Source organism: Furipterus horrens, unplaced genomic scaffold, assembly GCF_987537825.1.
Source record: "Furipterus horrens unplaced genomic scaffold, mFurHor1.1.pri manual_scaffold_4, whole genome shotgun sequence".
In the NCBI taxonomy this organism is placed as follows: Eukaryota; Metazoa; Chordata; class Mammalia; order Chiroptera; family Furipteridae; genus Furipterus; species Furipterus horrens.
Window position 1 is genome coordinate 194,794,211 of NW_028327174.1, and position 72,089 is coordinate 194,866,299.

At 41.2% G+C, this 72,089-nt stretch overlaps 7 protein-coding genes across 7 annotated transcripts; all 7 read left to right on the top strand.

Moving 5' to 3' along the window:
- Positions 1-3,916: 3,916 nt before the first annotated feature.
- On the top strand, positions 3,917-4,903 carry LOC150013666 (olfactory receptor 1J4-like). Its single transcript, XM_090275993.1, has one exon. It carries the CDS (start codon positions 3,917-3,919, stop codon positions 4,901-4,903), a length of 987 nt encoding a protein of 328 aa, XP_090132119.1.
- Positions 4,904-11,971: 7,068 nt separating this feature from the next.
- Positions 11,972-12,958, top strand: LOC150013667 (olfactory receptor 1J4-like). The gene has a single exon (XM_090275994.1). The coding sequence runs from the start codon at positions 11,972-11,974 to the stop codon at positions 12,956-12,958; it is 987 nt and encodes a 328-aa protein (XP_090132120.1).
- A 12,153-nt stretch (positions 12,959-25,111) lies between these two features.
- Positions 25,112-26,098, top strand: LOC150013668 (olfactory receptor 1J4-like). The gene has a single exon (XM_090275995.1). The coding sequence runs from the start codon at positions 25,112-25,114 to the stop codon at positions 26,096-26,098; it is 987 nt and encodes a 328-aa protein (XP_090132121.1).
- Positions 26,099-38,831: 12,733 nt separating this feature from the next.
- LOC150013669 (olfactory receptor 1J4-like) lies at positions 38,832-39,818 on the top strand. The gene has a single exon (XM_090275996.1). It carries the CDS (start codon positions 38,832-38,834, stop codon positions 39,816-39,818), a length of 987 nt encoding a protein of 328 aa, XP_090132122.1.
- Positions 39,819-46,885: 7,067 nt separating this feature from the next.
- On the top strand, positions 46,886-47,828 carry LOC150013670 (olfactory receptor 1J4-like). Its single transcript, XM_090275262.1, is given in 2 exon segments — positions 46,886-47,785; positions 47,787-47,828. Coding segments are annotated over 2 exon segments (942 nt in total).
- Positions 47,829-56,691: 8,863 nt separating this feature from the next.
- On the top strand, positions 56,692-58,105 carry LOC150013671 (olfactory receptor 1J4-like). The gene is made up of 3 exons (XM_090275263.1): positions 56,692-57,591; positions 57,821-57,860; positions 58,020-58,105. The coding sequence occupies exons 1-3, from the start codon at positions 56,692-56,694 to the stop codon at positions 58,103-58,105; spliced, it is 1,026 nt and encodes a 341-aa protein (XP_090131389.1).
- A 9,767-nt stretch (positions 58,106-67,872) lies between these two features.
- Positions 67,873-68,815, top strand: LOC150013672 (olfactory receptor 1J4-like). The gene is given in 2 exon segments (XM_090275264.1): positions 67,873-68,772; positions 68,774-68,815. Coding segments are annotated over 2 exon segments (942 nt in total).
- Positions 68,816-72,089: the final 3,274 nt, after the last annotated feature.

Consider the following 72,089-nt stretch of genomic DNA (forward strand, 5'->3'; position numbering starts at 1 on the left):
GGTCGTGAGCTGTCGGGACTCGAGTGCAGCCCAGATTGCTCCCCCTGCTGCTCTCCCCACTGCTACCACAAACAGCACTGCCTGATTTTTCTGTTCCAGTTCTGATTTTGCCCCGCTTACCCGTCCGGACAAGCACTGCTGGTTTATAACTTCATACGTTGGGCTTCCATGTAGTTTTATTTTCTGGAATTTCTGGTTATCTTTTGTTTCGTGGCAGTTGTATTCCTTTCTAGTTGTAGAGGGAGACTGAGTGGGTCTGTCTAAGCCTCCATCTTGGCTGGAAGTCTAAAGAGAGAATCTTAACAGCAGCAAGAGAAAAGAAGTTAGTTACCTACAGGGGAGTTCTTGTAAGAGTGTCTGCTGATTTCTCAGAAGAAACATTGAAGATTAGAAGGGATTGTCAAGAAATATTCAGTACTGAAAAGCAGGGACCTACAGCCAAGATTGCTCTACCCAGCAAAGCTATTATTTAGCATAAAAGGGAAGTTAGACAGCTTCCCAGACAAAAAAAAAAATAAAGGAGTTCATCATCACCCAACCATTATTATATGACATGTTAAAAGGACTTATTTAAAAAGAAGAAGATCAAAACTATGAACAATAGAATGGCAATAAATATTTATCTATCAGCAATAGAATCTAAAAAACAAACTAAGCAAACAAGAAGAGAGACAGAATCACAGATACAGAGAGCATTTTGATGGTTGCAAGATGGGAGGGGGTGTAGGAAAATGGGTGAAGAGGTGAGGGGATTGATAAGTACAAGTAAGTAAAGAATAGCCATGGGGATGTAAAGTACAATATAGGAAATTGAGTAGCTAAAGACCTTATATGCATAACTCATGGACATGAACAATGGTGTGGGGATTCCCTGAGGGGGTAGAGTTGCTGGGTGGAAGGAGGCAAAGAGGGAACATTAGGACAACTATAATAGCGTAATCAATAAAGTATAATTTTAAAAAAGAAAGTAAAAAAAGGAATCACCAATGAATGTCAAATACAGTGGGTGAAATGTTAATAAGGAAAAAGTTACATTTATATATTATCAAAATAACTACCCAAATGATACCCAGTATTTACCAGGTTGAAATATTAACTTCAAAAAAGTAGTAACTTTACAGTAGAGAACCTGGGAGACAGCACTATAGTCAGTTGATCAAGGATTCAAACACCAGTAAATAGAAAAATTAATATCATATGTCTTCTAATAATATGTCCTGTGGTATATCTGCTGAAAATATAAGCCTGAAACATACATACATACAAACATATGTACATGCACACAGAAGGTAAACATATTAAAATGTTAATCATTGGGGAATGTTGGGAGGCCTTTCCAGGAATTCTTGATATTATTTTAACAACATTTGTATATCTTTAAAATCATATCAAAATAAAAATTTGGAAAATCCTTTGTCCCAGCTGGCACAATGCCCAAGAAGAAAGGAGTCCAGGGCATCGGTAGAATCAGGGACACTGTCCCCTAGGACTCCAGTCCCTCTGGCTCTTGGACACAAGCTCCCCAAAGGGCACGCAGAAATTAGCCAGAAGCTTGGGGACTTGGTGTCTCAGTCTCTTATTAGTAAGGAAGTGTTGTCTTTTGAGTCCTTTCTCTGGAACTGGTTAAGGAAAATGAAAGTCTGTAGAAGTGCCAAGGCCCCAGATATTTCTTCCAATTGTGTGGCTGTGAGACATCCTAAGGAAAACCTAAGGAACTGGGCAACAGTCTGGAGCAGAAGGTGTCTGAGCTCACCAAAGATGAGTACAGGTCAGAGGGACTGGAAATCTGCACGTGGGGACGTATCTGCCTGCGTGGTTGTTGATTCATAGATGAGACTCGAAGTCCGTGAATGTGTGTGTGTGTCTGCCTGTATTGTGTATGCTTATGTATGTACTGTATCATAGTGGCTTATGGGTGCACATATGTGTGCTATGTATCTAACAGCCTGACTTTTTTCCTAAGTTAGACTTAACCTGGGCCCTGTTTAAGTGCATGTAGACCAGGTTATCAGCCTCCTGGCATGTGATCCGGGACTGCTGATTCATGCCTGTGGTCAAAAGGACTTGCGTCACTGCTGAGCATCAGGGGTGACTCTGTTGGCTCTGCTGCTGAGCAGGAAGATGCCTGACCTCACAGGAGCCAAGGTCAAGTCAGAGAGGGCTCACACCTCCGCTCAGCAGTGTGTGCTGCTGCATGTGCGAGCTGTGTCTGTGGGTGACACATTCGAGTGTGAGCAGGAAGGTGTATTGTTTGTTTGTTTTCTGTATGTTACCATGTTGTGTGACCATGTACAAAGTGTGTTGGTGGTGGTTTAACAAGTGTGCCTATGACTGAATAGGCTTGACCGCCCCATGCTGCGTGCCTTCCCCCAGGATGGGGATGGGTCAGAAGGGGCGGAAGCATGCCTCTCATTATTAGTAGGAGTGTGTGTGATGCTTATGTAGTGAGTGTGTGGCTGGGTGTGCAATAAATATGTACTTTTGAATAAATGAAAATGAATGTAAGGGTCTTTGAAAACTGGAAAACAGATCCATATAAATGAATGGAACTATCTAGGTAGGGATCTAAGAAAACATTGAGCTGCTTGCAAACCTAAAGTAACACAGGGTCTTTCAATGATGGGAGATGTTTCCATGGGTACTAGTTAAGAACACAGGCTCTGATCATGCAGACATAGTAGACTGACCTACATATTTGATGATTTTTTCCTGTAAGTTTATTCTTATTATAGTTGATATACAATATGGTGTTAGTTTCAGGTGTATACAACATGGTGATTCAACATTTAAATAACAACTACCACAGTAATCTAGTAACCACATGTCACAATAGAGTTACAATGATATTGACCCTATTAAAAAGTATTTTGTATTTTTAACCTATAGAAAATGGCAATACATACAGTTTATATATGCATAAAAGATTTATATAACTTATGTTTCTGTTTCCTAACAGTTAATATAGGGTGAAAAGAACATTCATTCTTACTACAGGTGTGAAGAATTTTTTAGCCTGGGAATGTAAGGCTGAAGTTGGATTTAATTACAAAAGGTAGATAAAGCCCTGAACTTAGTGTTCAACACAGTGTTTATGACCCCAAGATGGTCAGCATTGTTATGAAAAAGACAGTTTGTGGACTACTCTGATTTCGGAGCTATCCTCAATCACATGGCTTTAAATAGTTACCCATTTCTGGAGTGTCCCTGACTTTACAGCTGAAAGTCAATGGAGCCTGGCAGGTTCACAGGCGGAGTGTGACATCTCTCCAACAATGGTGCCTCAGCACTGGAGTGTCACGTTACTTTAAGGCAAAAACACTGATTCCAGTTTTCTGGACTCGTCTTCCGTTTCTGCCACAGTGAATTATTATGGCTTGGCTCTGGACAGGTGTAGAAATTATTCCTCATGCTCATCAAGTTCTCAGCTCCCAGAAGGGGAGACCTTGCTTTCCTTTTTCCTGCTGAATCTCAGCCCTTAGTAGAGTTTCCGACACAGACTCGATGTTCAATGAATAATGGCTGAATGAAACAATGAGCGCCTCCCTGCTTCTGTGCAATGAAGTTTTGTTGGCTGCTTTAGGGGTGCCATGCTCTCCCGGAACCAGACTGGGATAGACTGAGGGTGCAGGCATCCACAGGTGTGAGAAATTAATAGGGGGAGGGAAGGAGTGCTAGAAGGAAGGCGAAGGGATTAGCCAAGGAACATATATGTCTGACCCATGGTGTGGTGATGGCCTGAGGGAAGGGGGAGGCAGGAAAAGTGAAAAACATGGAAAAACTGCACAAGTGTAAACAATTAAAATTAAAGGAAAAATTCATGGTTTTCCCACAGTATGAGATGTGATGGTACTGGTTGTGTTTCCAGGATCCTGAAGATTCCCAAAGCTCCTTTGTCCCCAGCTGACAGAGGAGGACCATGAGGAGGGACAACCAGAGCAGCGTGTCTGAGTTCCTCCTCCTGGGGCTCCCCATCCGGCCGGAGCAGCGGGGCATGTTCTTCACCCTGTTCCTGGGCATGTACCTGACCACGGTGCTGGGCAACCTGCTCATCATCCTGCTCATCAGGCTGGACTCTCGCCTGCACATGCCCATGTACTTCTTCCTCAGCCACTTGGCCTTCTCTGACATTTCTCTGTCATCTGTCACTGTCCCAAAGATGCTTATGGACATGCAGACTCAGCAACGATCCATCCCCTATGTGGGATGCATTTCTCAGTTGTATTTTTTCATCTTCTTTGGCGGTCTTGATGACTTCCTTCTAGCTGTGATGGCGTATGACAGGTACGTGGCCATCTGTCACCCTCTACACTACACCACCATCATGAGGGAGGGGCTGTGTGTGCTGCTGGTGGCTGCCTCCTGGATTGTCTCCTGTAGCGGTGCCCTGTTGCACATCGTCCTCTTGGTCAGACTGTCCTTCTGTGCTGACAATACCATCACTCACTTCTTCTGTGACCTCTCTGTGCTCCTGAAGCTGAGCTGCTCAGACATCTCCCTCAATCAGCTGGTCATCTTCACTGCGGGAGGAATGCTTTTATTCTTGCCTTTTGTTATTATTTTAGGCTCATATCTCCGCATAGGGACCATCATCCTAAGGGTGCCCTCTACTAAGAGACTTTTGAAAGTCCTCTCTACCTGTGGCTCCCATCTCTTTGTGGTGTCTTTATACTATGGGACAATTGCTGGTGTTTACTTCTTGCCCTCATCATGGGATTCCGAATACATAATTGCTTCGGTCATGTATATGGTTGTTACCCCCATGCTGAACCCCTTCATCTACAGCCTGAGGAACAGAGACATAAAACAGGCCTTAGAAATGTTTGTCAACAGGGTTAACTTCTTCAAGTGGCAATCACTAAATCCTCTTACTGCAGTCAGGAACACAGTGAAGTACATCTCCTAACAAAATTGTGTGGTTGACATCTCTCATACAACTGTAATAGAATTTGCATTCCATTGTCATGTGTAAGTGCTGGTAATATGTCAGCTAGGTCAGGTTTGCTGCTTGGATTGTTTATATTCTTTATTCCTAATTAATATTTTCCTTTGTCCATTATCTTTTATTATAAGCAAAATCATTTGTGAAACATGTTGTATAATTATAATTATGAATTTGTCTTTTTCTTCATTGAGATATGTCCATTTTTACTCATGTATTTTTATGCCGTGTTATGAGGACACACTGGTTTGGCATCATGATCCACTCCTGGTGAACTTTCTTTTTTTTTTGAACTGATTCTTTTAGGCTACCTTTTGTTGGCTTCACGCTGATTGTGTGCACGCCTTCACAACTCACATTCGATGACATCATGTTGGTGCACTGCAATCAGCCATGATCAGAATAATTACACTATGAAAAGTCGCATGTGCTACAGAGAAAGACTTTTAACAAAAGAAAGACGGACTTTTAAAAAATGCATTTAACAGCACACTATTTCATTTAAAATTAGGAGATATTTCTAGCAATGTGTCCTGCCTTGTAAATTCATCTACTTCTCATATTAATGTTGATGCCTTATATCTGTATCCGTAGACATAGATGTATATACAGATATAGATACAGATATTACTATAGGATATCAGGTAAAGATGCAGCTTTTCATGTTAAATTTTACATGGCATTTCTTTTCTGTCTCATTAGACTTTTCTGTGTCCACAGTGTCAGTGAGGTGTCCTTTGTTAATAGTGTATGTAAAGTTGGATTTTGTTCTTTTTATGTATAGCAACAATTATTATTTTTGTGGAGCTATTTATCTAATGACATCTAATGTAATCATAATATATTCGAATTTATATTTTCCATATAACTATGTGATACATCTGTTTCACATTTATTCTCACAAGTCTTCCTCCCTTTGAAAAATTATATATACTGTTATTTCATTATTCCTCTATTATGAATCACACATTACTATTATTTTATAATTCTTGTCCGTGCTATATGCAAAGATTACTTTTACTTTTATAAAAAATTTTTAAAAGATTTTATTTGTTAATATTTATAGAGAAGGTGAGGGAGGGAGAGAGGAAGAGAAACATCGTTGTGCGAGAGTTACATCGATTGGTTGCCTCACACATGCCTCAACTGGGGACTTCGACTGAAACCCAGGCATGTGCCCTGACTGGGAATTAAAACTGTGACCTTTATGTTCACAGGCCAGTGCTCAATCCACTGAGCAACATTAGCCAGAGTTCTTTTTAATTTTTAAGTCACAGCTTAAAATACAAAACATGACTTTGACTTTTGAGCTATTTGAGATACACAATTTATGGCACTTAGGAGACTCATCACCAATATTTCATTCTAGGGTTCCTAAAGTATACTCTATACAACATCGCTGAAATAGAGTATTTTGCAACTGTGAAAAAATAAAAACAAAAATATATATGAATCAATATGGAGAAACATCAGGATATATTGTTAAAGGGAAAGAAAATAATGTGCACAAGTGCACGTACAGCAATGAAATTTTATATAAAAATGAGGGTGAAATAAAGTATACATAATCTGCCCGTTTGAGCAAAAAGAAACACAGGAAGACTAAATCAGACACTAATGAGATGGTTCACCTAGAGGAGGTGGATAGAAGAGATAGAGAGATGAGTATAATTATTAGTATAGTTATGACTATGTTGTCTTTTGCTGCTAGAAAATAAATAGACGAGGTGGTGCATAGAGCAAAATAGCATAAAGAAGGCAAGTGAACCTAAGTGTATCTTAAATTAATACCATAATTAGACCAAAGAGAAAAATAAAATAAGTACCCTAGTAACTATTGAACCCAGAATTTTGTCTATATACTCTCACAATTAAACATAAACTGGAAACAAAGTCTTAGGCTGCATGTAGTTAATGTGTCACTAACAGTGGTAGGAGTTCAAGATTCTGAAACTTTTTCCCATGTCCAAAAATTCAGCAGGTAAGTAAGCACTGAAGAAAAGGCAGTGACTCCTCACTGTTGCGGGAAAGGGACTGTGTGTTGGGAAAGAAGAAGCTGCAAAAATATTTATGATGTCAAACTAGACCTGGAGATACCAATTCAAACCCATGAGTTTTAAAATTATAAATAGATGGAAATTTATATGTTATGTATCAAGATGTATACCATTCCCATCCCCCATTCTTTCTGTCCCAGTACTGACCCACCCCATGAGTAAACATTCCTTTAATTTCTTTTTTTTTTTTTCCTACTGTGTGGTTGCCTCTCACTCGAGCCCCCATCTGGGGACCTGACGTGCAACCTAGTCATGTGCCCTGACTGGGAATCGAACCAGTGACACTTGGCTCACAGGCCGATGCTCAATCCACTGAGCTACAAGCAGCCAGGGCTCCTTTAATTTCTTACTTTCTAATTTTTATTTCTTGTGTTTCTTTTATGTATATTCTCCAGTTGTCTTCTCTGATATTATTTAGAATGCTTGTAAACCATAAACACGCCTAAAGCTTCGAAATATAAAACTACAGTAATGGATTATAACTCAGAGATTAATAAGTAAAAATCAAGGAGTGCATAGTTATATAAACGAATAGAAAACAAGTGAGTGGGGAATAAAGGGTGACTCCTTTCTAATGAGAAAACACAACTAATAAACATAGGAGAAATAACAGAATTAGAGAAATTACCATTTTGCCACTACATTTGGGATAATTTTCCCATATAAGAATCACCAGTGTGGTCAAGATGGCAGCATAGGTATACACGGCTCTCCTCTTTGCACAACCACATCAAAATTACAACTAAAATATAGAACAATTATCACTCATAACTGTTAGAAACTGAGTTGAATAGAAGTTTGACAACTACGAAATTAGAGAAAAAACATCTGTCTGGACTGGAAGAAGAGGCGGAGTTCTGGAAAAGACTGGTCCACACCCACGTGTCCTAGAGCAAAATTTAGGAGTGATATCTTGGGAGTGAGAAGTTCAAGCCTGACACCAGGCCCCCCCAAAACAGGGTTCCAGTGTCAGGAAGATAAGTTCCCATAACTTCAGGCAGCAAAAACCAGTGGGGACTGAGTTGAGGGAAGAAACTTCTGGAGTCCCAAGAAGGTCCTCTTAAATAACTCACATAGTTTTAGGCTCATTCTCTCTGAGCTGCACCACTGTGGTAGCAGCTTGAAAGGCACCAGTGACATACAGGGAGGAACTAAATTGTGTGACACCAAAGCAATAGTTGGGGGAAAGCTTTCTCCCAGACATAAAGGTAGGCAGAGGTTACTGTCCCTTTTCTGAGCCTTCTACCCACAGAGCCACAGATCTGGCAGGTGGGTGTCGTATCTGAGACTCCATCAACCTGGCTAACACATCGTTCCCTGTCCTGGTGATCCCCTGAGATTCTGTTCCACCCTACTTATGGGCCCACCCAAGCCGTTAACAGTGGCTTTTCCATATGAATGACTGGTCTTGGCTCATGCTTCACAACTTCCCAAATCCACTCAGACAAGCAACACCTAGCCTCAGTGAGCTCCCACCACCTATACCTCCTGCTAAGTGGCCCCAGGCTTGGCACTAGCAGTATCCAGCCTAGGTTCACAGCACAGGGAGCAGACATGTCAGATTGCTCTATAACTCATGCAGGGTGGCCCCAGGAAGAACACGGGTGGTGACTAACTTTGTCCTGCACCATCTGAGAAACCCCAGTGATTGTGCACCCAGTGAATGACTACAGACCACATCAGAGCATCATCACCCTGTTCCTGCTCAGCTGATTCTCCAGGAAGGCCTGAAGTTTGTGGTCAGTGTTCACAGCCAGTACTTGCAGCTGATTGTCCTGGGTAAAACCCTTCCACTGACCTGCCAACAGAAATGAAGGCTCATCTACAAGTGGAGGGTGTACTCAGCCACACGAAGGGTGCACCTCAATAACCCAACTTGGGTGATAGGGAAAGCTGTGCTACAGGGCCTTACAGGACACCCATGGCACTAGGCCATGCTACCAGAGACAGGGAGTTATAGCAGCTCTACATAGAAACAAACACAGGGAGGCTGCCAAAATGAGGAGACAAAGAAATATGGTCCAAATTAAAGAACAGATATAAACTTCAGAAAAAGAACTAACCAGATGCAGATATGTATCTATCAGATTCAGAGTTCAAAGCTCTGGTTATAAGGATGCTAAGGAACTTAGTGGGGACCTCAACAGCATAAAAAAGATCCAGTTAGAAATGAAGAATACACTAATTAAAATAAAGAACAATTGACAGGGAACAATAATAGAGTGGATGAAGCTGAGAATCAGATCAATGATTTGGAACATAAGGAAGCAAAAACAACAAGAAGAAAAAATAATAATAAAAAAATATTGGCCTGACACACACATACATACAAACATACGTACATGTACATGGAAGGTAAACATATTAAAATGTTAACCATTGGGGAATGTCGTGAGGCCTTTCCAGGAATTCTTGATATCATTTTTACAATGTTTCTATATCTTTAAATTCATATCAAAATAAAATTTGGAAAATCCTTTGTCCCACCTGGCACAATGCCCAAGAAGAAAGGAGTCCAGGGCATCAGTAGAATCAGGGACACTGTCCCCTAGGACTCCAGTCCCTCTGGCTCTTGGACACAAGCTTCCCAAAGGGTACGCAGAAATTAGCCAGAAGCTTGGGGACTTGGTGTCAGTCCCTTATTAGTAAGGATGTGTTGTCTTTTGAGTCATTTCTCTGGCGCTGGTTAAGGAAAATGAAAGTCTGTAGAAGTGCCAAGGCCCCAGATATTTCTTCCAATTGTGTGGCTGTGAGACGTCCTAAGGAAAACCTAAGGAACTGGGCAGCAGTCTGGAGCAGAAGGTGTCTGAACTCACCAAGGATGAGTACAGGTCAGAGGGGCTGGAAATCTGCACTTCGAGACAACTTTGCCTGCGTGGTTGTTGATTCGTAGATGAGACTCGAAGTCCCTGACTGTATGTGTGTGTCTGCCTGTATTGTGTATGCTGATGTATGTGCTCTTTGATAGTGGCTTATGCGTGGACATATGTGTGCCATGTATCTAAAGCCTGACTTTTTCCTGAGTTAGACTTAACCTGGGCCCTGTTTAAATGCATGTAGACCAGGTTATCAGCCTCCTGGCATGTGATCCGGGACTGCTGATTCATGCCTGTGGTCAAAAGGACTTGTGTCACTGCTGAGCATCAGGGGTGACACTGTTGGCTCTGCTGCTGAGCAGGAAGATGCCTGACCTCACAGGACCAAGGTCAAGTCTGAGAGGGCTCACACCTCCGCTCAGCAGTGTGTGCTGCTGCATGCGCGAGCTGTGTCTGTGGGTGACACACTCGAGTGTGAGCAGGAAGGTGCATTTTTGTTTGTTTTCTGTATGTTACCATGTTGTGTGAGCATGTACAAAGTGTGTTGGTGGTGATTTAACAAGTGTGCCTGTGACTGAATAGGCTTGACCGCCCCATGCTGCCTGCCTTCCCCCAGGATGGGGATGGGTCAGAAGGGGCGGAAGCAAGCCTCTCATTATTAGTAGGAGGGTGTGTGATGCTTATGCAGTGAGTGTGTGGCTGGGAGTGTAATAAATATGTATTTTTGAATAAATGAAAATGAATGTAAGGGTCTTTGAAAACTGGAAAACAGATCCATATAAATGAATGGAACTATCTAGGTAGGGATCTAAGAAAACATTGAGCTACTTGCAAACCTAAAGTAACACAGGGTCTCCCAATGATGGGAGATGTTTCCATGTGTACTAGTTAAGAGCACAGGCTCTGATCATGCAGACATAGTAGACTGACCTACATATTTGATGATTTTTTCCTGTAAGTTTATTCTTATTATAGTTGATATACAATATGGTGTTAGTTTCAGGTGTATACAATATGGTGATTCAACATTTAAATAACAATTACCACAGTAAGTCTAGTAACCACATGTCACAATAGGGTTACAATGATATCGACCCTATTAAAAAGTATTTTGTATTTTTAACCTATAGAATATGGCAGTACATACAGTTTATATATGCATATAAGATTTATATAACTTATGTTTCTGTTTCCTAACAGTTAATATAGGGTGAAAAGAACATTCATTCTTACTACAGGTGTGAAGAATTTTTTAGCCTGGGAATGTAAGGCTGAAGTTGGATTTAATTACAAAAGGTAGATAAAGCCCTGAACTTAGTGTTCAACACAGTGTTTATGACCCCAAGATGGTCAGCATTATTATGAAAAAGACAGTTTGAGGACTACTCTGATTTCGGAGCTATCCTCAATCACATGGCTTTAAATAGTTACCCATTTCTGGAGTGTCCCTGACTTTACAGCTGAAAGTCAATGGAGCCTGGCAGGTTCACAGGCGGAGTGTGACATCACTCCAACAATGGTGCCTCAGCACTGGAGTGTCACGTTACTTTAAGGCAAAAACACTGATTCCAGTTTTCTGGACTCGTCTTCCGTTTCTGCCACAGTGAATTATTATGGCTTGGCTCTGGACAGGTGTAGAAATTATTCCTCATGCTCATCAAGTTCTCAGCTCCCCGAAGGGGAGACCTTGCTTTTCTTGTTCCTGCTGCATCTGAGCCCTCAGTAGAGTTTCCGACACAGACTCAATGTTCAATGAATAATGGCTGAATGAAACAATGAGCGCCTCCCTGCTTCTGAGCAATGAAGTTTTGTTGGCTTCCTTAGGGGTGCAATGATCCCCTGGAACCAGACTGGGATAGACTGAGGGTGCAGGAATCCACAGGTGTGAGAAATTAATGGGGGGAGGGAAGCAGTGGAAAAAAGAGGCGAAGAGATCACCCAAAGAACATGTATGCCTGACCCCTGGTGTGGTGATGGCCTGAGAGAAGGGGGAGGCAGGAAAAGTGGAAAACATGGGAAAACTGCAGAAGTGTAAACAATTAAAATTAAAGGAAAAATTCATGGTTTTTCCACAGTATGAGATGTGATGGCCCTGGTTGTGTTTCTAGGATCCTGAAGATTCCCAAACGTCCTTTGTCCCCAGCTGACAGAGGAGGACCATGAGGAGGGACAACCAGAGCAGCGTGTCTGAGTTCCTCCTCCTGGGGCTCCCCATCCGGCCGGAGCAGCGGGGCGTGTTCTTCGCCCTGTTCCTGGGCATGTACCTGACCACGGTGCTGGGCAACCTGCTCATCATCCTGCTCATCAGGCTGGACTCTCGCCTGCACACACCCATGTACTTCTTCCTCAGCCACTTGGCCTTCTCTGACATTTTTCTGTCATCTGTCACTGTCCCAAAGATGCTTATGGACATGCAGACTCGGCAACGATCTGTCCCCTATGTGGGATGCATTTCTCAGTTGTATTTTTTCATCTTCTTTGGCAGTCTTGATGACTTCCTTCTAACTGTGATGGCGTATGACAGGTACGTGGACATCTGTCACCCTCTACACTACACCACCATCATGAGGGAGAGGCTGTGTGTTCTGCTGGTGGCTGCCTCCTGGATTGTCTCCTGTGGCAATGCCCTGTTGCACATTCTCCTCTTGGTCAGACTGTCCTTCTGTGCTGACAATACCATCACTCACTTCTTCTGTGACCTCTCTGTGCTCCTGAAGCTGAGCTGCTCAGACATCTCCCTCAATCAGCTGGTCATCTTCACCGAGGGAGGAATGCTTTTATTCTTGCCCTTGCTTATAATTTTAGGCTCATATCTCCGCATAGGGACCATCATCCTAAGGGTGCCCTCCACTAAGAGAGTCTTGAAAGTCCTCTCTACCTGTGGCTCCCATCTCTTTGTGGTGTCTTTATACTATGGGACAATTGCTGGTGTTTACCTCTTGCCCTCATCATGGGATTCCGAATACATAATTGCTTCGGTCATGTATATGGTTGTTACCCCCATGCTGAACCCCTTCATCTACAGCCTGAGGAACAGAGACATAAAACAGGCCTTAGAAATGTTTGTCAACAGGGTTAACTTCTTTAAGTGGCAATCACTAAATCCTCTTACTGCAGTCAGGAACACAGTGAAGTACATCTCCTAACAAAATTGTGTGGTTGACATCTCTCATACAACTGTAATAGAATTTGCATTCCATTGTCATGTATAAGTGCTGCTAATATGTCAGCTAGGTCAGGTTTGCTGCTTGGATTGTTTATATTCTTTATTCCTAATTAATATTTTCCTTTGTCCATTATCTTTTATTATATGCAAAATCATTTGTGAAGCATATTACAGGATTATAATTATGAATTTGTCTTTTTCTCCATTGAGATATGTCCATTTTTGCTCATGTATTTTTATGCTGTGTTATGAGGACACACTGGTTTGGCATTATGATCATTTTCTGGTGAAGTTACTTTTTTTTTAACTGATTCTTCTATGCTAGCTTTTGTTGGCTTCACGCTGATTGTGTGCACAGCTTCCCAACTCACATTCGATGACATCATGTTGGTGCACTGCAATCAGCCATGATCAGAATAATTACACTATGAAAAGTCGTATGTGCTACAGAGCAAAACTTTTAACAAAAGAGAGACAGACTTTTAAACAATGCATTTAACAGCACACTGTTAGGAGGTATTTCTAGCAATGTGTCCTGCCTTAGAACTTCATCTGCTTCTCATATTAAGGTTGATGCCTTATATCCATATCTGTAGACATACATGTATATACAGATATAGCTACTGATATTACTATAGGATATGTAGTAGAGATGCAGCTTTTCTTGTTAAATTTTACATGGCATTTCTTTTCTGTCATGTTAAACTTTTCTGTGTCCACAGTGTCAGTGAGGTGTCCTTCGTTAACTGTATGTAAAGTTGGATTTTGTTCTTTTCATGTATAGCAACATTATTATTTTTCTGGAGCTATTTATCTAGTGACATCTAATGTAATCATAATATATTTGAATTTATATTTTCCATATAACTATGTGATACATCTGTTTCACATTTATTCTCACGTGTCTTCCTACTATTGAAAAATTATATATACTGTTATTTCATTATTCCTCTATTATGAATTACACATTATTATTATTTTATAATTTTTGTCTGTGCTATATGCAGAGATTATTTTTACTTTCTTTTTAAAAATTTTAAAACATTTATTTATTTATTTTTATAGAGAAGGGGAGGGAGGGAGAGAGAGAGAGAAACATCGCTGTGTGAGAGATACATTGATTGGTTGACTCTCCAATGCCCCACCTGGGGACCTGGACTGCAACCCAGGCATGTGCCCTGACTGGGAATCGAACCTGTGACCTTTAGGTTCACAGGCCAGTGCTCAATCCACTGAGCCACACCAGCCAGAGTTCTTTTTAATTTTTAAGTCACAGCTTAAAATACAAAACATGACATTGACCATTTGAGCTATTTGAGATACACATTTCATGGCATTTAGGAGACTCATCACCAGTATTTCATTCTAGGACTCCTAAAGTATACTCTATAGAACATCATTGAAATAGAGTATTTTGCAACTGTGAAAAAAATAAAAACAAAAGTATATATGAATCAATATGGAGAAACATCAGGATATATCGTTAAGTGGAAAAAAGCAATGTGTAAAAGTGCACTTACAGCACTGAAATTTTATATAAAGACTTCCGGCCAAGATGGAGGCATAGACAGACATGATGCATCTCCCTCCACAACTAAGAAGGAATACAACTATCTCAAAACTAGAAACAACCAGAAGTTCCAGAAAATCAAACTGCATGGAAGTCCAGCAAACAAAGATATGAAGAAGAAATACTCATCCAGACAGGTAGGAGGGGCAGAGCCCAGTTGGATAGGACATGGTGAGGTGGTGGCAGCAGCGGCAGGCAGGCGGTAAGTGCAGTCACACATTTTAAAAGTCAGGAGGGACACCTGGGGAGTGTTCCCAGTTCCTCACCAGAGCAGCTCACTGTCCCAGCTCCAGGGAAAATCAAGCCTCATTGTTTTTGACTGTGCAAACCAGTGGGGGTTGAGACGGAGGCAGAAACTGCCTGTCTCTCTGCAGAATCCACTTGTTTAAAGGGCCCTCACAGACCTAGAACATCCTCAGACACACCCACTATGGGAAAGACGGCCAGGGCAGCAGCTAGAGGGGTGCCAGTCCAGTGCAGAAGTGGGAGAAGTGCCTGGAAAAGGGGCAAGTGCTGGGCAAGTGGCATTGTTCCCTCTCAAACCCCTCCTCCACACACAGCGCCACAACGTGGTGAAACAGATTGCCTGTTACTGACAAATCCCTAAGGCTCCGCCCCTTACAACATAGTAGGAATGACAGCTCTCCCTGGGACATGGAAGTAAACAAACACAGGAGACTTCCGGCCAAGATGGAGGCCTAGACTGACACACCACATCTCCCTCCACAACTAAGAAGGAATACAACTACCGCAAAACCAGCAATATCCAGAAGTTCCAGAAAATAAATGGAAGTCCAACATATGAAATTATAAAGAAGTGATGCTCACCCAGGCAGGTAGGAGGGGCGAAGCCATGGAGGAGCGGTCAAGCTGTGCTGGCTGCAGCAGCAACAGTGACAGCAGCAGTACAGTGAAAACACCACAGCATGGTGAGATGGATCTCCCGGTTGTGATGAGTAATGGGGCTCTGCCCTCTATAGCGTAGGAGGTGTGACAGCCCTGCCTAGGAAGCAAAGGTAAACACAAAACTGTTAAAGATGACACAGATTATGATAGAGATCCCAGTAACGCAGCTGACCAGACAGTAAATTTCTAATCTAACGAAGCAGCAGATAGGAATTCTTTCTGAGGCACAGTTCAGAGCTTTGGTTATAAAAGCACTTACAGACCTAACAGCAGATCTTAAACAAGATGGGGAAGGAATGAAGGCTAGTCCTGCTGAAATGAACAAAAATACATACGAAACTAGTGGTGAGGGCAAGAAAACCAGGGATCAAATCAACAAACCGAAACATAGGGAAGGAAGAAACAGTCAACCAGTGCAGAAACAGGAAATGAGAAGTGAGGAAAATGAGAAGAAGAAGTACTAGAAATGGAAAAATTATGTGAAGAAATAATGAAGCAGAGAACTTCCCGAACTTGGGGAAGGAAATAGACTTACAGGTCCAAGGAGCACAGCGAGTTCCAGAAAAACTGGACCCAGGGAGAACCACTGCAAGACACATTATCATCAAAATGTTAAAAATTAAAGATAAAGAGAGAATATTAGAAGCAGCAAGAGAGAAGAAAAGGATCATGTACAAAGGGGTCCCAATAAGACTGTCAGCTGATTTCTCAAAAGAAACTCTGCAGGCAAGAAGAAACTGGCAAAAAATATTCAAAGTAATGAAAAGCAAAAACCTACAACCACGATTACTCTATCTAGCGAAGCTGTCATTCAGAATAGAAGGGCAGAAAAAGTTCTTCCAGGACAAAGTAAAACTGAAGGAATTGATCAGATCCAAGCAACTGCTATATGAAATGTTAAAGGGACTTGTTTAGGAGAAAAGGGATAAAAACTATGAACATTAAAATGAAAACTGTATCACAACAACCAACAACAGAAGCTAGAGAACCGAAACAAAGACAAACTAAGTAGGCAATGAGAGTTGAAAAGAATTATAGGCATGGGGAACATTATGGGGGGAGGTCAGCAGGGAAGAGGAAGAGGAGAAAGAGAGGGAGATGGTACAGGAATTAAGAAGCATAGTAGGAGGAAGTGGAGTAGACAGGAAGATGTTAAGAAGAACTATATGCACAACCAATGAGCATGGACTAAGGGGGGGGACAACTGGAGGGAGGATGTCACTGGGTGGAGGGGAACAAAGGGAAAAGAAATTGAAACAACTGTAACAACATAATAAAGCATATTTAAAATGTTTTTTAAAAAGAAATTTTATATAAAAATGAAGGGAAAATAAAGGATACATAATCTGCCCATTTGAGAAAAAAAAAACAAAAAAACTCAGGAAGACTAAATCAGACAGTAATGAGATGGTTTACCTAGAGGAGGTGGATAGAAGAGATAGGGAGATGATTATAATTATTAGTTTAGTTATGACTATGTTGTCTCTTGCCACTAGAAAATAAATAGACGAGGTGGTGCATAGAGCAAAATAGCGTAAAGAAGGCAAATGATACTAACTTTATCTTAAATTAATACCATAATTAGAGAAAAATTAAGTAAGTACCCTAGTAATTCTTGAACTCAGAATTTGTCTATATACTCTCACAAGTAAAAATAAACTGGAAACAAAGTCTGAGGCTGCATGTAGTTAATGTGTCACTAACAGTGGTAGGAGTTCAAGATTCTGAAATTCTTCCCATGTCAAAAATTCAGAAAGTAAGTAAACATTGAGGAAAAGGCAGTGACTCCTCACTGTTGTGGGAAAGATACTCTGTGTTGGGAAAGGAAAAGCTGCAGAAAGTTTTATGATGCCAAACTAGACCTGGAAATATCAATTCAAACCCATGAGTTTTAAAATTATAAATAGATGGAAATTTATATGCTATATATCAAGATCTATACTGTTTCCATCCCCCATTCTTTCTGTGCCACTCCTGACCCACCCCATGAGTAAACATTCCTTTAATTTTTTAGTTTCTAGTTTTCACTTCTTGTGTTTCTTTTATATATATTCCCCAGTTAACTTCTCTGATATTATTTAGAATGCTTGTAAACAATAAACACGCCTAAAGCTTGAAAATGAAAAACTATAGTAATGGATTATAACTCAGAATAATAAGTAAAAATCCAGGAGTTCATAGTTATATAAACAAATAGAAAACAAATGAGTGGGGAATAACGGTAACTCCTTTCTTATGAGAAAACACAACTAATAAACATAGGAGAATAACAGAGTTGGAAAAATTACCATTTGGCTACTATATTTGCGATGATTTTGTCATATGAGAATAACCTGTGTGTTCAAGATGGCGGCATAGGTATACAAGGCTCTCCTCCTTGCACAGCCAAATCAAAATTACAACTAAAATATAGAACAATCATCATTCATAACTGTCAGAAATTGAGTTGAATGGAAGTTCGACAACTGCGGAATGAAAGAAAACACATCCATCCAGACTGGTAGAAGAGGTGGAGATGTGGAACAGGCTTGTTCTACATCCACATGCGGTAGATAAAAATTTAGGAGGGATATCATGGGAACGAGGACTTCAAGCCTGACACCAGGGCCCTCAGCCCAGGGTTTCAGTGTCAGGAAGATAAGCCCCCATAACTTCAGGCTGCAAAAACCAGTGGGGATTAAGTGATGGAAGAAATTTCTGGAGTCCCTAGAATGTTCTCTTTAAAAACTCCTACACAATCTTAGGCTCACTCTCTCTGAGCTCCAGCACCAGGGTAGCAGCTTGAAAGGCACCAGTGACATACTGGGAGGAACTGAAGTGTGTGATGCCAGGGAAAAGCTGTGGGACAGCTTTCTCCTAGGCAGAAAGGTAGGCAGAGGTCACTGTCCCTTTTCTGAGCCTTATACCCACAGAGCCATAGAGCTGGCAGGTGGGTGACATATCTGAGACTCCATCGACCTGGCTAACACTTCTTTCCCTGTCCTGGAGATCCCCTGAGATTCTGTTCCACCCTACCTATGGGCCCACGGAAGCTGTTGACAGTTGCTTTTCCATATGAATGGCTCGTCTTGGCTCATGCTTCAAGATTTCCTAAATCCACTCAAACAAACAACAGCTAGCCTCAGTGAGCCGCCATCACCTATATTTTTGCTAAGTGGCCCCATGCTTGGCACTAGCAGCAGCCAGCCTAGGTTCACAGCTTGGCTTTTTGTGGGAACCTCCAAGCCCAGCACAGGTAGCAGCCATGTCAGATTGCTTTATAACTCATGCAGGGTGGCCCCAGGAAGAACACGGGTGGTGGCTAACTTTGACCTGCACCATCTGAGAAAACCCAGAGCCTGTGCACCCAGTGAATGGCTACAGACCACATCAGAACATCATCATCCTGTTCCTGCACAGCTGATCCTCCAGGAAGGCCTAAAGTTGGTTGTCAGTGGGCACAGCCAACCCTTGCAGCTGATTGGCCTGGGTAAATCCCTTCCATTGACATGCCAACAGAAATGAAGGCTCATCTATAAGAGAAGGGTGTACTTAGGCCACACGAAGGGTGCACCTCAATAACCCAGTTAGGGTGATAGGGAAAGCTGTGCTACTGGGCCTTACAGGACACCTACGACACTAGGCCATGCTACCAAGACAGGGAGTTATAGCAGCTCTACATAGAAACAAACACAGGGAGGCTGCCAAAATGAGGAGACAAAGAAATATGGTCCAAATTAAAGAACAGAAAAGAAATTCAGAAAATGAACTAACCAAGTGGAGTTACACAATCTATCAGATGCAGAGTTCAAAACACTGGTTATAAGGATGCTAAGGAACCTAGTGGGGACCTCAACAGCATAAAAAAGATCCAGTCAGAAATGAAGGATATACTAATTTAAATAAAAAACAATTTACAGGGGAACAATATTAAAGTGGATGAAGCTGAGAATCAAATCAATGATTTGAAACATAGGGATGTAAAAACCAACAAGAAGAAAAAAGAATCCCCCCCACCCCACAAAAAAAATCACGGTTGTTTAAGGGGCCTCTGGGACAACTTTAAGTGTTTCAACATTCACATGTGTGGTACCAGAAGAAGACAAAGAGCAAGAAATTGCAAATCTATTTTGCAAAAACAACTCAAGGAAACTTCCCTAATTTGGTGAAGGAAATAGACATGCTAGTCTAGGAGCACAGAGAGTCCCAAACAATATAGATGCAAAGAGGCCCAATCCAAAACACATCATAATTAAAGTGCCAAAGTTTAAAGATATAGAGAGAGTCTTTTTAAAAAAAAATGTTTTATTGATTTTGCTGTTATAGTTGTCCCAATTTCCTTCTTTCTGCTCCCCTCCACCCGGTGGCCCCACTCCCTTCAGTTGTCCCCCTTTTTTAGCCCATGTCTATTGGTTGTGCATATAGTTCTTCTCAACCTCTTCCCCTCTATTCCATTCCCTCCTACTATGCTTCTTAATTCCTGTACCATCTATCTTCCTCTCCCCCTTCCCCCTCCCTGCTGACCTCCCCCCAGTATGTTCCCCATACCTATAGTTCTTTTTCCACTCTCGTTGCCTATTTAGTTTGCCTTTATTTCGATACTCTAGCCTCTGTTTTTGACTGTTGTGATTCAGTTTTCATTTTAATGTTCATAGTTTTGATCCTCCTTCTTCTAAAGCAGTCCCTTTAACTCTCATATAATAGTGGTTTGGATCTAATAAACTTCTTCAGTTTTATTTTTTTCCAGGAAGAATTTTCTCTGCCCTTCTATTCTGAATGACAGTTTTTCTGGATAGAGTATTTGTGGCTGTAGGTTTTGGATTTCCATTACTTTGAATATTTCTTGCCAGTCCCTTCTTGCCTGCAGGGTCTCCCTTGAGAAATCAGCTGATAGTCTAATTGGGACCCCTTTGTACATGATTCTTTTCTTCTCTCTTGCTGCTTTTAATATTCTCTCTTTATCTTTAATTTCTGACAATTTGATTATAATGTGTCTTGCAGTGGTTCTCCCTGGGTCCAGTTTTTCTGGAACACTCTGTGCTTCCTGGACCTGTAAGTCTATTTTCTTCCCCAAGTTTGGGAAGTTCTGCTTCATTATTTTTTCACATAATTTTTCAATTTCTAGTTCTTCTTCTTTGTTCTCTGCAATCCTATAATATGAATGTTCGGTCTCTTATAGCTGTCCCAGAGGTTTCTGATCCTCTCCTCACTTTCCTTACTCTTTGTTTCCTCTTTCTGCACTGGTTGACTGTTTGTTCCTTTCCTGTGTCCCGGTTTGTTGATTTGATCTCTGGATTTTATTTCCTCACCACTTGTTTCATATGTGTTTTAGTTTGTTTCAGTGTGAGCGGCTTTCATTCCTTCCCTGTCTTGCTGAAATCTTTTGTTAATTCTGTAAGCCACCTTATAACTATAGCTCTGAACTGAGCCTCTGAAAGTTTTCCTATTTGTTTGTCTGTCAGGTTCCTCATCTGCTGCCTGGTGAGCTGCGTTAGCAGTATTTCAATTGTTGTCTTCTTAATTTTGACAGATTTGTGTTTTGCTTTGCTTCATGGGCAGGCTGTAGGGGGCGGAGTTCCATATACTAGTCACTACCCGGTGACCGGCGGTGGTCTGCAACATTTTTCGCCGTGCTGTGGCCCTTTGTGTGGGCGCGGGGGCCCAAGATGGATTCCTGCTGTTATTCTCCGCTGGGAGACCGGGATCTGTCCCCCCAACCTGTGGTCCTCTCCGTCTGAAGCAATGGTAAGGCTGCCTTTCTCAGGGTTGGGGTCGTGAGCTGTCGGGACTCGAGTGCAGCCCAGATTGCTCCCCCTGCCGCGCTCCCCACTGCTACCACAAAAAGCACTCCCTGATTTTTCTGTTCCAGTTCTGATTTTGCCCCGCTTACCCGTCCGGACAAGCACTGCTGGTTTATAACTTCATACGTTGGGCTTCCATGTAGTTTTATTTTCTGGAATTTCTGGTTATCTTTTGTTTTGTGGTAGTTGTATTCCTTTCTAGTTGTAGAGGGAGACTGAGTGGGTCTGTCTAAGCCTCCATCTTGGCTGGAAGTCTAAAGAGAGAATCTTAACAGCAGCAAGAGAAAAGAAGTTAGTTACCTACAGGGGAGTTCTTGTAAGAGTGTCTGCTGATTTCTCAGAAGAAACATTGAAGATTAGAAGGGATTGTCAAGAAATATTCAATACTGAAAAGCAGGGCCCTACAGCCAAGATTGCTCTACCCAACGAAGCTGTCATTTAGCATAAAAGGGAAGTTAGACAGCTTCCTAGACAAAAAAAAAAAATAAAGGAGTTCATCATCACCCAACCATTATTATATGACATGTTAAAGGGACTTATTTAAAAAGAAGATCAAAACTATGAACAATAGAATGGCAATAAATATTTATCTATCAGCAATAGAATCTAAAAAACAAACTAAGCAAACAAGAAGAGAGACAGAATCACAGATACAGAGAGCATTTTGATGGTTGCAAGATGGGAGGGGGTGTAGGAAAATGGGTGAAGAGGTGAGGGGATTGATAAGTACAAGTAAGTAAAGAATAGCCATGGGGATGTAAAGTACAATATAGGAAATTGAGTAGCTAAAGACCTTATATGCATAACTCATGGACATGAACAATGGTGTGGGGATTCCCTGAGGGAGTGGGGTTGCTGGGTGGAAGGAGGCAAAGAGGGAACATTAGGACAACTATATAGCGTAATCAATAAAGTATAATTGTGAAAAAGAAAGTAAAAAAAGGAATCACCAATGAATGTCAAATACAGTGGGTGAAATGTTAATAAGGAAAAAGTTACATTTATATATTATCAAAATAACTACCCAAATGATACCCAGTATTTACCAGGTTGAAACATTAACTTCAAAAAAGTAGTAAATTTACAGTAGAGAACCTGGGAGACAGCACTATAGTCAGTTGATCAAGGATTCAAACACCAGTAAATAGAAAAATTAATATCATATGTCTTCTAATAATATGCCCTGTGGTATATCTGCTGAAAATACCGGCCTGAAACATACATATATACAAACATATGCACATGCACACAGAAGGTAAACATATTAAAATGTGAACCATTGGGGAATGTCGTTAGGCCTTTCCAGGAATTCTTGATATTATTTTAACAACATTTGTATATCTTTAAAATCATATCAAAATAAAATTTGGAAAATCCATTGTCCCACCTGGCACAATGCCCAAGAAGAAAGGAGTCCAGGGCATCAGTAGAATCAGGGACACTGTCCCCTAGGACTCCAGTCTCTCTGGCTCTTGGACACAAGCTCCCCAAAGGACAGGCAGAAATTAGCCAGAAGCTTAGGGACTTGGTGTCAGTCTCTTATTAGTAAGGAAGTGTTGTCTTTTGAGTCATTTCTCTGGAGCTGGTTAAGGAAAATGAAAGTCTGTAGAAGTGCCAAGGCCCCAGATATTTCTTCCAATTGTGTGGCTGTGAGACCTCCTAAGGAAAACCTAAGGAACTGGGCAACAGTCTGGAGAACATGGTGTCTGAACTCACCAAGGATGAGTACAGGTCAGAGGGGCTAGAAATCTGCACTTGGGGATGAATCTGCCTGCGTGGTTGTTGATTCATAGATGAGACTCGAAGTCCGTGACTCTGTGTGTGTGTCTGCCTGTATTGTGTACGCTTATGTATGTGCTGTTTGATAGGGGCTCATGCGTGGACATATGTGTGCCATGTATCTAAAGCCTGACTTTTTCTTGAGTTAGTCTTAACCTGGGCCCTGTTTAAGTGCATGTAGACCAGGTTATCAGCCTCCTGGCATGTGATCCGGGACTGCTGACTCATGCCTGTGGTCAAAAGGACTTGCGTCACTGCTGAGCATCAGGGGTGACACTGTTGGCTCTGCTGCTGAGCAGGAAGATACCTGACCTCACAGGAGCCAAGGTCAAGTCAGAGAGGGCTCACACCTCCACTCAGCAGTGTGTGCTGCTGCATGTGCGAGCTGTGTCTGTGGGTGACACACTCGAGTGTGAGCAGGAAGGTGCATTTTTTGTTTGTTTTCTGTATGTTACCATGTTGTGTGAGCATGTACAAAGTGTGTTGGTGGTGGTTTAACAAGTGTGCCTGTGACTGAATAGGCTTGACCGCCCCATGCTGCCTGCCTTCCCCCAGGATGGGGATGGGTCAGAAGGGGCGCAAGCAAGCCTCTCATTATTAGTAGGAGTGTGTGTGATGCTTATGCAGTGAGTGTGTGGCTGGGAGTGTAATAAATATGTATTTTTGAATAAATGAAAATGAATGTAAGGGTCTTTGAAAACTGAAAAACAGATCCATATAAATGAATGGAACTATCTAGGTAGGGATCTAAGAAAACATTGAGCTACTTGCAAACCTAAAGTAACACAGGGTCTCCCAATGATGGGAGATGTTTCCATGGGTACTAGTTAAGAGCACAGGCTCTGATCATGCAGACATAGTAGACTGACCTACATATTTGATGACTTTTTCCTGTAAGTTTATTCTTATTATAGTTGATATACAATATGGTGTTAGTTTCAGGTGTATACAATATGGTGATTCAACATTTAAATAACAATTACCACAGTACGTCTAGTAACCACATGTCACAATAGGGTTACAATGATATTGACCCTATTAAAAAGTATTTTGTATTTTTAACCTATAGAAAATGGCAATACATACAGTTTATATATGCATATAAGATTTACATAACTTATGTTTCTGTTTCCTAACAGTTAATATAGGGGGAAAAGAACATTCATTCTTACTACAGGTGTGAAGAATTTTTTAACCTGGGAATGTAAGGCTGAAGTTGGATTTAATTACAAAAAGTAGATAAAGCCCTGAACTTAGTGTTTAACACAGTGTTTATGACCCCAAGATGGTCAGCATTATTATGAAAAAGACAGTTTGTGGACTACTCTGATTTCAGAGCTATTCTCAATCACATGGTTTTAAATAGTTACCCATTTCTGGAGTGTCCCTGACTTTACAGCTGAAAGTCAATGGAGCCTGGCAGGTTCACAGGCGGAGTGTGACATCACTCCAACAATGGTGCCTCAGCACTGGAGTGTCACGTTACTTTAAGGCAAAAACACTGATTCCAGTTTTCTGGACTTGTCTTCCGTTTCTGCCACAGTGAATTATTATGGTTTGGCTCTGGACAGGTGTAGAAATTATTCCTCATGCTCATCAAGTTCTCAGCTCCCTGAAGGGGAGACCTTGCTTTTCTTTTTCCTGCTGCATCTCAGCCCTCAGTAGAGTTTCCGACACAGACTTGATGTTCAATGAATAATGGCTGAATGAAACAATGAGCGCCTCCCTGCTTCTGTGCAATGAAGTTTTGTTGGCTGCCTTAGGGGTGCAATGCTCTCCTGGAACCAGACTGGGATAGACTGAGGATGCAGGCATCCACTGGTGTGAGAAATTAATGGTGGAAAGAAGGAGTGGTAGAAGAAAGGTGAAGGGATTAGCCACAGAACATATATGCATCACCCATGGTGTGATGATTGCCTGAGAGAAGGGGGAGGCAGGAAAAGTGAAAAACATGGAAAAACTGCACAAGTGTAAACAATTAAAATTAAAGGAAAAATTCATGGTTTTCCCACAGTATGAGATGTGATGGTACTGGTTGTGTTTCCAGGATCCTGAAGATTCCCAAACCTCCTTTGTCCCCAGCTGACAGAGGAGGACCATGAGGAGGGACAACCAGAGCAGCGTGTCTGAGTTCCTCCTCCTGGGGCTCCCCATCCGGCCGGAGCAGCGGGGCGTGTTCTTCGCCCTGTTCCTGGGCATGTACCTGACCACGGTGCTGGGCAACCTGCTCATCATCCTGCTCATCAGGCTGGACTCTCGCCTGCACACGCCCATGTACTTCTTCCTCAGCCACTTGGCCTTCTCTGACATTTCTCTGTCATCTGTCACTGTCCCAAAGATGCTTATGGACATGCAGACTCGGCAACGATCCATCCCCTACGTGGGATGCGTTTCTCAGTTGTATTTTTTCATATTTTTTGCCAGTCTTGATGACTTCCTTCTAACTGTGATGGCGTATGACAGGTACGTGGCCATCTGTCACCCTCTACACTACACCACCGTCATGAGGGAGGGGCTGTGTGTGCTGCTGGTGGCTGCCTCCTGGATTGTCTCCTGTGGCAATGCCCTGTTGAACATCCTCCTCTTGGTCAGACTGTCCTTCTGTGCTGACAATACCATCACTCACTTCTTCTGTGACCTCTCTGTGCTCCTGAAGCTGAGCTGCTCAGATATCTCCCTCAGTCAGCAGGTCATCTTCATCGTGGGAGGAATGCTTTTATTCTTGCCCTTGGTTATTGTTTTAGGCTCATATCTCCGCATAGGGACCATCATCCTAAGGGTGCCCTCCACTAAGAGACTCTTGAAAGTCCTCTCTACCTGTGGCTCCCATCTCTTTGTGGTGTCTTTATACTACGGGACAATTGCTGGTGTTTACTTCTTGCCCTCATCATGGGATTCCGAATACATAATTGCTTCAGTCATGTATATGGTTGTTACCCCCATGCTGAACCCCTTCATCTACAGCCTGAGGAACAGAGACATAAAACAGGCCTTAGAAATGTTTGTCAACAGGGTTAACTTCTTTAAGTGGCAATCACTAAATCCTCTTACTGCAGTCAGGAACACAGTGAAGTACATCTCCTAACAAAATTGTGTGGTTCACACCTCTCATACAATTGTAATAGAATTTGCATTCCGTTGTCATGTATAAGTGCTGTTAATATGTCAGCTAGGTCAGGTTTGCTGCTTGAATTGTTTATATTCTTTATTCTTAATTAATATTTTCCTTTGTCCATTATCTTTTATTATATGCAAAATCATTTGTGAAGCATATTGCAGGATTATAATTATGAATTTGTCTTTTTCTCCATTGAGATATGTCCATTTTTGCTCATGTATTTTTATGCTGTGTTATGAGGACACACTGGTTTGGCATCATGATCATTTTCTGGTGAACTTCCTTTTTTTTTGAACTGATTCTTCTATGCTAGCTTTTGTTGGCTTCACGCTGATGGTGTGCACGCCTTCCCAACTCACATTCAATGACATCATGTTGGTGCACTGCAATCAGCCATGATCAGAATAATTACACTATGAAAAGTCGCATGTGCTACAGAGCAAAACTTTTAACAAAAGAGAGACAGACTTTTAAACAATGCATTTAACAGCACACTGTTAGGAGGTATTTCTAGCAATGTGTCCTGCCTTAGAACTTCATCTACTTCTCATATTAAGGTTGATGCCTTATATCCATATCTGTAGACATACATGTATATACAGATATAGATACTGATATTACTATAGGATATGTAGTAGAGATGCAGCTTTTCTTGTTAAATTTTACATGGCATTTCTTTTCTGTCACTTTAGACTTTTCTGTGTCCACAGTGTCAGTGAGGTGTCCTTCATTAAGTGTATGTAAAGTTGGATTTTGTTCTTTTCATGAATAGCAACATTATTATTTTTCTGGAGCTATTTACCTAGTGAAATCTAATGTAATCATAATATATTTGAATTTATATTTTCCATATAACTATGTGATACATCTGTTTCACATTTATTCTCACGTGTCTTCCTCCCTTTGAAAAATTATATATACTGTTATTTCATTATTCCTCTATTATGAATTACACATTATTATTATTTTATAATTTTTGTCTGTGCTATATGCAGAGATTATTTTTACTTTCTTTTTAAAAATTTTAAAACATTTATTTATTTATTTTTATAGAGAAGGGGAGGGAGGGAGAGAGGGAGAGAAACATCGCTGTGTGAGAGATACATTGATTGGTTGACTCTCCAATGCCCCACCTGGGGACCTGGACTGCAACCCAGGCCTGTGCCCTGACTGGGAATCGAACCTGTGACCTTTAGGTTCACAGGCCAATGCTCAATCCACTGAGCCACACCAGGCAGGGTTCTTTTTAATTTTTAAGTCATAGCTTAAAATACAAAACATGACATTGACCATTTGAGCTATTTGAGATACACAATTCAAGGCATTTAGGAGACTCATCACCAGTATTTCATTCTAGGACTCCTAAAGTATACTCTATAGAACATCATTGAAATAGAGTATTTTGCAACTGTGAAAAAAATAAAAACAAAAGTATATATGAATCAATATGGAGAAACATCAGGATATATCGTTAAGTGGAAAAAAGCAATGTGTAAAAGTGCACTTACAGCACTGAAATTTTATATAAAGACTTCCGGCCAAGATGGAGGCATAGACAGACATGATGCATCTCCCTCCACAACTAAGAAGGAATACAACTATCTCAAAACTAGAAACAACCAGAAGTTCCAGAAAATCAAACTGCATGGAAGTCCAGCAAACAAAGATATGAAGAAGAAATACTCATCCAGACAGGTAGGAGGGGCAGAGCCCAGTTGGATAGGACATGGTGAGGTGGTGGCAGCAGCGGCAGGCAGGCGGTAAGTGCAGTCACACATTTTAAAAGTCAGGAGGGACACCTGAGGAGTGTTCCCAGTTCCTCACCAGAGCAGCTCACTGTCCCAGCTCCAGGGAAAATCAAGCCTCATTGTTTTTGACTGTGCAAACCAGTGGGGGTTGAGACGGAGGCAGAAACTGCCTGTCTCTCTGCAGAATCCACTTGTTTAAAGGGCCCTCACAGACCTAGAACATCCTCAGACACACCCACTATGGGAAAGACGGCCAGGGCAGCAGCTAGAGGGGTGCCAGTCCAGTGCAGAAGTGGGAGAAGTGCCTGGAAAAGGGGCAAGTGCTGGGCAAGTGGCATTGTTCCCTCTCAAACCCCTCCTCCACACACAGCGCCACAACGTGGTGAAACAGATTGCCTGTTACTGACAAATCCCTAAGGCTCCGCCCCTTACAACATAGTAGGAATGACAGCTCTCCCTGGGACATGGAAGTAAACAAACACAGGAGACTTCCGGCCAAGATGGAGGCCTAGACTGACACACCACATCTCCCTCCACAACTAAGAAGGAATACAACTACCGCAAAACCAGCAATATCCAGAAGTTCCAGAAAATAAATGGAAGTCCAACATATGAAATTATAAAGAAGTGATGCTCACCCAGGCAGGTAGGAGGGGCGAAGCCATGGAGGAGCGGTCAAGCTGTGCTGGCTGCAGCAGCAACAGTGACAGCAGCAGTACAGTGAAAACACCACAGCATGGTGAGATGGATCTCCCGGTTGTGATGAGTAATGGGGCTCTGCCCTCTATAGCGTAGGAGGTGTGACAGCCCTGCCTAGGAAGCAAAGGTAAACACAAAACTGTTAAAGATGACACAGATTATGATAGAGATCCCAGTAACGCAGCTGACCAGACAGTAAATTTCTAATCTAACGAAGCAGCAGATAGGAATTCTTTCTGAGGCACAGTTCAGAGCTTTGGTTATAAAAGCACTTACAGACCTAACAGCAGATCTTAAACAAGATGGGGAAGGAATGAAGGCTAGTCCTGCTGAAATGAACAAAAATACATACGAAACTAGTGGTGAGGGCAAGAAAACCAGGGATCAAATCAACAAACCGAAACATAGGGAAGGAAGAAACAGTCAACCAGTGCAGAAACAGGAAATGAGAAGTGAGGAAAATGAGAAGAAGAAGTACTAGAAATGGAAAAATTATGTGAAGAAATAATGAAGCAGAACTTCCCGAACTTGGGGAAGGAAATAGACTTACAGGTCCAGGAAGCACTAAGAGTTACAAAAATCTGAACCCAGGGACAACCACACCAAGACACATTATCATCAAAATGTCAAAAATTAAAGATAAAGAGAGAATATTAGAAGCAGCAAGAGAGAAGAAAAGAATCATGTACAAAGGGGTCCCAATAAGACTGTCAGCTGATTTCTCAAAAGAAACTCTGCAGGCAAGAAGAAACTGGCAAAAAATATTCAAAGTAATGAAAAGCAAAACCTACAACCATGATTACTCTATCTAGCGAAGCTATCATTCAGAATAGAAGGGCAGAAAAATTCTTCCAGGACAAAGTAAAACTGAAGGAATTCATCAGATCCAAGCCACTGCTATGTGAAATGTTAAAGGGACTTTTTTAGGAGAAAAGGGATAAAAACTATGAACATTAAAATGAAAACTGTATCACAACAACCAACAACAGAAGCTAGAGAACCGAAACAAAGACAAACTAAGTAGGCAATGAGAGTTGAAAAGAATTATAGGCATGGGGAACATTATGGGGGGAGGTCAGCAGGGAGGAGGAAGAGGAGAAAGAGAGGGAGATGGTACAGGAATTAAGAAGCATAGTAGGAGGGAGTGGAGTAGACAGGAAGATGTTAAGAAGAACTATATGCACGACCAATGAGCATGTACTAAGGGGGGTGGACAATTGGAGGGAGGGATGTCACTGGGTGGAGGGGAACAAAGGGAAAAAAATTGAAACAACTGTAACAACATAATAAAGCATATTAAAATGTTTTTTAAAAAGAAATTTTATATAAAAATGAAGGGAAAATAAAGGATACATAATCTGCACATTTGAGCAAAAAAACAAAACAAAACAAAACAAAAAAACTCAGGAAGACTAAATCAGACAGTAATGAGATGGTTTACCTAAAGGAGGTGGATAGAAGAGATAGGGAGATGAGTATAATTATTAGTTTAGTTATGACTATGTTGTCTTTTGCTGCTAGAAAATAAATAGACAAGGTGGTGCATAGAGCAAAATAACGTAAAGAAGGCAAATGATACTAACTTTATCTTAAATTAATACCATAATTAGACTAAAGAGAAAAATTAAGTAAGTACCCTAGTAATTCTTGAACTCAGAATTTGTCTATACTCTCACAAGTAAAAATAAACTGTAAACAAAGTCTGAGGCTGCATGTAGTTAATGTGTCACTAACAGTGGTAGGAGTTCAAGATTCTGAAATTTTTCCCATGTCCAAAAATTCAGCAAGTAAGTAAACATTGAGGAAAAGGCAGTGACTCCTCACTGTTGTGGGAAAGGTACTCTGTGTTGGGAAAGGAAAAGCTGCAGAAAATTTTATGATGCCCAACTAGACTTGGAGATATCAATTCAAACCCATGAGTTTTAAAATTATAAATAGATGGAAATTTATATGTTATATATCAAGATCTATACTGTTTCCATCCCCCATTCTTTCTGTGCCACACCTGACCCACCCCATGAGTAAACATTCCTTTAATTTTTTAGTTTCTAGTTTTCACTTCTTGTGTTTCTTTTACATATATTCCCCCATTGACTTCTCTGATATTATTTAGAATGCTTGTAAACAATAAACACGCCTAAAGCTTGAAAATGAAAAACTATAGTAATGGATTATAACTCAGAATAATAAGTAAAAATTCAGGAGTTCATAGTTATATAAACAAATAGAAAACAAATGAGTAAGGAATAAGGGTAACTCCTTTCTTATGAGAAAACACAACTAATAAACATAGGAGAAATAACAGAGTTGGAAAAATTACCATTTGGCTACTACATTTGCAATGATTTTGTCATATAAGAATAACCCATGTGGTCAATATGGCAGCATAGGTATACAAGGATCTCCTCCTTGCACAGCCACATCAAAATTACAACTAAAATATAGAACAATCATCATTCATAACTGTCAGAAATTGAGTTGAATGGAAGTTCGACAACTGCGGAATGAAAGAAAACACATCCATCCAGACTGGTAGAAGAGGTGGAGATGTGGAACAGGCTTGTTCTACATCCACATGCGGTAGATAAAAATTTAGGAGGGATATCATGGGAACGAGGACTTCAAGCCTGACACCAGGGCCCTCAGCCCAGGGTTTCAGTGTCAGGAAGATAAGCCCCCATAACTTCAGGCTGCAAAAACCAGTGGGGATTAAGTGATGGAAGAAATTTCTGGAGTCCCTAGAATGTTCTCTTTAAAAACTCCTACACAATCTTAGGCTCACTCTCTCTGAGCTCCAGCACCAGGGTAGCAGCTTGAAAGGCACCAGTGACATACTGGGAGGAACTGAAGTGTGTGATGCCAGGGAAAAGCTGTGGGACAGCTTTCTCCTAGGCAGAAAGGTAGGCAGAGGTCACTGTCCCTTTTCTGAGCCTTATACCCACAGAGCCATAGAGCTGGCAGGTGGGTGCCATATCTGAGACTCCATCGACCTGGCTAACACTTCTTTCCCTGTCCTGGAGATCCCCTGAGATTCTGTTCCACCCTACTTATGGGCCCACGGAAGCTGTTGACAGTTGCTTTTCCATATGAATGGCTCGTCTTGGCTCATGCTTCAAGATTTCCTAAATCCACTCAAACAAACAACAGCTAGCCTCAGTGAGCCCCCACCACCTATATTTTTGCTAAGTGGCCCCATGCTTGGCACTAGCAGCAGCCAGCCTAGGTTCACAGCTTGGCTTTTTGTGGGAACCTCCAAGCCCAGCACAGGTAGCAGCCATGTCAGATTGCTCTATAACTCATGCAGGGTGGCCCCAGGAAGAACATGGGTGGTGGCTAACATTGACCTGCACCATCTGAGAAAACCCAGAGCCTGTGCACCCAGTGAATGGCTACAGAGCACATCAGAACATCATCATCCTGTTCCTGCACAGCTGATCCTCCAGGAAGGTCAGAAGTTGGTGGTCAGTGGCCACATCCAACCCTTGCAGCTGATTGGCTTGGGTAAATCCCTTCCATTGACATGCCAACAGAAATGAAGGCTCATCTATAAGAGAAGGGTGTACTTAGGCCACACGAAGGGTGCACCTCAATAACCCAACTTGGGTGATAGGGAAAGCTGTGCTACTGGGCCTTACAGGACACCTACGACACTAGGCCATGCTACCAAAGACAGGGAGCTATAGCAGCTCTACATAGAAAGAAACACAGGGAGGCTGCCAAAATGAGGAGACAAAGAAATATGGTCCAAATTAAAGAACAGAGAAAAACTTCAGAAAATGAACTAACCAAGTGGAGTTACACAATCTAGCAGATGCAGAGTTCAAAACACTGGTTATAAGGATACTAAGGAACTTAGTGGGGACCTCAACAGCATAAAAAAGATCCAGTCAGAAATGAAGGATACACTAATTGAAATAAAAAACAGTTTACAGGGGAACAATATTAGAGTGGATGAAGCTAAGAATCAAATCAATGATTTGAAACATAGGGATGTAAAAAACAACAAGAAGAAAAAAGAATCCCCTCACCCCCCAAAAAATATCACACTTGTGTAAGGAGCCTCTGGGACAACTTTAAGTGTTTCAACATTCACATGTGTGGTACCAGAAGAAGACAAAGAGCTAGAAATTGCAAATCTATTTTGCAAAAACAACTCAAGGAAACTTCCCTAATTTGGTGAAAGAAATAGACATGCTAGACTAGGAGCACAGAGAGTCCCAAACAATATAGATGCAAAGAGGCCCAATCCAAAACACATCATAATTAAAGTGCCAAAGGTTAAAGATATAGAGAGAGTCTTTTTTTAAAAAAAAATATGTTTTATTGATTTTGCTGTTACAGTTGTCCCAATTTCCTTCTTTCTGCTCCCCTCCACCCGGTGGCCCCGCTCCCTTCAGTTCCCCCCTTTTTTTAGCCCATGTCTATTGGTTGTGCATATAGTTCTTCTCAACCTCTTCCCCTCTATTCCATTCCCTCCTATTATGCTTCTTAATTCCTGTATCATCTATCTTCCTCTCCTCCTTACCCCTCCCTGCTGAGCTCCCCCCAGTATGTTCTCCATACCAATAGTTCTTTGTCCACTCTCGTTGCCTATTTAGTTTGCCTTTGTTTTGATTCCCTAACTTCTGTTTTTGGCTGTTGTGATGCAGTTTTCATTTTAATGTTCATAGTTTTGATCCTCCTTCTTCTAAACAAGTCCCTTTAACATCTCATATAATAGTGGTTTGGATCTAATAATCTTCTTAAGTTTTATTTTTTTCCTGGAAGAACTTTCTCTGCCCTTCTATTCTGAATGACAGTTTTTCTGGATAGAGTACTTGTGACTGTTGTCGTCAGCAGCCGTCCGTCTCGAGAGACGATGGTGTAGCTTCTTAAGAATCTATCTGCACCGCTGAGAATGGCTGTGCAGTCCAACTCGGGAGTAACACGGTATCTGTCTCCTCCCGTGTTGAATTGACATCTTGTGATGACGCTGGAGTGTCCTCTCCAGTGAAGCTGAAGCTACAGAGCCTGGGCAGGGTGATATGGAGGGTCTGCTGTTGCCCATGCAGCAGACCCCCCCTCTCTTCGCAGCTGAAGGGTCCAAGGGAAAGACGGAGTCAATACAGCTTGGCTTCAGGTGCGCCGCAGGAGTTGCTGTTGTTGACTACAACGTCAAACCGCCTTAGGGACTCCGGCTCCGGATTTTCTGTCGGGGTTTACTCCCTTAGCCTTTCCCCTGAAGAGGTATGCCGCAAGGCAGCGGAGGTTTTTTGGAGTCAGAGTTTTCCTTCTCTGATGTGCCCTGACTGGAAGATCGAACCAGCGACACTTAGCTCGCAGGCCGACGCTCAATCCACTGAGCCAAACCAGCCAGGGTAAATTTGTGACTGTAGGTTTTGGATTTCCATTACTTTGAATATTTCTTGCCAGTCCCTTCTTGCCTGCAGCGTCTCCCTTGAGAAATCAGCTGATAGTCTAATTGGGACCCCTTTGTACATGATTCTTTTCTTCTCTCTTGCTGCTTTTAATATACTCTCTTTATCTTTAATTTTTGACAATTTGATTATAATGTGTCTTGCAGTGGTTCTCCCTGGGTCCAGTTTTTCTGGAACTCTCTGTGCTTCTTGGACCTGTAAGTCTATTTTCTTCCCCAAGTTTGGGAAATCTGCTTCATTATTTCTTCACATAATTTTTCAATTTCTAGTTCTTCTTCTTTGTCCTCTGCAATCCTATAATCTGAATGTTCGGTCTCTTATAGCTGTCCCAGAGGTTTCTGATCCTCTCCTCACTTTCCTTACTTTTTGTTTCCTCTTTCTGCACTGGTTGACTGTTTGTTCCTTCCCTGTGTCCCGGTTTGTTGATTTGATCTCTGGATTTTATTTCCTCACCACTTGTCTCATATGTGTTTTAGTTTGTTTCAGTATGAGTGGCTTTCATTCCTTCCCTGTCTTGCTGCAAATCTTTTGTTAATTCTGTAAGCCACCTTATAACTATAGCTCTGAACTGAGCCTCTGAAAGTTTTCCTATTTGTTTGTCTGTCAGGTTCCTCATCTGCTGCGTGGTGAGTTGCGTTAGCAGGATTTCAATCGTTGTCTTCTTCATTTTGACAGATTTGTGTTTTGCTTTGCTTCATGGGCAGGCTGTAGGGGGCGGAGTCCCATATACTAGTCACTACCTGGCAATCGGCGGTGGTCTGCAACATTTTTTGCCACACTGTGGCCCTTTGTGTGGGGGCTTGGGCCCAAGATGGATTCCTGCTGTTATTCTCCGCCGGGAGACCGGGATCCGTCCCTCCACCCTGTGGTCCTCTCCGTCCGAAGCAATTGTAAGGCTGCCTTTCCCAGGGTTGGGGTCGTGAGCTGTCGGGACTTGAGTGCAGCCCAGATTGCTCCCCCTGCTGCTCTGCCTGCTGCTACCACAAACAGCACTCCCTGATTTTTCTGTTCCAGTTCTGATTTTGCCCCGCTTACCCGTCCGGACAAGCACTGCTGGTTTATAACTTCATACGTTGGGCTTCCATGTAGTTTTATTTTCTGGAATTTCTGGTTATCTTTTGTTTTGTGGTAGTTGTATTCCTTTCTAGTTGTAGAGGGAGACTGAGTGGGTCTGTCTAAGCCTCCATCTTGGCTGGAAGTCTAAAGAGAGAATCTTAACAGCAGCAAGAGAAAAGAAGTTAGTTACCTACAGGGGAGTTCTTGTAAGAGTGTCTGCTGATTTCTCAGAAGAAACATTGAAGATTAGAAGGGATTGTCAAGAAATATTCAGTACTGAAAAGCAGGGACTTACAGCCAAGATTGTTCTACCCAACAAAGCTATCATTTAGTATAAAAGGGAAGTTAGACAGCTTCCTAGACAAAAATAATAATAATAAAGGAGCTCGTCATCACCCAAACATTATTATATGAAATGTTAAAGGGACTTATTTAAAAAGAAGATCAAAACTATGAACAATAGAATGGCAATAAATATTTATCTATCAGCAATAGAATCTAAAAAACAAACTAAGCAAACAAGAAGAGAGACAGAATCACAGATACAGAGAGCATTTTGATGGTTACCAGATGGGAGGGGGTGTAGGAAAATGGGTGAAGAGGTGAGGGGGTTGATAAGTACAAGTAAGTAGTTACAGAATAGCCATGGGGATGTAAAGTACAATATAGGAAATTGTGTAGCTAAAGACCTTATACGCATAACTCATGGACATGAACAATGGTGTGGGGATTCCCTGAGGGGGTGGGGTTGCTGGGTGGAAGGAGGCAAAGAGGGAACATTAGGACAACTATATAGCGTAATCAATAAAGTATAATTGTGAAAAAGAAAGTAAAAAAAGGAATCACCAATGAATGTCAAATACAGTGGGTGAAATGTTAATAAGGAAAAAGTTACATTTATATATTATCAAAATAACTACCCAAATGATACTCAGTATTTACCAGGTTGAAACATTAACTTCAAAAAAGTAGTAAATTTACAGTAGGGAACCTGGGAGACAGCACTGTAGTCAGTTGATCAAGGATTTAAACACCAGTAAATACAAAAATTAATATCATATGTCTTCTATAATATGCCCTGGGGTATATCTGCTGAAAATATCGGCCTGAAACATACGTACATACAAACATATGTACATGCACACAGAAGGTAAACATATTAAAATATTAACCATTGGGGAATGTTGGGAGGCCTTTCCAGGAATTCTTGATATTATTTTAACAACATTTGTATATCTTTAAAATCACATCAAAATCAAAATTTGGAAAATCCTTTGTCCCAGCTGGCACAATGCCCAAGAAGAAAGGAGTCCAGGGCATCAGTAGAATCAGGGACATTGTCCCCTAGGACTCCAGTCCCTCTGGCTCTTGGACACAAGCTCCCCAAAGGGCACGCAGAAATTAGCCAGAAGCTTGGGGACTTGGTGTCAGTCTCTTATTAGTAAGGAAGTGTTGTCTTTTGAGTCATTTCTCTGGCGCTGGTTAAGGAAAATGAAAGTCTATAGAAGTGCCAAGGCCCCAGATATTTCTTCTAATTGTGTGGCTGTGAGACGTCCTAAGGAAAACCTAAGGAACTGGGCAACAGTCTGGAGCAGAAGGTGACTGAACTCACCAAGGATGAGTACAGGTCAGAGGGGCTGGAAATCTGCACTTGGGGACAAATCTGCCTGCATGGTTGTTGTTTCATAGATGAGACTCGAAGTCTGTGACTGTGTGTGTGTGTATCCCTCTATTATGTATGCATATGTATGTGCTGTTTGATAGTGGATTATGGGTGCACATATGTGTGCTATGTATCTAACAGCCTGACATTTTTCCTGAGTTAGACTTAACCTGGGCCCTGTTTTAGCACATGTAGACCAGATTATCACCCTCCTGGTATGTGATCCGGGACTGCTGACTCATGCCTGTCGTCAAAAGGACTTGCATCACTGCTGAGCATCAGGGGTGACACTGTTGGCTCTGCTGCTGAGCAGGAAGATGCCTGACCTCACAGGACCAAGGTCAAGTCAGAGAGGGCTCACACCTCCGCTCAGCAGTGTGTGCTGGTGTGCGTGCGAGCTGTGTCTGTGGGTGACACACTGGTGTGTGAGCAGGAAGGTGTATTGTTTGTTTGTTTTCTGTATGTTACCATGTTGTGCGACCATGTACAAAGTGTGTTGGTGGTGGTTCAACAATCGTGCCTGTGACTGAATAGTCTTGACTGCCCTATGCTGCCTGCCTTCCCCCAGGATGGGGATGGGTCAGAAGGGGCAGAAGCAAGCCTCTCATTATTAGTAGGAGGGTGTGTGATGCTATGTAGTGAGAGTGTCGGTGGGTGTGCAATAAATATGTATTTTTGAATAAATGAAAATGAATGTAAGAGTCTTCGTCAACTGGAAAACAGATCCATATAAATGAATGGAACTATCTAGGTAGGGATCTAAGAAAACATTGAACTACTTGCAACCCTAAAGTAACCCAGGGTCTCCCGATGATGGAAGAGTTTTCCACGGGTACTAGTTAAGAGCACAGGCTCTGATCATGCAGACATAGTAGACTGACCTACATATTTGATGATTTTTTCCTGTAAGTTTATTCTTATTATAGTTGATATACAATATGGTGTTAGTTTCAGGTGTATACAACATGGTGATTCAACATTTAAATAACAATTACCGCAGTAAGTCTAGTAACCACATGTCACAATACAGAGTTACGACGATATTATTGACCCTATTAAAAAGTATTTTGTATTTTTAACCTATAGAAAATGGCAATACATACAGTTTATATATGCATATAAGATTTATATCACTTATGTTTCTGTTTCCTAACAGTTAATATAGGGGGGAAAGAACATTCATTCTTACTATAGGTGTGAAGAATTTTTTAGCCTGGGAATGTAAGGCTGAAGTTGGATTTAATTACAAAAGGTAGATAAAGCCCTGAACTTAGTGTTCAACACAGTGTTTATGACCCCAAGATGGTCAGCATTATTATGAAAAAGACAGTTTGTGGACTACTCTGATTTCTGAGCTATTCTCAATCACATGGCTTTAAATAGTGACCCATTTCTGGAGTGTCCCTGACTTTACAGTTGAAAGTCAATGGAGCCTGGCAGGTTCACAGGCAGAGTGTGACATCACTCCAACAATGGTGCCTCAGCACTGGAGTGTCATGTTACTTTAAGGCAAAAACACTGATTCCAGTTTTCTGGACTCGTCTTCCGTTTCTGCCACAGTGAATTATTATGGTTTGGCGCTGTACAGGTGTAGAAATTATTCCTCATGCTCATCAAGTTCTCAGCTCCCTGAAGGGGAGACCTTGCTTTTCTTTTTCCTGCTGCATCTCAGCCCTTAGTAGAGTTTCCGACACAGACTCGATGTTCAATGAATAATGGCTGAATGAAACAATGAGCGCCTCCATGCTTCTGTGCAATAAAGTTTTGTTGGCTGCCTTAGGGGTGCAATGCTCTCCTGGAACCAGACTGGGATAGACTGAGGATGCAGGCATCCACAGGTGTGAGAAATTAATGGGGGGAGGGAAGCAGTGCTAGAAGGAAGGTGAAGGGATTAGCCAAAGAACATGTATGCCTGACCCCTGGTGTGGTGATGGCCTGAGAGAAGGGGGAGCCAGGAAAAGTGAAAAACATGGAAAAACTGCACAAGTGTGAACAATTAAAATTTAAGGGAAATATTCATGGTTTTCCCACAGTATGAGATGTGATGGTACTGGTTGTGTTTCCAGGATCCTGAAGATTCCCAAACCTCCTTTGTCCCCAGCTGACAGAGGAGGACCATGAGGAGGGACAACCAGAGCAGCGTGTCTGAGTTCCTCCTCCTGGGGCTCCCCATCCGGCCGGAGCAGCGGGGCGTGTTCTTCGCCCTGTTCCTGGGCATGTACCTGACCACGGTGCTGGGCAACCTGCTCATCATCCTGCTCATCAGGCTGGACTCTCGCCTGCACACGCCCATGTACTTCTTCCTCAGCCACTTGGCCTTCTCTGACATTTCTCTGTCATCTGTCACTGTCCCAAAGATGCTTATGGATATGCAGACTCAGCAACGATCCATCCCCTATGTGGGATGCATTTCTCAGTTGTATTTTTTCATCTTCTTTGGCGGTCTTGATGACTTCCTTCTAGCTGTGATGGCGTATGACAGGTACGTGGCCATCTGTCACCCTCTACACTACACCACCGTCATGAGGGAGGGGCTGTGTGTGCTGCTGGTGGCTGCCTCCTGGATTGTCTCCTGTAGCGGTGCCCTCTTGCACATTCTCCTCTTGGTCAGATTGTCCTTCTGTGCTGACAATACCATCACCCACTTCTTCTGTGACATCACTGTGCTCCTGAAGCTGAGTTGCTCAGACATCTCCCTCAATCAGCTGGTTATCTTCACTGAGGGAGGAATGATTTTATTCTTGCCTTTGGTTATTATTTTAGGCTCATATCTCCGCATAGGGATCATTATCCTAAGGGTACCCTCAACTAAGAGAGTCTTGAAAGTGCTCTCTACCTGTGGCTCCCATCTCTTTGTGGTGTCTTTATACTATGGGACAATTGCTGGGGTTTACTTCTTACCCTCATCATTGGATTCCGAATACATAATTGCTTCGGTCATGTATATGGTTGTTACCCCCATGCTGAACCCCTTCATCTACAGCCTGAGGAACAGAGACATAAAACAGGCCTTAGAAATGTTTGTCAACAGGGTTAACTTCTTTAAGTGGCAATCACTAAATCCTCTTACTGCAGTCAGGAACACAGTGAAGTACATCTCCTAACAAAATTGTGTGGTTGACATCTCTCATACAACTGTAATAGAATTTGCATTCCATTGTCATGTATAAGTGCTGCTAATATGTCAGCTAGGTCAGGTTTGCTGCTTGGATTGTTTATATTCTTTATTCCTAATTAATATTTTCCTTTGTCCATTATCTTTTATTATAAGCAAAATCATTTGTGAAACATGTTGTATAATTATAATTATGAATTTGTCTTTTTCTTCATTGAGATATGTTCATTTTTACTCATGTATTTTTATGCCGTGTTATGAGGACACACTGGTTTGGCATCATGATCCACTCCTGGTGAACTTCCTTTTTTTTTTGAACTGATTCTTTTAGGCTACCTTTTGTTGGCTTCACGCTGATTGTGTGCACGCCTTCCCAACTCACATTCAATGACATCATGTTGGTGCACTGCAATCAGCCATGATCAGAATAATTACACTATGAAAAGTCGCATGTGCTACAGAGAAAGACTTTTAACAAAAGAGAGACAGACTTTTTAAAAAATGCATTAAACAGCACACTATTTCATTTAAAATTAGGAGATATTTCTAGCAATGTGTTCTGCCTTAATATTTCATCTACTTCTCATATTAATGTTGATGCCTTATATCTGTATCCGTAGACATAGATGTATATACAGATATAGATACAGATATTAGTATAGGATATCAGGTAAAGATGCAGCTTTTCATGTTAAATTTTACATGGCATTTCTTTTCTGTCTCATTAGACTTTTCTGTGTCCACAGTGCCAGTGAGGTGTCCTTTGTTAATGGTGTATGTAAAGTTGGATTTTGTTCTTTTTATGTATAGCAACAATTATTAGTTTTGTGGAGCTATTTATCTAATGACATCTAATGTAATCATAATATATTCGAATTTATATTTTCCATATAACTATGTGAAACATCTGTTTCACATTTATTCTCTTGTGTCTTCCTCCCTTTGAAAAATTATATATACTGTTATTTCATTATTCCTCTATTATGAATCACAGATTACTATTATTTTATAATTCTTGTCCGTGCTATATGCAAAGATTACTTTTACTTTTATAAAAAATTTTTAAAAGATTTTATTTGTTAATATTTATAGAAAAGGTGACGGAGGGAGAGAGGAAGAGAAACATCGTTGTGTGAGAGTTACATCGATTGGTTGCCTCACACATGCCCCAACTGGGGACTTGGACTGCAACCCAGGCATGTGCCCTGACTGGGAATCGAAACTGTGACCTTTATGTTCACAGGCCAGTGCTCAATCCACTGAGCAATATTAGCCAGAGTTCTTTTTAATTTTTAAGTCACAGCTTAAAATACAAAACAAGACTTTGACTTTTGAGCTATTTGAGATACACAATTTATGGCACTTAGGAGACTCATCACCAATATTTCATTCTAGGACTCCTAAAGTATACTCTATACAACATCGCTGAAATAGAGTATTTTGCAACTGTGAAAAAATAAAAACAAAAATATATATAAATCAATATGGAGAAACATCAGGATATGTTGTTAAAGGGAAAGAAAATAATGTGCACAAATGCATGTACAGCAATGAAATTTTATATAAAAATGAGGGTGAAATAAAGTATACATAATCTGCCCGTTTGAGCAAAAAGAAACACAGGAAGACTAAATCAGACACTAATGAGATGGTTCACCTAGAGGAGGTGGATAGAAGAGATGGGAGATGCTTATAATTATTAGTATAGTTATGACTATGTTGTCTTTTGCCGCTGGAAAATAAATAGACGAGGTGGTGCATTAAGCAAAATAGCGTAAAGAAGGCAAGTGAACATAACTGTATCTTAAATTAATACCATAATTAGACTAAAGAGAAAAATAAAATAAGTATCCTAGCAATTCTTGAACCCAGAATTTTGTCTATATACTCTCACAATTAAACATAAACTGGAAACAAAGTCTTAGGCTGCATGTAGTTAATGTGTCACTAACAGTGGTAGGAGTTCAAGATTCTGAAACTTTTTCCCATGTCCAAAAATTCAGCAGGTAAGTAAGCACTGAAGAAAAGGCAGTGACTCCTCACTGTTGTGGGAAAGGGACTGTTTGTTGCGAAAGAAGAAGCTGCAAAAATATTTATGATGTCAAACTAGACCTGGAGATACCAATTCAAACCCATGAGTTTTAAAATTATAAATAGATGGAAATTTATATGTTATGTGTCAAGATGTATACCATTCCCATCCCCCATTCTTTCTGCCCCAGTACTGACCCAACCCATGAGTAAACATTCTTTTAATTTCTTTTTTTTTTTTTCCTACTGTGTGGTTGCCTCTCACTCGAGCCCCCATCTGGGGACCTGATGTGCAACCTAGTTATGTGCCCTGACTGGGAATTGAACCAGCGACACTTGGCTCACAGGCCGACGCTCAATCCACTGAGCTACAAGCAGCCAGGGCTCCTTTAATTTCTTTCTAATTTTTACTTCTTGTGTTTCTTTTATGTATATTCTCCAGTTGTCTTCTCTGATATTATTTAGAATGCTTGTAAACCATAAACACGCCTAAAGCTTTGAAATATAAAACTGCAGTAATGGATTATAACTCAGAGATTAATAAGTAAAAATCAAGGAGTGCATAGTTATATAAACGAATAGAAAACAAGTGAGTGGGGAATAAGGGTAACTCCTTTCTAATGAGAAAACACAACTAATAAACATAGGAGAAATAACAGAATTAGAGAAATTACCATTTTGCCACTACATTTGGGAAAATTTTCCCATATAAGAATCACCAGTGTGGTCAAGATGGCAGCATAGGTATACACGGCTCTCCTCCTTGCACAACCACATCAAAATTACAACTAAAATATAGAACAATTATCACTCATAACTGTTAGAAACTGAGTTGAATAGAAGTTTGACAACTACGAAATTAGAGAAAAAACATTGTCTGGACTGGAAGAAGAGGCGGAGTTGTGGAAAAGACTGGTCCACACCCACGTGTCCTAGAGAAAAATTTAGGAGTGATATCTTGGGAGTGAGAAGTTCAAGCCTGACACCAGGCCCCCCAAAAACAGGGTTCCAGTGTCAGGAAGATAAGTCCCCATAACTTCAGGCAGCAAAAACCAGTGGGGATTGAGTTGAGGGAAGAAACTTCTGGAGTCCCAAGAAGGTCCTCTTAAACAACTCACACAGAGTTTTAGGCTCATTCTCTCTGAGCTGCACCACTGTGGTAGCAGCTTGAAAGGCACCAGTGACATACAGGGAGGAACTAAAGTGTGTGACACCAAAGCAATAGTTGGGGGACAGCTTCTCCCAGACATAAAGGTAGGTAGAGGTTACTGTCCCTTTTTCTGAGCCTTCTACCCACAGAGCCACAGATCTGGCAGGTGGGTGTCGTATCTGAGACTCCATCAACCTGGCTAACACATCGTTCCCTGTCCTGGAGATCCCCTGAGATTCTGTTCCACCCTACTTATGGGCCCACCCAAGCTGTTAACAGTGGCTTTTCCATATGAATGGCTGGTCTTGGGTCATGCTTCACAACTTCCCAAATCCACTCAAACAAGCAACACCTAGCCTCAGTGAGCTCCCACCACCTATACCTCCTGCTAAGTGGCCCCAGGCTTGGCACTAGCAGTATCCAGCCTAGGTTCACAGCACAGGGAGCAGCCATGTCAGATTGCTCTATAACTCATGCAGGGTGGCCCCAGGAAGAACACGGGTGGTGGCTAACTTTGTCCTGCACCATCTGAGAAAACCCAGAGCCTGTGCACCCAGTGAATGGCTACAGACCACTTCAGAGCATCATCACTCTGTTCCTGCACAGCGCATCCTCCAGGAAGGGCAGAAGTTGGTGGTCAGTGGTCACAGCCAGTCCTTGCAGCTGACTGGTCTGTGTAAATCCCTCCCAGTGACCTGCCAACAGAAATCAAGGCTCAACTACAAGAGGAGGGTGTACTTAGGCCACTCGAAGGGTGCACCTCAATAACCCAACTTGGGTGATAGGGAAAGCTGTGCTACAGGGCCTTACAGGACACCTACGACACTAGGCCATGCTACCAAAGACAGGGAGCTATAGCAGCTCTACATAGAAACAAACACAGGGAGGCTGCCAAAATGAGGAGACAAAGAAATATGGTCCAAATTAAAGAACAGATATAAACTTCAGAAAAAGAACTAACCAGATGCAGATATGTATCTATCAGATTCAGAGTTCAAAACTCTGGTTATAAGGATGCTAAGGAACTTAGTGGGGACCTCAACAGCATAAAAAAGATCCAGTTAGAAATGAAGAATACACTAATTAAAATAAAGAACAATTGACAGGGAACAATAATAGAGTGGATGAAGCTGAGAATCAGATCAATGATTTGGAATATAAGGAAGCAAAAACAACAAGAAGAAAAAATAATAATAAAAAAATATTGGCCTGACACACACATACATACAAACATACGTACATGTACATGGAAGGTAAACATATTAAAATGTTAACCATTGGGGAATGTCGTGAGGCCTTTCCAGGAATTCTTGATATCATTTTTACAATGTTTCTATATCTTTAAAATCATATCAAAATAAAATTTGGAAAATCCTTTGTCCCACCTGGCACAATGCCCAAGAAGAAAGGAGTCCAGGGCATCAGTAGAATCAGGGACACTGTCCCCTAGGACTCCAGTCCCTCTGGCTCTTGGACACAAGCTTCCCAAAGGGTACGCAGAAATTAGCCAGAAGCTTGGGGACTTGGTGTCAGTCCCTTATTAGTAAGGATGTGTTGTCTTTTGAGTCATTTCTCTGGCGCTGGTTAAGGAAAATGAAAGTCTGTAGAAGTGCCAAGGCCCCAGATATTTCTTCCAATTGTGTGGCTGTGAGACGTCCTAAGGAAAACCTAAGGAACTGGGCAGCAGTCTGGAGAACATGGTTGTCTGAGCTCACCAAAGATGAGTACAGGTCAGAGGGGCTGGAAATCTGCACTTCGAGACAACTTTGCCTGCGTGGTTGTTGATTCGTAGATGAGACTCGAAGTCCCTGACTGTGTGTGTGTGTCTGCCTGTATTGTGTATGCTGATGTATGTGCTCTTTGATAGTGGCTTATGCGTGGACATATGTGTGCCATGTATCTAAAGCCTGACTTTTTCCTGAGTTAGACTTAACCTGGGCCCTGTTTAAGTGCATGTAGACCAGGTTATCAGCCTCCTGGCATGTGATCCGGGACTGCTGACTCATGCCTGTGGTCAAAAGGACTTGTGTCACTGCTGAGCATCAGGGGTGACACTGTTGGCTCTGCTGCTGAGCAGGAAGATGCCTGACCTCACAGGACCAAGGTCAAGTCAGAGAGGGCTCACACCTCTGCTCAGCAGTGTGTGCTGCTGCATGCGCGAGCTGTGTCTGTGGGTGACACACTCGAGTGTGAGCAGGAAGGTGCATTTTTGTTTGTTTTCTGTATGTTACCATGTTGTGTGAGCATGTACAAAGTGTGTTGGTGGTGGTTTAACAAGTGTGCCTGTGACTGAATAGGCTTGACCGCCCCATGCTGCCTGCCTTCCCCCAGGATGGGGATGGGTCAGAAGGGGCGCAAGCAAGCCTCTCATTATTAGTAGGAGTGTGTGTGATGCTTATGTAGTGAGTGTGTGGCTGGGAGTGTAATAAATATGTATTTTTGAATAAATGAAAATGAATGTAAGGGTCTTTGAAAACTGGAAAACAGATCCATATAAATGAATGGAACTATCTAGGTAGGGATCTAAGAAAACATTGAGCTACTTGCAAACCTAAAGTAACACAGGGTCTCCCAATGATGGGAGATGTTTCCATGTGTACTAGTTAAGAGCACAGGCTCTGATCATGCAGACATAGTAGACTGACCTACATATTTGATGATTTTTTCCTGTAAGTTTATTCTTATTATAGTTGATATACAATATGGTGTTAGTTTCAGGTGTATACAATATGGTGATTCAACATTTAAATAACAATTACCACAGTAAGTCTAGTAACCACATGTCACAATAGGGTTACAATGATATTGACCCTATTAAAAAGTATTTTGTATTTTTAACCTATAGAATATGGCAGTACATACAGTTTATATATGCATATAAGATTTATATAACTTATGTTTCTGTTTCCTAACAGTTAATATAGGGTGAAAAGAACATTCATTCTTACTACAGGTGTGAAGAATTTTTTAGCCTGGGAATGTAAGGCTGAAGTTGGATTTAATTACAAAAGGTAGATAAAGCCCTGAACTTAGTGTTCAACACAGTGTTTATGACCCCAAGATGGTCAGCATTATTATGAAAAAGACAGTTTGTGGACTACTCTGATTTCGGAGCTATCCTCAATCACATGGCTTTAAATAGTTACCCATTTCTGGAGTGTCCCTGACTTTACAGCTGAAAGTCAATGGAGCCTGGCAGGTTCACAGGCGGAGTGTGACATCTCTCCAACAATGGTGCCTCAGCACTGGAGTGTCACGTTACTTTAAGGCAAAAACACTGATTCCAGTTTTCTGGACTCGTCTTCCGTTTCTGCCACAGTGAATTATTATGGCTTGGCTCTGGACAGGTGTAGAAATTATTCCTCATGCTCATCAAGTTCTCAGCTCCCAGAAGGGGAGACCTTGCTTTTCTTGTTCCTGCTGCATCTGAGCCCTTAGTAAAGTTTCCGACACAGACTCGATGTTCAATGAATAATGGCTGAATGAAACAATGAGCGCCTCCCTGCTTCTGTGCAATGAAGTTTTGTTGGCTGCCTTAGGGGTGCAATGATCCCCTGGAACCAGACTGGGATAGACTGAGGATGCAGGCATCCACAGGTGTGAGAAATTAATAGGGGGAGGGAAGCAGTGCTAGAAGGAAGGCGAAGGGATTAGCCACAGAACATATATTCCTGACCCCTGGTGTGGTGATGGCCTGAGAGAAGGGGGAGCCAGGAAAAGTGGAAAACATGGGAAAACTGCAGTAGTGTAAACAATTAAAATTAAAGGAAAAATTCATGGTTTTTTCACAGTATGAGATGTGATGGCCCTGGTTGTGTTTCTAGGATCCTGAAGATTCCCAAACGTCCTTTGTCCCCAGCTGACAGAGGAGGACCATGAGAAGGGACAACCAGAGCAGCGTGTCTGAGTTCCTCCTCCTGGGGCTCCCCATCCGGCCGGAGCAGCGGGGCGTGTTCTTTGCCCTGTTCCTGGGCATGTACCTGACCACGGTGCTGGGCAACCTGCTCATCATCCTGCTCATCAGGCTGGACTCTCGCCTGCACATGCCCATGTACTTCTTCCTCAGCCACTTGGCCTTCTCTGACATTTCTCTGTCATCTGTCACTGTCCCAAAGATGCTTATGGACATGCAGACTCGGCAACAATCCATCCCCTATGTGGGATGCATTTCTCAGTTGTATTTCTTCATACTTTTTGGTGGACTTGATAATTTCCTTCTAGCTGTGATGGCATATGACAGGTACGTGGCCATCTGTCACCCTCTACACTACACCACCATCATGAGGGAGGGGCTGTGTGTCCTGCTGGTGGCTGCCTCCTGGATTGTCTCCTGTGGCCATGCCCTGTTGAACATCCTCCTCTTGGTCAGACTGTCCTTCTGTGCTGACAATACCATCACCCACTTCTTCTGCGACATCACTGTGCTCCTGAAGCTGAGCTGTTCAGACATCTCCCTCAATCAGCTGGTCATCTTCATCGAGGGAGGAATGCTTTTTTTCTTGCCTTTGGTTATAATTTTAGGCTCATATCTCCGCATAGGGACTATCATCCTAAGGGTGCCCTCCACTAAGAGAGTCTTGAAAGTCCTCTCTACCTGTGGCTCCCATCTCTTTGTGGTGTCTTTATACTACGGGACAATTGCTGGTGTTTACTTCTTGCCCTCATCATGGGATTCCGAATACATAATTGCTTCGGTCATGTATATGGTTGTTACCCCCATGCTGAACCCCTTCATCTACAGCCTGAGGAACAGAGACATAAAACAGGCCTTAGAAATGTTTGTCAATAGGGTTAACTTCTTTAAGTGGCAATCACTAAATCCTCTTACTACAGGAGCACAATGAGGTACATCTCCCAACATTATTGTGTGGTTGACATCTCCATACAACTTTAACAGGATTTGCATTCCGTTGTTATGTATAAGTGCTGTTAATATGTCAGCTAGGTCAGGTTTGCTGCTTGGATTGTTTATATTCTTTATTCCTAATTAATATTTTCCCTTGTCCATTATATTTTATTATATGCAAAATCACTTGTGAAACATGTTGTGTAACTATAATTATGAATTTGTCCTTTTCTTCATTGAGATATGTCCATTTTTGCTCATGTATTTTTATGCCGTGTTATGAGGACACACTGGTTTGGCATCATGATCCACTCCTGGTGAACTTCCTTTTTTTTTTGAACTGATTCTTTTATGCTAGCTTTTGTTGGCTTCACACTGATTGCGTGCACGTCTTCCCAACTCACATTCAATGACATCATGTTGGTGCACTGCAATCAGCCATGATCAGAATAATTACACTATGAAAAGTCGCATGTGCTACAGAGCAAAACTTTTAACAAAAGAGAGAAAGACCTAAAAAAATGCATTTAACAGCACACTATTTCATTTAAAATTAGGAGATATTTCTAGCAATGTATCCTGCCTTAATACTTCATCTACTTCTCATATTAATGTTGATGCCTTATATCTGTATCTGTAGGCATAGATGTATATACAGATATTGATACAGATATTACTATAGGATATCTAGTAAAGATGCACCTTTTCTTGTTAAATTTAACATGGCATTTCTTTTCTGTCACGTTAGACTTTCTGTGTACACAATGTCAGTGAGGTGTCATTTGTTAATAGTGTATGTAAAGTTGGATTTTGTTTTTTTTTATGTATAGCAACAATTATTATTTTTCTTGAGCCACTTATCTAGTGACATCTTATCTAATCATAATATAATTGAATTTATATTTTCCGTATAATTATATGATACATCTATTTCACATTTATTCTCTCATGTCTTCCTCTCTTTGGAAAATTATATATACTGTTATTTCATTATTCCTCTATTATTAATAGCACATTACTATTATTTTATAATTCTTGTCAGTGCTATATGCAGAGATTACTTTTACGTTCTCTTTAAAAATTTTAAAGATTTTATTTATTTCTTTTTATAGAGAAGGGGAAGGAGGGTGATGGGGAGAGAAACATCGCTGTGCGAGAGATACATCGATTGGTTGTCTCACACATGCCCCAACTGGGGACCTGGACTGCAACCCAGGCATGTGCCCTGACTGGGAATCGAACCTGTGACCTTTAGGTTCACAGGTCAGTTCTCAATCTACCGAGCCACACCAGCCAGGGTTCTTTTTAATTTTTAAGTCATAGTTTAAAATACAAAATATGATATTGACCATTTATGCCATTTGAGATACACAATTCATGGCACTTAGGAGACTCAACATTAATATTTCATTCTAGGACTCCTAAAGTACACTGTATAAAACATCACTGAAATAGAGTATTTTGCAACTGTGAAAAAATAAAAACAAAATTATATATGAATCAATATGGAGTAACATCAGGATATATTGTTAAATGGAAAAAAAAGCTATGTGTACAAGTGCACGTACAGCATTGAAATTTATATAAAAATGAAGGGGAAATAAAGTATGCATAATCTGCCCATTTGAGCAAAAAGAAACACAGGAAGACTAAATCAGACACTAATGAGATGGTTTACCTAGAGGAGGTGGATAGAAGAGATAGGGGGATGAGTATAATTATTAGTATAGTTATGACTATGTTGTCTTTGCCGCTAGAAAATAAATAGATGAGGTGGTGCATTAAGCAAAATAGCGTAAAGAAGGCAAGTGAACCTAAGTGTATCTTAAATTAATACCATAATTAGACTAAAGAGAAAAATAAAATAAGTACTCTAGCAATTCTTGAACCCAGAATTTTGTCTATATACTCTCACAATTAAACATAAACTGGAAACAAAGTCTTAGGCTGCATGTAGTTAATGTGTCACTAACAGCGGTAGGAGTTCAAGATTCTGAAATTTTTCCCATGTCAAAAATTCAGCAGGTAAGTAAACATTGAGGAAAAGGCAGTGACTCCTCACTGTTGTGGGAAAGGGACTGTGTGTTGGAAAAGGAGAAGCTGCAGAAAATTGTATGGTGTCAAAGTAGACCTGGAGATATCAATTCAAACCCATGAGTTTTAAAATTATAAATAGATGGAAATTTATCTTATATATTAATATCTTTATTCTTACCAACACCCATTCCTTGTGTCCCATTCCTGGCCCACCACATGAGTAAACATTCCTTTACTTCCTTAGTTTCTAGTTATAACTTCTTGTGTTTCTTTTCTATATATTCCCCAGTTGGCTTCACTAATATTATTTTGAATGCTTGTAAATAATAAACACGCCTAAAGCTTCGAAATGAAAAACGGCAGTAATGGATTATAACTCAGAGAATAATAATTAAAAATCCAGGAGTCCATAATTATATAAACAAATAAAAAACAAAGAGTGGGGAATAAGGGTGACTCCTTTCTTATAAGAAAACACAACTAATAAACATAGGAGAAATAACAGAGTTGGAAAAATTACCATTTGGCTACTACATTTGCGATGATTTTGTCATATAAGAATAACCCCTGTGGCCAGGATGGTGGCATAGGTATACAAGGCTCTCCTCCTTGCACAGCCACATCAAAATTACAACTAAAATATAGAACAATCATTATTCATAACAGTCAGAAATTGAGTTGAATGGAAGTTCGACAACTGCGGAATGAAAGAAAACACATCCATCCAGACTGGTAGAAGATGTGGAGATGTGGAACAGGCTTGTTCTATATCCACATGTGGTAGATGAAAATTTAGGAGGGATATCATGGGAACGAGAGATATCATAGGAACGAGGACTTCAAGCCTTACACCAGGGCCCTCAGCCCAGGGTTCCAGTGTCAGGAAGATAAATCCCCATAACTTCAGGCTGCAAAAACCATTGGGGATTGAGTTGAGGAAAGAAATTTCTGGAGTGCCAAGAAGGTCCTCTTAAATAACTCCCACAGAGTCTCTGAGCAACAGCACCAGGGTAGCAGCTTGAAAGGTACCAGTGACATACTGGGATGAACTAAAGTGTGTGACACAAGGGAAAAGCTGTGGGCAGCTTTCTCCCAGACAGAAAGGTAGGCAGAATTCACTGTTCCTTTTCTAAGCCTTCTACCCACAGAGCCACAGAGCTGGGAGGTGGTTGCCATATCTGAGACAACATAGACCTGGCTAACACTATTTTTTCTGTCCTGGAGATCCCCTGAGATTCTGATCCACCCTACTTATGGGCCCACTCAAGCTGTTAACAGTGGCTTTTCCATATGAATGACTGGTCTTGGCTCATGCTTCACAACTTCCTAAATCCACTCAAACAAGCAACACCTAGCCTCAGTGAGCTCCCATCACCTATACCTCTTGCTAAGTGGCCCCAGGCTTGGCACTAGCAGTATCCAGCCTAGGTTCACAGCACAGGGAGCAGACATGTCAGATTGCTCTATAACTCATGCAGGGTGGCCCCAGGAAGAACACGGGTGGTGGCCAACTTTGTCCTGCACCATCTTAGAAAACCCAGAGCCTGTGCACTCAGTAAATGGCTACAGACCACATCAGAGCATCATCATCCTGTTCCTGCACAGCGGATCCTCCAGGAAGGGCTGAAGTTGGTGGTCAGTGGTCACAGCCAGCCCTTGCAGCTGACTGGCCTGGGTAAATCCCTACCATTGACCTGTCAACAGAAATCAAGCCTCAACTACAAGAGGACAGTGTATTCAGGCCACACAAAGGGTGCACCTCAATAACCCAACTTGAGTAATAGGGGAAGCTGTGCTACTGGGCCTTACAGGACACCTATGATATTAGACCATGCTACCAAGACAGGGAGTCATAGCAGCTCTACTTAATACATAGAAACAAACACAGGGAGACTGCCAAAATGAGGAGACAAAGAAATATGGCCCAAATTAAACAACAGATAAATACTACAAAATAGAACTAACGAAATGGAGACATGCAATTTATCAGATGCAGAGTTCAAAACACTAGTTATAAGGATGCTCAAAAAACTTGGTGAAGATCTCAACAGCATAAAAAAGATCCAGTCAGAACTGAAGGATACACTAATTGAAATAAAGAACAATTTACAGGGGAACAATAGTAGAGTGGATGAAGCTGAGAATAAAATTAATGATTTGGAACATAAGAAGCAAAAAAACACCACAGGAAGAAAAAATAATTTAAGAAAAAATGAGGATAGAGTAAGGAGCCTCTGGGACAACTTTAAATGTTTCAACATTCACATGTGAGGTACCAGAAGAAGAGAAAGAGCAAGAAATTGCAAATCTGTTTTGAAAAAACAATTCAAAAAAACTTCTCTAATTTGGTGAAGGAAATAGACATGCAAGTTCAGGAAGCACAGAGAGTCCCAAACAAGATGGATGCAAAGAAGCTCACTCAAAGACACATCATCATTAAAGTGTCAAAGGTTAAAGATAAAGAGACAATCTTAAAAACAGCATGAGAAGTTAGTTACCTACAGGGGAGTTCCCGTACGACTGTCTGCTGATTTCTCAGAAGAAACTTTGAAAGGTAGAAGGGATTGTCAAGAAATATTCAAAGTCATGAACAGCAGGGACCTACAGCCAAGATTGCTCTACACGTAAAACTATCATTTAATATCGAAGGGCAGTTAAAGAGCTTCCCAGACAAAAAAAAACAAAGCAGTTCATCATCACCCAACCAATATTATATGACATGTTAAAGGGACTTATTTAAGAAGAAGAAGATCAAAACTATGAACAATAGAATGGCAATAAATACTTATCTCGTCGTCGGCAGCCGTCCGTCTCGAGAGACGATGGTGTAGCTTCTTAAGAGTCTATCTGCACCGCCGAGAATGGCTGTGCAGTCCGACTCGGGAGTGACACGGTATCTGTCTCCTCCCGTGTTGAATCGACATCTTGCGATGAAGCTACAGAGCCTGGGCAGGGTGATATGGAGGGTCTGCTGTTGCCCATGCAGCAGACCCCCCCTCTCTTCGCAGCTGAAGGATCCAAGGGAAAGACGGAGTCAATACAGCTTGGCTTCAGGTGCGCCGCAGGAGTTGCCGGTGTTGACTACAACGTCAAACCGCCTTAGGGACTCCGGCTCCGGATTTTCTGTCGGGGTTTACTCCCTTAGCCTTTCCCCTGAAGAGGTATGCCGCAAGGCAGCGGAGGTTTTTTGGAGTCAGAGTTTTCCTTCTCTGATGTGCCCTGACTGGAAGATCGAACCAGCGACACTTAGCTCGCAGGCCGACGCTCAATCCACTGAGCCAAACCAGCCAGGGTATACTTATCTATCAACAGTGAAATCTAAAAAACACACTAAGCAAACAAGAACAGAAACAGAATTATGGATACAGAGAGCATTTTGACGGTTGCCACATGGGAGGGGGGTGTGGGGGAATGGGTGAAGAGGTGAGGGGACTAAGAAGTACAAATAGGTACTTACAGAACAGTCATGGGGATGTACAGTACAGGCTAGGAAATGGGGTAGCCAAAGAACTTATATGCATGACTCATGGACATGAACAATGGTGTGGAGATTCCCTGAGAAAGTGAGGTTTGCTGGGTGGAAGGGGGCAAAGGAAAAATTAGGACAACTGTAATAGCATAATCAATAAAATATAATTTAAAAAAAGAAAGTAAAAAAAGGAATTGCCAATGAATGTTAAATACAGTGGGTGAAATGTTAATAAGGAAAAAGTTACATTTATATATTATCAAAATAACTACCCAAATCATACCCAGTATTTACCAGGTTGAAATATTAACTTCAAAAAAAATAGTAACTTTACAGTAGAGAACCTGGGAGACAGCACTATGGTCAATTGATAAGGATTCAAACACTAGTAAGTAGAAATATTAATATCATATGTTTTCTAATAATATGCCTTGTGGTATATCTGCTGAAAATATAAGCCTGACACTTACATACATACAAACATATGTACATGCACACAGAAGGTAAACATATTAAAATGTTAACCATTGGGGAATGTCGTGAGGCCTTTCCAGGAATTCTTGATATCATTTTTACAACGTTTCTATATCTTTAAAACCATATCAAAATAAAATTTGGAAAATCCTTTGTCCCACCTGGCACAATGCCCAAGAAGAAAGGAGTCCAGGGCATCGGTAGAATCAGGAACACTGTCCCCTAGGACTCCAGTCCCTCTGGCTCTTGGACACAAGCTCCCCAAAGGGCATGGAGAAATTAGCCAGAAGCTTGGGGACTTGGTGTCAGTCTCTTATTAGTAAGGAAGTGTTTTCTTTTGAGTCATTTCTCTGGAGCTGGTTAAAGAAAATGAAAGTCTGTAGAAGTGCCAAGGCCCCAGATATTTCTTCCAATTGTGTGACTGTGAGACCTCCTAAGGAAAACCTAAGGAATTGGGCAACAGTCTGGAGCAGAAGGTGTCTGAGCTCACCAAGGATGAGTACAGGTCAGAGGGGCTGGAAATCTGCACGTGGGGATGAATCTGCCTGCGTGGTTGTTGATTCATAGATGAGACCGACGTCCGATTCATAGATGAGACCGATGTCCATGACTGTGTGTGTGTGTCTGCATGTATTGTGTATGCTTATGTTTGTGCTCTTTGATAGTGGCTTATGCGTGCACATGCATGTGCTATGTATCTGACTAACAGCCTGACTGTTTTCCTGAGTTAGACTTAACCTGGGCCCTGTTTAAGTGCATGTAGACCAGGTTATCAGCCTCCTGGCATGTGATCCGGGACTGCTGACTCATGCCTGTGGTCAAAAGGACTTGCGTCACTGCTGAGCATCAGGGGTGACACTGTTGGCTCTGCTGCTGAGCAGGAAGATGCCTGACCTCACAGGAGCCAAGGTCAAGTCAGAGAGGGTTCACACCTCTGCTCAGCAGTGTGTGCTGCTGCATGTGCGAGCTGTGTCTGTGGGTGACACACTCATGTGTGAGCAGGAAGGCGTATTGTTTGTTTGTTTTCTGTATGTTACCATGTTGTGTGACCATGTACATAGCATGTTGGTGGTGGTTCAACAAGTGTGCCTGTGATTGAATAGACTTGACCGCCCCATGCTGCCTGCCTTCCCCCAAGATGGGGATGGGTCAGAAGGGGCGGAAGCAAGCCTCTCATTATTAGTAGGAGTGTGTGTGATGCTTATGTAGTGAGTGTGTGGCTGGGTGTGCAATAAATATGTATTTTAGAAAAAATGAAAATGAATGTAAGGGTCTTCCGTTAATTGAAAAACAGATCAATATAAGTGAAAGTAGGAATCTAAGAAAACATTGAACTTCTTGCAACCCTTAAATAACATATGGTCTCCTGATGATGGTGGAGGTTTCCATGGGTACTAGTTAAGAGCCCAGGCTTTGATCATTCAGACATAGTAGACTGACCTGCACATCTGATAATCTTTTCCTTTAAATTCATTCTTATCATAGTTGATATACAATATGGCATTAATTTCAGGTGTGTACAATATGGTGATTCAACATTTAAATAACTATTACTGCAATAAGTCTAATAACCACATGCCACTATACAGAGTTATGATGATATTATTGACACTATTAAAACATATTTTATATTTTTAACCTATAGAAAATGGCAATACATTATCATAGTTGATATACAATATGGCATTAATTTCAGGTGTGTACAATATGGTGATTCAACATTTAAATAACTATTACTGCAATAAGTCTAATAACCACATGCCACTATACAGAGTTATGATGATATTATTGACACTATTAAAACATATTTTATATTTTTAACCTATAGAAAATGGCAATACATACAGTTTATATATGCATATAAGATTTATATCACTTAGGTTTCTGTTTTCTAACAGCTAATAGAACGGGGAAAGAACATTCATTCTTACTATAGGTGTGAAGAATTTTAGGTCCGGGAATGTAAAGCTGTTGTTCGATTTAATTATAAAAGGTAGATAAAGCCCTTAACTTAGTGTTCAACACAGTGTTTATGACCCAAAGATGGTCAGCATTATTGTGAAAGATAGTTTGTGGACTATTCTGATTTCGTAGCTATTTTGGAATAAAAAGGCTTTAAATGGTCACCCATTACTGGAGTGTCCCTGACTTTACAGCTAAAAGTCAATGGAGCCTGGCAGGTTCACAGGCGGAGTGTGACATCACTCCAACAATGGAGCCTCAGCTGGAGTGTCACGTTACTTTAAGGAACAAAAACTGATCCCAGTTTTCTGGACTCATCTTCCACTTCTGCCACAGTGAATTATTATGGTTTGATTCTGGACAGGTGTAGAAATCATCCCTCATGCTCATCAAGTTCTCAACTCACGGAAGGGGGGAGACCTTGCTTTTCTTTTTCCTGCTGCATCTCAGCCCTTAGTAAAGTTTCTGACACAGACTCAATGTTCAATGAATAATGGCTGAATGAAACAGTGAGTGCCTCCATGCTTCTGTGCAATGAAGTTTTTTGGCTGCTTTAGGGGTGCAATGATCTCCTGTAACCAGACTGGGATAGACTGAGAATGCAGGCATCCACAGGTGTGAGAAATTAATAGGGCGAGGGAAGGAGTGGAGGAAAGAGGCAAAGGGATTAGCCAAGGAACATATATGCCTGACCCCTGGTGTGGTGATGGCCTGAGGGAAGGGGTAGGCAGGAAAAGTGAAAAACATTGGAAAACTGCACAAATGTAAACAATTAAAATTAAAGGAAAATATTCATGGTTTTCCCACAGTATGAGATGTGATGGTCCTGGCTGTGTTTCTAGGATCCTGAAGATTCCCAAACCTCCTTTGTCCCCAGCTGACAGAGGAGGACCATGAGGAGGGACAACCAGAGCAGCGTGTCTGAGTTTCTCCTCCTGGGGCTCCCCATCCGGCCAGAGAGGCGGGGCGTGTTCTTCGCCCTGTTCCTGGGCATGTACCTGACCACGGTGCTGGGCAACCTGCTCATCATCCTGCTCATCAGGCTGGACTCTCGCCTGCACACGCCCATGTACTTCTTCCTCAGCCACTTGGCCTTCTCTGACATTTCTCTGTCATCTGTCACTGTCCCAAAGATGCTTATGGATATGCAGACTCAGCAACGATCCATCCCCTATGTGGGATGCATTTCTCAGTTGTATTTTTTCATAGTTTTTGGTGGCCTTGATGACTTCCTTCTAGGTGTGATGGCGTATGACAGGTATGTGGCCATCTGTCACCCTCTACACTACACCACCATCATGAGGGAGGGGCTGTGTGTGCTGCTGGTGGCTGCCTCCTGGATTGTCTCCTGTGGCAATGCCCTGTTGAACATCCTCCTCTTGGTCAGACTGTCCTTCTGTGCTGACAATACCATCACTCACTTCTTCTGTGACATTGCTGTGCTCCTGAAGCTGAGCTGTTCAGATATCTCCCTCAATCAGCAGGTCATCTTCATTGTGGGAGGAATGCTTGTATTCTTGCCCTTGGTTATTATTTTAGGCTCATATCTCCGTATAGGGACCATCATCCTAAGGGTACCCTCAACTAAGAGACTCTTGAAAGTGCTCTCTACTTGTGGCTCCCATCTCTTTGTGGTGTCTTTATACTATGGGACAATTGCTGGTGTTTACTTCTTGCCCTCATCATGGGATTCCGAATACATAATTGCTTCGATCATGTATATGGTTGTTACCCCCATGCTGAACCCCTTCATCTACAGCCTGAGGAACAGAGATATAAAACAGGCCTTAGAAATGTTTGTCAATAGGGTTAACTTCTTTAAGTGGCAATCACTAAATCCTCTTACTACAGGAGCACAGTGAGGTACATGTCCCAACATTATTGTGTGGTTGACATTTCCATATAACTTTAATAGCATTTGCATTCCGTTGTCATGTATAAGTGCTGTTAATATGTCAGCTAGGTCAGGTTTGCTTCTTGGATTGTTGATATTCTTTATTCTTAATTAATATTTTCCCTTGTACATTATCTTTTATTATAAGCAAAATCATTTGTGAAACATGTAGCACAATTATAATTATGAATTTGTCTTTTTCTCCATTAAGATATAACGATTTTTACTCATGTATTTTTATGCCATGTTATGAGGACACACTGGTCTGGCATCATGATCCACTCCTGGTGAACTTCCTTTTTTTTTGAACTGATTCTTTTATGCTAGCTTTTGTTGGCTTCACGCTGATTGTGTGCACAGCTTCCCAACTCACATTCGATGACATCATGTTGGTGCACTGCAATCAGCCATGATCAGAATAATTACACTATGAAAAGTCGCATGTGCTACAGAGAAAGACTTTTAACAAAAGAGAGACAGACTTTTAAAAAATGCATTTAACAGCATACTATTTCATTTAAATTTAGGAGATATTTCTAGCCATGTGTCCTGCCTTATAAATTCATCTACTTCTCATATTAATGTTGACGCCTTATATCCATATCTGTAGACATAGATGTATATACAGATGTTGATACAGATATTGCTATAGGATATCTGGTAAAGATGCAGCTTTTCATGTTAAATTTAACATGGCATTTCTTTTCTGTCACGTTAGACTTTCTGTGTCCACAGTGTCAGTGAGGTGTCCTTTGTTAATAGTGTATGTAAAGTTGGATTTTGTTCTTTGTATGTATAGCAACAATTATTATTTTTCTGGAGCTATTTATCTAGTGACATCTAATGTAATCATAATAAAGTTGAATTTATATCTTCCGTATAATTATGTGATACATCTGTTTCACATTTATTCTCTCGTGTCTTCCTCCCTTTGGAAAATTTTATATACTCTTATTTCATAATTCCTCTATTATTTTCACACATTACTATTATTTTATAATTCTTGTCTGTGCTGTATGCAGAGATTACTTTTACTTTCTCTTTAAAAATTTTAAAGATTTTATTTATTTATTTTTATAGAGAAGGAGAGGGAGGGAGAGAAACATCGTTGTGCAAGAGATACATCGATTGGTGGTCTCACACATGCCCCAACTGGGGACCTGGACTGCAACCCAGGCATGTGCCCTGACTGGGAATCAAACCTGTGACCTTTAGGTTCGCAGGCCAGTGCCAAATCCACCGAGCCACATCAGTCAGGGTTCTTTTTAATTTTTAAGTCATAGTTTAAAATACAAAACATGATATTGAACATTTGTGTCGTTTGAGATACACAATTCATGGCACTTAGGAGACTCAACATTAATATTTCATTCTAGGACTCCTAAAGTATACTCTGTAGAGCATCACTGAAATAGAGTATTTTGCAACTGTGAAAAAATAAAAACGAAAATATATGTAAATCAATATGGAGATACATCAGGATATATTGTTAAATGGGAAAAAAGCTATGTGCAGAAGTGCACGTACAGCTTTGAAATTTATATAAAAATGAAGGGGAAATAAAGTATGCATAATCGGCCCATTTGGGCAAAAAGAAACACAGGACGACTAAATCAGACACTAATGCGATGGTTCACCTAGAGGAGGTGGATAGAAGAGATGGGAGATGCTTATAATTATTAGTATAGTTATGACTATGTCGTCTTTTGCCGCTAGAAAATAAATAGACGAGGTGGTGTATAGAGCAAAATAGCATAAAGAAGACAAGTGAACCTAACTGTATCTTAAATTTATACCATATTAGACTAAAGAGAAAAATAAAATAAGTACTCTAGCAATTCTTGAACCCAGAATTTTGTCTATCTACTCTCACAATTAAATATAAAATGGAAACAAAGTCTTAGGCTGCATGTAGTTAATATGTCATGAACAGTGGTATGAGTTCAAGATTCTGAAATTTTTCCCTTGTCCAAAAATTCAGCAGGTAAGTAAACATTGAGGAAAAGGCAGTGACTCCTCACTGTTGTGGGAAAGAGACTGTGTGTTGGAAAAGGAGAAGCTGCAGAAAATTGTATGGTGTCAAACTAGACCTGGAGATATCAATTCAAACCCATGAGTTTTAAAATTATAAATAGATGGAAATTTATCTTATATATTATTATCTATACTCTTACCAACCCCCATTCACGGTGTTCCACTCCTGACCCACCCCAGGAGTAAACATTTTTTTAGTTTCTTAGTTTCTAAATTTTACTTCTTGTGTTTCTTTTCTATATATTCCCCAGTCGGCTTCACTGATATTATTTAGAATCCTTGTAAACAATAAACATGCCTAAAGCTTCAAAATAAAAAACTACAGTAATGGATTATAACTCAGAGAAGTAAAAATCCAGGAGTCCATAAATATATAAACAAATAAAAAACAAAGAGTGGGGAATAAGGGTAACTTTTTTCTTATAAAAAAACACAACTAATAAACATAGGAGAAATAACAGACTTAGAAAAATACCATTTGGCTACTACATTTGCGATGATTTTGTCATATAAGGATCACCAATATGGTCAAGATGGCGGCATCAGTATACAAGGCTCTCCTCCTTGCACAGCCACATCAAAATTACAACTAAAATATACAACAGTCATCATTCATAACTGTCAGAAATTGAGTTGAATAGAAGTTCTACTACTGTGGAATTAAAGAAAACACATCCATCCAGACTGGTAGAAGAGGTGGAGACGTGGAACAGGCTTGTTCTACATCCACATGTGGTAGATAAAAATTTCGGAGGTATATCATGGGAATGAGGACTTCAAACCTGACACCAGGCCCCCCCCAGAACAGGGCTCCAGTGTTAGGAAGGTAAGTCCCCAGAACTTCAGGCTGCAAAAACCAGTGGGGATTAAGTGACGGAAGAAACTTCTGGAGTCCCTAGAAGGTCCTCTTAAATAACTCCCACACCGTCTTAGGCTCACTCTCTCTGAGCTCCAGCACCAGGGTAGCAGCTTGAAAGGCACCTGTGGCATACTGGGAAGAACTGAAGTGTTTGACACCAAGGCAAGTGTTGTAGGACAGCTTTCTCCCAGACAGAAGGTAGGCAGAGGTCACTGTTCCTTTTCTAAGCCTTCTACCCACAGAGCCACAGAGCTGGCAGGTGGGTGCCATATCTGAGACTCCATTGACCTGGCTAACACTTCTTTCCCTGTCCTGGAGATCCCCTGAGATTCTGTTCCACCCTACTTATGGGCCCACCCAAGCTGATGACAGTTGCTTTTCCATATGAATGGCTGGTCTTGGCTAATGCTTCAAAACTTCCTCAATCCACTCAAACAAGCAACAGCTAGCTTCAGTGAGCCCCCACCACCTATATTTTTGCTAAATGGCCCCAAGCTTAGCACTAGTAGCAGCCAGCCTAGGTTCACAGCTTGGCTTTTTGTGGGAACCTCCAAGTCCAGCACAGGTAGCAGCCATGTCAGATTGCTTTATAACTCATGCAGGGTGGCCCCAGGAAGAACACAGGTGGTGACTAACTTTGTCCTGCATCATCCTAGAAACCCCAGTGATTGTGCACCCAGTAAATGACTACAGACTACATCAGAGTTTCATCACCCTGTTCCTGCACAGCGGATCCTCTAGGAAGGGCAAAAGTTGATGGCCAGTGGTCATAGCCAACCCCTGCAGCTGATTGGCCTGGGTAAATCCCTTCCATTGACCTGCCAACATAAATAAAGGCTCATCTACAAGAGGAGGGTGTACTTAGGCCACACGAAGGGTGCACCTCAATAACCCAGTTAGGGTGATAGGGAAAGCTGTGCTACGGGGCCTTACAGGACACCTACGACACTAGACCATGCTACCAAGACAGGGAGTTATAGCAGCTCTACATAGAAACAAACACAGGGAGGCTGCCAAAATGAGAACACAAAGAAATATGGCCCAAATTAAAGAACAGAAAAAAACTTCATAAAATGAACTAACCAAGTGGAGTTACACAATCTATCATGTGCAGAGTTCAAAACACTAGTTATAAGTATGCTAAGAAACTTAGTGTGGACCTCAACAGCACAAAAAAGATCCAGTCAGGAATGAAGGATACACTAATTGAAATAAAAAACAATTTACAGGGGAACAATATTAGAGTGGATGAAGCTGAGAATCAAATCAATGATTTGAAACATAGGGATGTAAAAACCAACTACAAGAAAAAAGAATCCCCCCACCCCCCCAAAAAAATCACGGTTGTGTAAGGAGCCTCTGGGAGAACTTTATGTGTTTCAACATTCACATGTGTGGTGCTAGAAGAAGACAAATAGCAAGAAATTGCAAACCCATTTTGCAAAAACAACTCAAGGTAACTTCCCTAATTTGTTGAAGGAAATAGACTTGCTAGTCTAGGAGCACAGAGAGTCCCAAACAATATAGATGCAAAGAGACCCAATCCAAGAGACATCATAATTAAAGTGCCAAAGGTTAAAGATAAAGAGAGAATCTTTTTTTAAAAATATGTTTTATTGATTTTGCTGTTACAGTTGTCCCAATTTCCCTTCCTTCTGCTCCCCTCCACCCTGTGGCCCCGCTCCCTTCAGATGTGCCCCCCTTTTAGTCCATGTCTATTGGTTGTGCATATAGTTCTTCTCAACCTCTTCCCCTCTATTCCATTCCCTCCTACTATGCTTCTTAATTCCTGTATCATCTATCTTCCTCTCCCCCTTCCCCCTCTCTGCTGACCTCCCCCCTGTATGTTCTCCATACCTATAGTTCTTTTTCCACTCTCGTTGCCTATTTAGTTTGTCTTTGTTTCGATTCCCTAGCTTCTGTTTTTGGCTGTTGTGATGCAGTTTTCATTTTAATGTTCATAGTTTTGATCCTCCTTCTTCTAAAGCAGTCCCTTTAACTCTCATATAATAGTGGTTTGGATCTAATAAACTTCTTCAGTTTTATTTTTTTCTGGAAGAACTTTCTCTGCCCTTCTGAATGAAAGTTTTTCTTGATAGAGTATTTGTGGCTGTAGGTTTTGGATTTCCATTACTTTGAATATTTCTTGCCAGTCCCTTCTTGCCTGCAGCGTCTCCCTTGAGAAATCAGCTGATAGTCTAATTGGGACCCCTTTGTACATGATTCTTTTCTTCTCCCTTGCTGCTTTTAATATTCTCTCTTTATCTTTAATTTCTGACAATTTGATTATAATGTGTCTTGCAGTGGTTCTCCCTGGGTCCAATTTTTCTGGAACTCTCTGTGCTTCTTGGACCTGTAAGTCTATTTTCTTCACCAAGTATGGGAAATCTGCTTCATTATTTCTTCACATAATTTTTCAATTTCTAGTTCTTCTTCTCTGCCCTCTGGCAATCCTATAATCTGAATGTTCGGTCTCTTATAGCTGTCCCAGAGGTTTCTGGTCCTCTCCTCACTTTCCTTACTTTTTGTTTCCTCTTTCTGCACTGGTTGACTGTTTGTTCCTTCCCTGTGTCCTGGTTTGTTGATTTGATCTCTGGATTTTATTTCCTCACCACTTGTTTTTTTTTTTTTTTTTTTAATCTTTTTTATTGATTATATTGTTACAACAGTTCCAATTTTCTCCCCCTTGTTCCCCTCCACCCAGCACCCCCCTTCCCCAGCAATCCCCCCCAAGTCCATACCCCTGGTTCATAAAAATTAACTATCCCCCCCCTCTCAAATATTAGGACCCTTTGTAATCTTGTAAAGGACAATGGGCGAAGGTCTCAAGCTCCTCTAGCTGCTTCAAGCTGGACATGGTCGTCGTCCTACCTACCCTTGGGTCCAGAAAACCCTAATAAGAGTGGGGGTGTCTCACCACTTGTCTTGTATGTGCTTTAGTTTGTTTCAGTGTGAGTGGCTTTCATTCCTTCCCTGTCTCGTTGCAAATCTTTTGTTAATTCTGTAAACCACCTTATAACTATAGCTCTGAACTGAGCCTCTGAAAGGTTTCCTATTTGTTTGTCTGTCAGGTTCCTCATCTACTGCCTGGTGAGCTGCATTACCAGGATTTCAATTGTTGTCTACTTTATTTTGATAGATTTGTGTTTTGCTTTGCTTCATGGGCAGGCTGTAGGTGGCGGAGTCCCATATACTAGTCACTACCCGGTGACCGGCGGTGGTCTGCAACATTTTTCGCCATGCTGCGGCCCTTCCTGTGGGGGCGGGGGTCCAAGATGGATTCCTGCTGTTATTCTCCGCTGGGAGACCGGGATCTGTCCCCCCAACCTGTGGTCCTTTCCGTCTGAAGCAATGGTAAGGCTGCCTTTCTCAGGGTTGGGGTTGTGAGCTGTCGGGACTCGAGTGCAGCCCAGATTGCTCCCCCTGCTGCTCTCCCCACTGCTACCACAAACAGCACTGCCTGATTTTTCTGTTCCAGTTCTGATTTTGCCCCGCTTACCCGTCCGGACAAGCACTGCTGGTTTATAACTTCATACGTTGGGCTTCCATGTAGTTTTATTTTCTGGAATTTCTGGTTATCTTTTGTTTTGTGGTAGTTGTATTCCTTTCTAGTTGTAGAGGGAGACTGAGTGGGTCTGTCTAAGCCTCCATCTTGGCTGGAAGTCTAAAGAGAGAATCTTAACAGCAGCAAGAGAAAAGAAGTTAGTTACCTACAGGGGAGTTCTTGTAAGAGTGTCTGCTGATTTCTCAGAAGAAACATTGAAGATTAGAAGGGATTGTCAAGAAATATTCAGTACTGAAAAGCAGGGCCCTACAGCCAAGATTGCTCTACCCAGCAAAGCTATTATTTAGCATAAAGGGGAAGTTAGACAGCTTCCCAGACCAAAAAAAAATAAAGGAGTTCATCATCACCCAACCATTATTATATGACATGTTAAAGGGACTTATTTAAAAAGAAGAAGATCAAAACTATGAACAATAGAATGGCAATAAATATTTATCTATCAGAAATAGAATCTAAAAAACAAACTAAGCAAACAAGAAGAGAGACAGAATCACAGATACAGAGAGCATTTTGATGGTTGCAAGATGGGAGGGGGTGTAGGAAAATGGGTGAAGAGGTGAGGGGATTGATAAGTACAAGTAAGTAAAGAATAGCCATGGGGATGTAAAGTACAATATAGGAAATTGAGTAGCTAAAGACCTTATATGCATAACTCATGGACATGAACAATGGTGTGGGGATTCCCTGAGGGGGTGGAGTTGCTGGGTGGAAGGAGGCAAAGAGGGAACATTAGGACAACTATAATAGCATAATCAATAAAGTATAATTTAAAAAAAGAAAGTAAAAAAAGGAATCACCAATGAATGTCAAATACAGTGGGTGAAATGTTAATAAGGAAAAAGTTACATTTATATATTATCAAAAAAACTACCCAAATGATACCCAGTATTTACCAGGTTGAAACATTAACTTCAAAAAAGTAGTAACTTTACAGTAGAGAACCTGGGAGGCAGCACTATAGTCAGTTGATCAAGGATTCAAACACCAGTAAATAGAAAAATTAATATCATATGTCTTCTAATAATATGCCCTGGGGTATATCTGCTGAAAATACCGGCCTGAAACATACATACATACAAACATATGTACATGCACACAGAAGGTAAACATATTAAAATGTTAATCATTGGGGAATGTCGGGAGGCCTTTCCAGGAATTCTTGATATTATTTTAACAACATTTGTATATCTTAAAAATCATATCAAAATAAAAATTTGGAAAATCCTTTGTCCCACCTGGCACAATGCCCAAGAAGAAAGGAGTCCAGGGCATCGGTATAATCAGGGACACTGTCCCCTAGGACTCCAGTCCCTCTGGCTCTTGGACACAAGCTCCCCAAAGGGCACGCAGAAATTAACCAGAATCTTGGGGACTTGGTGTCTCAGTCTCTTATTAGTAAGGAAGTGTTGTCTTTTGAGTCCTTTCTCTGGAACTGGTTAAGGAAAATGAAAGTCTGTAGAAGTGCCAAGGCCCCAGATATTTCTTCTAATTGTGTGGCTGTGAGACGTCTTAAGGAAAACCTAAGGAATTGGGGAACAGTCTGGAGCAGAAGGTGTCTGAGCTCACCAAAGATGAGTACAGGTCAGAGGGGCTAGAAATCTGCACTTGGGGACGAATCTGCCTGCGTGGTTGTTGATTCATAGATGAGACTCGAAGTCCGTGAATGTGTGTGTGTGTCTGCCTGTATTGTGTATGCTTATGTATGTACTGTTTGATAGTGGCTTATGCGTGCACATATGTGTGCTATGTATCTAACAGCCTGACTTTTTTCCTGAGTTAGACTTAACCTGGGCCCTGTTTAAGTGCATGTAGACCAGGTTATCAACCTCCTGGCATGTGATCCGGGACTGCTGACTCATGCCTGTGGTCAAAAGGACTTGCGTCACTGCTGAGCATCAGGGGTGACACTGTTGGCTCTGCTGCTGAGCAGGAAGACGCCTGACCTCACAGGAGCCAAGGTCAAGTCAGAGAGGGCTCACACCTCCGCTCAGCAGTGTGTGCTGCTGCATGTGCAAGCTGTGTCTGTGGGTGACACATTCGAGTGTGAGTAGGAAGGTGTATTGTTTGTTTGTTTTCTGTATGTTACCATGTTGTGTGACCATGTACAAAGTGTGTTGGTGGTGGTTTAACAAGTGTGCCTATGACTGAATAGGCTTGACCAACCTATGCTGCCTGCCTTCCCCCAGGATGGGGATGGGACAGAAGGGGCGGAAGCATGCCTCTCATTATTAGTAGGAGTGTGTGTGATGCTTATGTAGTGAGTATGTGGCTGGGTGTGCAATAAATATGTATTTTTGAATAAATGAAAATGAATGTAAGGGTCTTTGAAAACTGGAAAACAGATCCATATAAATGAATGGAACTATCTAGGTAGGGATCTAAGAAAACATTGAGCTGCTTGCAAACCTAAAGTAACCCAGGGTCTCCCAATGATGGGAGATGTTTCCATGGGTACTAGTTAAGAGCACAGGCTCTGATCATGCAGACATAGTAGACTGACCTACATATTTGATGATTTTTTCCTGTAAGTTTATTCTTATTATAGTTGATATACAATATGGTGTTAGTTTCAGGTGTATACAACATGGTGATTCAACATTTAAATAACAACTACCACAGTAAGTCTAGTAACCACATGTCACAATAGAGTTACAATGATATTGACCCTATTAAAAATATTTTGTATTTTTAACCTATAGAAAATGGCAATACATACAGTTTATATATGCATATAAGATTTATATAACTTATGTTTCTGTTTCCTAACAGTTAATATAGGGTGAAAAGAACATTCATTCTTACTACAGGTGTGAAGAATTTTTTAGCCTGGGAATGTAAGGCTGAAGTTGGATTTAATTACAAAAGGTAGATAAAGCCCTTAACTTAGTGTTCAACACAGTGTTTATGACCTCAAGATGGTCAGTATTATTGTGAAAGACAGTTTGTGGACTGCTCTGATTTCAGAGCTATTCTCAATCACATGGCTTTAAATAGTTACCCATTTCTGGAGTGTCCCTGATTTACAGTTGAAAGTCAATGGAGCCTGGCAGGTTCACAGGCGCAGTGTGACATCGCTCCAACAATGGCTCCTCAGCACTGGACTGTCACGTTACTTTAAGGCACAAAATCTGACCCCAGTTTTTTGGACTCATCTTCCATTTCTGCCACAGTGAATTATTATGGTTTGGCACTGTAGAGGTGTAGAAATTATTCCTCATGCTCATCAATTCCCAACTCCCAGAAGAGGGGACCTTGCTTTTCTTGTTCCCACTGCATCTCAGCCCTTAGTAGAATTTCCAACACAGACTCGATGTTCAATAAATAATGGCTGAAAGAAACAATGACTGCCTCCCTGCTTCTGTGCAATGAAGTTTTGTCGGCCGATTTAGGAGTGCAATGCTATCCTGAAACCAGACTGGGATAGACTGAGGATGCAGGCATCCACAGGTGTGAGAAATTAATGGAGGGAGTGAAGGAGCAGAAGAAAGAGCACAGGGTTTAGCCAAAAACAACATTTGCCTGACCCCTGGTGTGGTGGTGGCTTGAGAGAAGGCGGAGGCAGGAAAAGTGAAAAACATGGAAAACTGTAATATTGTAAACAATTAAAATTAAAGGAAAAATTCATGGTTTTCCCACAGTATGAGATGTGATGGTCCTGGTTGTGTTTCTAGGATCCTGAAGATTCCCAAACCTCCTTTGTCCCCGGCTGACAGAGGAGGACCATGAGGAGGGACAACCAGAGCAGCGTGTCTGAGTTCCTCCTCCTGGGGCTCCCCATCCGGCCGGAGCAGCGGGGCGTGTTCTTCGCCCTGTTCCTGGGCATGTACCTGACCACGGTGCTGGGCAACCTGCTCATCATCCTGCTCATCAGGCTGGACTCTCGCCTGCACACGCCCATGTACTTCTTCCTCAGCCACTTGGCCTTCTCTGACATTTCTCTGTCATCTGTCACTGTCCCAAAGATGCTTATGGACATGCAGACTCGGCAACGATCCATCCCCTATGTAGGATGCATTTCTCAGTTGTATTTCTTCATACTTTTTGGTGGTCTTGATAATTTCCTTCTAGCTGTGATGGCGTATGACAGGTACGTGGCCATCTGTCACCCTCTACACTACACCACCATCATGAGGGAGGGGCTGTGTGTGCTGCTGGTGGCTGCCTCCTGGATTGTCTCCTGTGGCAATGCCCTGTTGAACATCGTCCTCTTGGTCAGACTGTCCTTCTGTGCTGACAATACCATCACCCACTTCTTCTGTGACATCACTGTGCTCCTGAAGCTGAGTTGCTCAGACATCTCCCTCAATCAGCAGGTCATCTTCACTGAGGGAGGAATGCTTTTATTCTTGCCCTTGGTTATTATTTTAGGCTCATATCTCCGCATAGGGACCATCATTCTAAGGGTACCCTCCACTAAGAGACTTTTGAAAGTCCTCTCTACCTGTGGCTCCCATCTCTTTGTGGTGTCTTTATACTACGGGACAATTGCTGGTGTTTACTTCTTGCCCTCATCATGGGATTCCGAATACATAATTGCTTCGGTCATGTATATGGTTGTTACCCCCATGCTGAACCCCTTCATCTACAGCCTGAGGAACAGAGACATAAAACAGGCCTTAGAAATGTTTGTCAATAGGGTTAACTTCTTTAAGTGGCAATCACTAAATCCTAGTCTACAGGAGCACAATGAGGTACATCTCCCAACATTATTGTGTGGTTGACATCTCCATACAACTTTAACAGGATTTGCATTCCATTGTTATGTATAAGTGCTGTTAATATGTCAGCTAGGTCAGGTTTGCTGCTTGGATTGTTTATATTCTTTATTCCTAATTACTATTTTCCCTTGTCCATTATATTTTATTATATGCAAAATCACTTGTGAAACATGTTGTGTAACTATAATTATGAATTTGTCCTTTTCTCCATTGAGATATGTCCATTTTTGCTCATGTATTTTTATGCCGTGTTATGAGGACACACTGGTTTGGCATCATGATCCACTCCTGGTGAACTTCCTTTTTTTTTTGAACTGATTCTTTTATGCTAGCTTTTGTTGGCTTCACGCTGATTGCGTGCACGTCTTCCCAACTCACATTCGATGACATCATGTTGGTGCACTGCAATCAGCCATGATCAGAATAATTACACTATGAAAAGTCGCATGTGCTACAGAGCAAAACTTTTAACAAAAGAGAGAAAGACCTAAAAAAATGCATTTAACAGCACACTATTTCATTTAAAATTAGGAGATATATCTAGCAATGTATCCTGCCTTAATACTTCATCTACTTCTCATATTAATGTTGATGCCTTATATCTGTATCTGTAGGCATAGATGTATATACAGATATTGATACAGATATTACTATAGGATATCTAGTAAAGATGCACCTTTTCTTGTTAAATTTAACATGGCATTTCTTTTCTGTCACGTTAGACTTTTCTGTGCCCACAGTGCCAGTGAGGTGTCCTTTGTTAATAGTGTATGTAAAGTTGGATTTTGTTCTTTTTATGTATAGCAACAATTATTATTTTTCTGGAGCTTTATATCTAGTGACATCTAATGTAAACATATTTGAATTTATATTTTTCCATATAACTATGTGAAACATCTGTTTCACATTTATTCTCTTGTGTCTTCCTCCCTTTGGAATATTATATATACTCTTATTTCATTATTCCTCTATTATGAATCACACATTAATATTATTTTATAATTCTTGTCTGTGCTATATGCAAAGATTACTTTTATTTTCTTTTAAAAATTTTTAAAGATTTTATTTATTTATTTTTATAGAAAGGGGGTGGGACGGAGAGAGGGAGAGAAACATCTTTGTGTGAGGGATACATCGATTGGTTGTCTCACACATGCCCCAACTGGGGACCTGGACTGAAACCCAGGCATCTGCCCTGACTGGGAATCGAACCTGTGACCTTTAGGTTCACAGGCCAGTGCTCAAACCACTGAACAACACCAGTCAGGGTTCTTTTTGATTTTTAAGTCATAGCTTGAAATACAAAACATGATATTGACCATTTATGCCATTTGAGATACACAATTCATGGCACTTAGGAGACTCAGCACCAATATTTCATTCTAGTACTCCTAAAGTATACTCTATAGAGCATCACTGAAATAGAGTATTTTGCAACTGTGAAACAATAAAAACAAAAAAATATATAAATCAATATGGAGATACATCAGGTTATATCGTTTAATGGAAAAAAAGCTATGTGTACAAGTGCATGTACAGCAATGAAATTTATATAAAAATGAAGGGGAAATAAAGTGTACATAGTCTGCCCATTTAAGCAAAAAAAAAAAACCAGGAAGACTAAATCAGACACTAATGAGATGGTTTACCTAGAGGAGGTGGATAGAAGAGATGGGGGATGAGTATAATTATTAGTATAGTTATGACTATGTTGTCTTTGCTGCTAGAAAATAAATAGATGAGGTGGTGCATTAAGCAAAATAGCGTAAAGAAGGCAAGTGAACCTAAGTGTATCTTAAATTAATACCATATTAGACTAAAGAGAAAAATAAAATAAGTACCCTAGTAATTCTTGAACCCAGAATTTTGCCTATATGCTCTCACAAGTAAAAATAAACTGGAAACAAAGTCTTACACTGCATGTAGTTAATGAATCACTAACAGTGGTAGGAGTTCTAGATTCAGAAACTTTTTCCCATGTCCAAAAATTCAGCAGGTAAGTAAACATTGAGGAAAAGGCAGTGACTTCTCACTGTTGTGGGAAAGGGACTGTGTGTTGGGAAAGAGGAGTTGCAAAAATATTTATGATGTCAAACTAGACCTGGAGATATCAACTCAAACCCATGAGTTTTAAAATTATAAATAGATGGAAATTTATATGTTATATATCAAGACCTATACTGTTCCCATCCCCCACTCTTTCTTTCCCACTCCTGACCCACCACCATGATTAAACATTCCTTTAGTTTCTTAGTTTCTAGTTTTTACTTCTTGTCTTTCTTTTATCTATATTCTCCAATGGGCTTCTCTGATATTATTTAGAATGCTTGTAAACCATAAACAGACCTAAAGCTTCAAAATGAAAAACTACAGTAATGGAGTATAATTCAGAGTATAATAAGTAAAAATCCAGGAGTCCATAATTATATAAACAAATAAAAAACTAATGAGTGGGGAATAAGGGTAACTCCTTTCTTATGAGAAAACACAACTAATAGACATAGGAGAAATAACAGAGTTGGAGAAATTACCATTTGGCCACTACATTTGGGATAATTATCCCATATAAGAATCACCAGTGTGGTCAAGATGGTGGCATAGGTATACACGGCTCCCCTTCTTGCACAACCACATCAAAATTATGACTAAAATATAGAACAATCATCACTCATAGTTGAGACTCGAAGTCCATGACTGTGTGTGTGTCTGCATGTATTGTGTATGCTTATGTGTGTGCTGTTTGATAGTGACTTACGGGTGCACATATGTGTGCTACGTATCTAACAGCCTGACTTTTTTCCTGAGTTAGGCGTAACCTGGGCCCTGCTTTAGTGTATATAGACCAAGTTATCAGCCTCCTAGCATGTGATTCGGGACTGCTGACTCATGCCTGTGGTCAAAAGGACTTGCATCATTGCTGAGCATCAGGAGTGACACCGTTGGCTCTACTTCTGAGCAGAAATTGAGTTGGAAGTAAGGACAACTACGGATTTAAAGAAAACACATACATCCAGACTGATAGAAGAGGCAGAGATGTGGAATAGGCTGGTCCCACATCCATGTGTGGGAGATAAAAATTTGGGAGCAATATCATAGGAGGGAGGAGTCCAAGCCCAACACCAGGCCCCCCAGAACAGTGTTTCAGTGCCACAAAGATAAGTCCCCATAACTTCAGGCTGCAAAAACCAGTGGAAATTGAATTGAGGGAAGAAACTTCTGGA

What these genes read in the sequence shown, in the direction of transcription:
- LOC150013666 (XM_090275993.1), top strand. Translation starts at nt 3,917, where the DNA reads ATGAGGAGGGACAACCAGAGCAGCGTGTCTGAGTTCCTCCTCCTGGGG.
- LOC150013669 (XM_090275996.1), top strand. Translation starts at nt 38,832, where the DNA reads ATGAGGAGGGACAACCAGAGCAGCGTGTCTGAGTTCCTCCTCCTGGGG.
- LOC150013667 (XM_090275994.1), top strand. Translation starts at nt 11,972, where the DNA reads ATGAGGAGGGACAACCAGAGCAGCGTGTCTGAGTTCCTCCTCCTGGGG.
- LOC150013668 (XM_090275995.1), top strand. Translation starts at nt 25,112, where the DNA reads ATGAGGAGGGACAACCAGAGCAGCGTGTCTGAGTTCCTCCTCCTGGGG.
- LOC150013671 (XM_090275263.1), top strand. Translation starts at nt 56,692, where the DNA reads ATGAGGAGGGACAACCAGAGCAGCGTGTCTGAGTTTCTCCTCCTGGGG. An exon ending in ATATAAAACAGGCCTTAGAA is followed by an intron (nt 57,592 to 57,820) that starts ATGTTTGTCAAT and finishes ATTTTCCCTTGT; the next exon opens with ACATTATCTTTTATTATAAG. An exon ending in CAAAATCATTTGTGAAACAT is followed by an intron (nt 57,861 to 58,019) that starts GTAGCACAATTA and finishes CTTTTATGCTAG; the next exon opens with CTTTTGTTGGCTTCACGCTG.